The sequence below is a fragment of the Megalops cyprinoides genome, chromosome 20 (genome assembly GCF_013368585.1).
Source record: "Megalops cyprinoides isolate fMegCyp1 chromosome 20, fMegCyp1.pri, whole genome shotgun sequence".
NCBI lineage: Eukaryota > Metazoa > Chordata > Actinopteri > Elopiformes > Megalopidae > Megalops > Megalops cyprinoides.
Genome location: NC_050602.1, coordinates 14394945 through 14466691, shown reverse-complemented (window position 1 = coordinate 14466691; position 71747 = coordinate 14394945). Strand labels below are relative to the sequence as shown.

Genomic DNA, 71747 nt, shown 5'->3' with positions numbered 1-71747 from the left:
CGATTGTCTTTCAGTATTAGCTGACATTAATGAAAAATAATGCCTCAGAAAGAAATGCACTTGACACTTGTTTAAATTTGTGTTGTTATGAGGCTGAATATGTCTGATTGGACTACACATTTATCTTTTTATGTTTATGTTAGCTGTATACAGTACATTGGTTCCAATGGGTAAATAAACTTCTACAGAATAGGGTGTTACTGAAGCCAATTGCATGAAACCTTGGGCTGGGTGTTCTATTTTTTACAGGCATTAAAACTGTCATGTAAAGACTTGTGCATGTGTCAGAGTATATTTTGTGTTCAGAATTAACTTTAGGCAAAACCACACAGTTTTTGTGTTAATGGATGTACTGACAAGTAACCCAGTTAATCTTTGTAAGCATGATAGTTTTTTTCATTATTTGTCTTTTTCAAGGATATACAAACAGGATATAGGAATAAAAAAGAAAGCCTTTTTCCCTCATGTTTCATAAAGGGGTTTGCTCCTTTGTAGGCCTGATTCTCACCAACCTTAAAAACACCCAGACATTGCCTCCAAAATGCCTCTGGTATGTTGACTGGGAATGACTGAATGTAGGAAATTCCTCCTTCCTTCAAAGAGGTTTTATGATGTATGAGGCGATGCAGAAAGCGCAAATGCCAATAAAAATACACTGCCTGTTATTTCGATTGCAATTTAGCGAAATTCTGCATTAAAATGTGACATTTTCTTTACTGCGTGTTTGTAAATGCACGGACAGTTGGCAGCTCAAGCCGGGGGGGAAGTTTTGAAAGGAACTAGGATATAAAATCAACTGCAAAGCAACATGAGCATAGTACAGGGCGGAGGATTAAACACACAGTTCCCACCGCCTGTCCTCACTAGCCAACACGCCCACTCTCAATAAACACAAAACCAACAGCAGCTCAGCAGCAAAGCAGTTCTATTCATAAAATCTAGAAAGTTAAAATACCAATTGGTCAGCCCAATGCCGCAATGCGTTTTTTTTTTTGTTTGTTTGTTTCCATGGGCCTATTCATGACCTTGGGCACTTTCAGCATTATCTGGTATATTACGGATCCCATTTATTCAACAGATATTTACTACAGTGTATCCACAGATTCCAGTGATATTCATTGTTGCTGGATTTCAAACATGGGGGAGGAAATACCCATGATCCTTTAACATCAATTCACTGTCTCAATCTCACGCTCGCTCTTGGAAAGGGGACAGTCTCCCGTGGACACGCTCGGTGCCGTGCCGGGATTGGTTCCAGGGCCACAGCAGTCAGTAAGCCGCACGTCTCCGAAGGATTCCCGGTTTAGAGAAGGTCTGTGTTTTCTGTCGAGCCGGTCCTGCTAATCACAACAAGGCCCCCACCACTTTGAAGAGGTTTTCTTGGCAGCCGAGCGGGCCTCTTGCCCACGTAGCAGACACAGAGCTCCTTTTAATCTGTCAGTGCTGCTCCTTTCTTAATAAGAGGGGGGCCCTAATGAAAGAACAAATGTGGTCTTTCATGGTCACAAAAGTGCACCAAAATGAGATTAAGATGTCTTACATCATCGGATGCGCCCGGACAGTCAAAAAGAGTTCACCTTCGGGAACGTTTCTGTCACTGAAAGGGGCCTAAGCGCACCCGTTTTTTTCACAGCATACAGGCCGTTTAAGCACCACATGGCATAATTCTGTCAAAAGAAAACCTGCCACAGCAAAACCAGCTCAGCTGGCATGCTGGGCCTAGCCTTTGGAAAGTGCTGAAAGACGCAGCGGAGATTCACGAGCCTCACGGCAGTAGACTGTTTTCATCTATGGGGTTTTGTTTTTCTTTCCCACCCCCTCACATTCAAATGTCCCAGATGTAATTCAGAGGACAAATTTTCACCGCTTATTAAATTATGCTCAAGATGGGTTTTTTTTTTAAAGTTAATGTAATAGGTAACAGTAATATGCTAAAATGGCTTTGTCAGGTTTTGCAACAGCAGTGATGCTATGGGAATAACAGCTAGATAATACAAGCCCCCTGTGTTCATAGTTAACGTATGCATTTCATTGGATTGCTTTTCAACACAGAAAAGCTATGTTTCAACTACAGAGGTCTTCGTTTGATTCATTGGAGCGCATCTGTTCCATTGCTTAGAGACCTTTCTCATGCAGCATTTGAATTCTAGCCTTGTATCACTTATATGCAAAAAAGTGGTTATTTTGTTGTAGGTTTCACGTTGTCTAAATGCTGTCCATTTGCTAGTTTTAGGATATGTGACATTCTTGATATGTTAAACGGCAGGTTCCAACATGCACAGAATCACTTCAGTATTACACACACGCACACACAAATATATAACAGCACCGACATTAAATATGCATATATATATATATATACTGTATATATATATATATATATATATATATACATATATATATATATATATATATATATATATATATATATATATGTATATATAAATATTCCATCTCCAGCCAAGCTGCTTTCAGACTTTTATTGTGATAATGGTATGTGATAATTATTTTTAAAGGAAGGCTTCATTTGTTTTACACTGTTATTTTGGTTTAGGAATCAGTTCCAAGTTCATAAATGAGCTGTAAAATAAAAACAAATAAAAAATGCAAGTTTGTCGATTAAAGATGCAGTCGAAGCTCTAAAGTTTTAACTCTTAATAATACATTGAATAGAAACAAGTTAAATTCACTTCAAGTTGATGAGGAAAGTAACAGTGTCTTAAATTAGCTATTTATGGTTATGTTAATGAGGTTAATGAAGTTTTATTTTTCATTAAGAACATCGCTATCACACGCCACTCAAGTTCTTGGGTGTTTGTTTAGCAGCATGAATATTCACTGTTTAAGACAAGCCTAATGAATAACGCCATCTGCATATTATTTGTTGGTCTGCTGCTTATGCAAATCCTACAGATTCAATTAAATTGTCTTTTTTCTCCCACTCCATTTATCAAGTCGCCTGTGTTGCAATGTGACGTACGCTGCATTTATTAATAAGTACTGTATAGCCTCATATTTCAGTTTAAGTGCTTTGGCTTCTTCCCCTTTGGCTCTAATTTTATGGTAGTTCTTCACATAAGCACTATGAAGATCTGCCTTTAATTATCTTGAAAAATTCATCCCATGTAGTGGACTCTTTGAGTTTTTGATTGAATCTTGTCTGATTTTGTCTCTTGTTCAGAGCTCTCCTTGCGTCTCCTTGCTTCCAGCAGCTTCCTCTATCACATCTCTGCAGCTGATGAGCAGATATTTCTTTTTTTTTTGTCCTCCTTCTAACTCTCAGATTTCCTCCCAGATATTGGGATCATACTTCATCGGAATGTATTCCCACCGTCCTTAAGCACAATCTTTCAAAGCCTTCAAAGCCTTCTCCTTCATCCCCTTGTGTTGCTCCCTTCATTCCTTTGTCAATCTCTGTCTGTCTCTTGCTGTGGGTCCCTCTGTATGCCTGCCCTTTTCCCCTCAGATATATTACTTACTGGACTTGCTCTCACTACTATATGGCTGTCAACTCATATTCCCAGATTTAGTAGTTTCTTGACTCGATTATTGTACCCCCCTACACACACACACACACATACACACATACACACGTATACACACCTTTTTAAAGGTCTCTGCCCGCAGTTTCAATGGTTAAGCTTCCCATTCACTGTCTCGATAACAAAGACACACAGACTGCATGTGGGTGTCCATGCAGATGCCGGTCTTTATTGTTTTACGACCGTTCTGTGGTTTATTTTGTGATTTCCTCTGTGTATAATTATGTCGTACTGAAAGTTATACTATTAGAGTAATTATTAGTGTTTTGCCCATGTGTCTATAACTGTATTTGTTTTCGTTGCTAGTTTTAGCAAAGAACGTTTTGTGCCTGGGGTGTTGTTCTTCCCAGATCAGGGAATCTCCTGTAGGTCACCGTAAAGAATTAGAGTGATAACATTTTTCAGTCTTACCCTCTATTTGTTCTCCTCAAAGCACTTTTGAGCAATGATGCAGGGAATGGGGTGGTCGAATAGGGGTAGCAGTGTTGCATATTGGTTATAAGTTGCAGGACTTGCATATAAGTTGCAGGACTTGTAACCAAAAGGTTACCGGTTTGATTCCCCCATTGGGGAATTGCTGCTGTACCCTTAAAGATACTTTACTCACTTGCCTCAGTAAATATCCAGCTGTATAATTGGATAACATGTAAAAATTGCAATATATGTAAGTTGCTCTGAATGAGAGCATATGCTAAATGAGAGTAATTTAATGCAATGTAATGTAAAACCGCTTACTGGGGGCATTGTCTCTACCAGAGAACAGAGATCTGCGAAGGCCGTAACATGGGTGTGGTTGCCACAGGATGTCATCTCTTGATTCTTTTTTTCTCTCAGTCTGACTCAGAAAGTATGAGTCACGGCATGCTGTGCTCCAGGGCCCCCTCTCTACATGTACGGCATGGTGGGTAAACCCTGTCCCCCTGACCACGTGACATCACCATTGCCATCGCTGTCACTTGACGTGACTGCAGCGCAGCCCTGGCATCCTGTCAGGCGCCCCCCGCTGTTAGAGGAGCCGCGGCGATCGCGGCCACCATAATGGGAAGCAGCAGGGCCTTCACTGGCGTGTCTCCTTCTGTGGGCCGATGGCGAAAACACAGACCTCTGCCACGATCCGGATGCTCCTGATGAGGAGGGGGGGGTGTAGAGGTAATTATCTGGCGATGCAGGCTGCGGAGGAGGAAGAGCATAGGAGAGTTTGACGTCACCCTGTAATTGGGGGACAGCTAGGGGTTTCTTTTTTCTCGAATTAGAGGACAAGGGGCATGAGTTCTGCAAGAGAGGTACACCCTCTCCTCCTGCCTCGTGTCAAGCTTTGAGACAGCCGAGCAGCAACGCATCCTATTCACAGAGACGAGCGCCCCTCTTAAGACTTCACCATTTCAGAAGTAAAATTTTGTGGTCGTGGAAAGTGAATGGGTTCAGCCTCAGTGCAAAGCTGCAAGAATAAATGATAATTTAGTGTGATTCTAAAAAAAGAGGACAGTAACTGCACAGATATGGGTCAGACAAACATCTTGTCGTGAAAAGAAAAGCTGATTTAGCAGTAATCACTTGCTGATGTGCTTTTTACAGAACATACTTTATAATACCTCCCATTCAAAAAACCAACAAGTTATTTTTCCTCTGCACTTTTTATCATTTGTTTTATCCTCTAGACACTTCATGTGCATTTCATTTGCTGGTTAGCAGATTAACCATCCCAGGCTGCTTTATTTATGTATTGATCTAGCATTTTGCTTTCCATGGGATGCCCTGCACCGTATGCATCACGCTAACATCCTGCGGTGACTGCCTGCCCGTAATTGAATTGTACCGAGTCCATGTAATGCGAGCAGCTTGTTCTCCTTTGCTGGGGCCCCGGACGTGGATTTCGGTAGCCTCTGAAAATAAAGGCATTGTTTTTAATTACTCAATGACTTGAGTGCGAGGGCTTATTGGTAGACACTGGCCAGCATGTGTCTTACTCTGTGAGCAGCCCCATTGCGGCAACAACCCCTCTTCATTTTTGATTCACCTAGCCCTCTTGTTGCTCTCAATTGCAGGCCTCCCCTGAAATCCCCGCTCCCATCTGGTTCCCATCCGGGAGGCCAGATGGGTATTCCAGAGGCGCTTGCTTGTTTTGATTCCTACCCGCAATATCCGTGACTCCCGTTTGCTTTTCCCGCGCAGTCCCCCGTTCATCTCGCTCCGGCGCGGCACGCCGTCTCAAAACACGTCTCAGGGCTCGCTAATGAGAGATAGCACTCGCCCACTCCACAGGAAATTGCCCCCTGTCGCCCACCGTCCCCCAAATCACAGGGCCACCTCCTGTAAATACAACTTGGCAGCACCCTCGGGGATATGGTTTGTTTGTTTGACTACACTGGTGAAAGGAACGGGAGCAGGGAGGAGAGTTGCGGTTGACGTACTCCAACATCACGGCTATTATTGCCTTTGACGTCAAGCTGTGTTGGAGTGTGTGGAGAAGCTGTGTGCCTCTGCATCTTTTTTTTGACGCTACCCTCAGCTACCTTCAACATTTTTTTTTTCGAATTCCTTCTCTTATTATGGAAATCTGCATTATTCAAAGTAAACTATTGCACCAAATAAAAGCAGAAGTTCATGTATGTCTGACAGCAGCTGGTTTTCATTTAGTTTGGAGAGGCGAATGCTGCATTAATGCTTAGTATTAAAGTTAAGGAATACTCTGGTCATAATTGACGGTTTTCCTCCCCTCTTTGCCCAGCATCAAATTTTACTCATGTGGTTCTTTGAACACATGTGTTACAGGACAACATTACAAAGCTTTTCTGTACACTTCACTTAACTAACCGGGGCATCAGGCCCTACAATGCAAACTGTGGACTTCTGGATTGGCAAAAGCAAAACACACAGCATTAGAATAGCTTCAAACTGTATTCCATGTTCTGTTGAGAAGCCAATAAAAAAAAAACTGTTACTGGATTGTGTTGCTTTTATTTAACCCGTTCCAGTTTGAGTGAGTCTGTAGTCTTTTTGACTATGACTGTTCCTTTCTCTGTCTATTAAAGCCCCACTGGGCATTAGGTATGGATGGGATCTGACAAGGGCTGGGCTGGGGTCCATTATGCAGATAGAGGAGCATCAAACGAAACACTAAACAAAGCATAAACCCTGAGTACCGTACCAGAGGTTTCGCCCTACAAAGGGGTGAGCTTGATGAGATTAGTAAAAAAGAAATTCAAAATCCAAAATTCAAAAGAAAACCTAATCACATGTGTGCGCCAAAATAATGACATTTTCCTCTGCATGACTAAATAAATAAATAAGAAGAAAATAACTGACTGTCAACGGGCTTACTTAATTGTCAAACGTGCAATTTTGTTTAAGTACAATGTATTAATACATTAAACAATTTTAATTTGAGTCTTTTCTAATTCTGTCTGCCTGTGACCCTATGAATTTGTATGAAACTTTCATTGTTTGTGCACATATAGTTCTCAAATCAACATTAATTTAATTAGAATTGAATTAATGATGGCTACTGAATGCCCAGTATAAAAATTAAGGTTTCTTTCCTGTCTGACTGTAACCATGGAAACTAACACATATGTCTTTTTGCCTAACAGCAAGATGACCTCTTCTTAAAGCCAAAGCAACTTAAATTCAACCAACATTCCTGCTGAAAATGGGTAAAGATTAATTTCATAGAAACAGAAACAAGCACAGGCTTGCAGTAATGAATGGTGGTTAACAGGGAACTGGACTTTTGACCTTAGCATCATGAGTTTTTATCCTTTATTCCTTTATTCAAGCATTACAAATGTACATGTTGAAAGGCTTCTTACAGGGCAAGTAAGTGCAAGTGCAAGTAACTGTGAAAGTGTTCAGTTGTGTTTTTATGTCACTGAAAGAACAACACATGTTTTCTCAAGCGTTCACTTAAACCTAAACATTGCATTATACGCTGTATTGTAATACATTGTATTGAGTTAAACGATACACATATATACACATTCCTACCTTTAATTCCACAGCTCCAATCCAACATTATCTGCTTCTGCGCAGGTGACCCACGGGCTTGATTGCACTTACCTGACTCCAAACCGGCATTCTCTCTACATGAGTCACGCAAACTAGTTAAACAAGATTAGAGCATCCTGCTTTCTCCCATGCTGTTTAAAATGGCATGCAAGCTCCCTCTCGTTCTGCATTGGGAGCGCATTTGGGGCGATTTGGTTGAGCCGCCCACATATTTTTATCTATAGCAGATGTCACTCATTGGCCTTGTAATGGCTGCCGGAACTCACTGCAGGTCCCGTGACTGATGATGATGCCTCCTGGAGTCAGGTGGTTCTATAGGTAGGGTCGGATACTTGGGTACAGTAAAGCAATCAAATCTCCTTCAGTTCAAGCTGAGTGCCCACTCCACCCACCAACCCCCAAAAGTTATGTGCAATTCACATCGCACATAAAGGAGAATCACCAGAAAATGGATGACACTGACCATAGCGTTTTCAGAACATGCTTTACAGCCATGTAAATGAGACATGATTGTTGAGAATGAGTTGGGCACAAAGTCCAAATAAATATGCAAAAAATGTGTGCTGTGCATTTTGATAGAACAACTGCAGTCAGTGTGAATTAGCATGTATCTGCTTAACAAATGCTCTTCCCCTGACCGATGTACATATCTTATATTAGGATTAGGCTAGTGTGTTTTTTTTTTTTTTCACTGACAAAAATGCCAATATCATAACAGTGCTTTGATCTCCTGCTGTTTTTAAAATTTTATTTCAAGACCTCAGCATATTTTCTGAGCAACAGTATGGTAAGTTTAAGAGCAATTTATAAGATAGCATCATATAATATAAAGCATTAATTCTGAGCATTTGTATGCATGTTACACAAAATAACTTTAGAAATAATAAAAATAATAATGTGCAATAGTGTGTAATTTGTGTAGCTTTCATTTTGTTTTTTTTCCACAGAAAATTAGGCTATTTCTGTCTTTCTGTTATTTTTTTCACAACTAAAATGGCATTAGCCGGTTTAAATGAACTACAAAGAATGCCCAATGGCCCGCCAAAGCCCTCGGTGACGTTTCCCAGAATGTTATAGTACCACCTTGTGGGGATATTTTAAAACTACATAACTAAAACACAAGGCGCTTCCAACTCGCCACAGAAAATTTTAAATAACTTCAATTCCCAGCTCGCCTTGCGGTAAAACGCTTTCTAACCACTCCCGACATCCTTAGCAGCATTTCCTGTGACGTCCTTTAAAAGTTTGGCGGTTTGTGTTTGTGATTTTTGACTGGATTTAAAAACGGCAGGGAATTTTTGTTTTTACAGATTTTAACTATGGATTCTTCAGTTGTTGAGGTCATAACAATCGGTCTTTCTGTTAAGATCAGTCGCAGCGATGGTAAGAGTTAGCTAATTAGTTAAATTCGCTGACCAGCGCTAGCTGATGGCTAACATATTTGCTAACGTTGGCTCGTTGTTATTCATAACCGTATCATTTATAATAGCGAAATTGCTTGAAAACTGTTGTATTTGGCATATCCAGAAGGCCAGTTAATTCTCCTCTCCAAATTGGTTCCCTTTGATTCAGCCAGCGAGCTTGCTCATTGGATAGGTCAGCTAACATTAGCTAAAGTCGTGCCAGGGGATTTGATGCTTTTGTTAGCGAGTCGTTAGTTGACTAACTAGTAAATACTGGTATAATTAGTCTAATGGAATGTTACGTTAGTTATCAAACTAATATTCATGCCGTAATGTACGAAATTTTTAAAAAAATGTATGTATTTCTTGACGGCTGAAAAACTGTCATGACATTGACTATGCACGACACTTGACGGCAAGAGTTGATAGACTGACAGAAAATCTACCGTTATCTTGTCCAGATAGACACAATGGACGTTAGCATGCTAGATGCACAGCGAAGGGTTTTAGTTAGCTCTCTAAAGATGAAGTCTTGAGTACCGTCTTCCTTCAACATGTGTCCTAGGGGTAGTATGGTACATAAAGATCCCCCCTTGGTCTTGGTTTGTTTAGGGCGGATACATGCTGCCAGTGTGAAAACTGTCCATCCTATGAAAGGAACCGTGTCAGTGGAATGGCAAGAAAACTCTATAACCAAGGGGAAAGAAGTAAGGAAAAAATTATTTGTGTGTGTGTGTACACATATATGCTGCTTGCATAATTTACTACTGTGATGAGTTCAGTTATTTAACCAAATCACTCTTACGAAGTACTTGACTGAGATTTACCCTTTCCCCCAGGTGGATTTCATGGAATTGTGGAACCTGAACAAAGAACATTTTGAATACCTGAAGTCCGCCAGTCAGCCCAACCCAGTACTAGAATCAAAAAAAGTTGGTGAAAGTGTAATCTCTAACAAGGAACATTTGTATGCAACTACAAGGGTCTTGCTGTTATATCGTATAGAAACACTTTGGATTTTTGAGAAAGCAGCCCAAGCTGTTAACAATATCATAATGATGTTATGCTAACAGATGCAATGTTGATACCCTTTTCTTGACAGAAACCTGAAACCAGACTTAGTTCAAAAATACCTGCTGTGCCTGAGTGTAAGTGTTTCTTAATTGTTTAATCTGTTTGACACATTTTGAGAACTGCTTGGATATAGTGGCAGCAAAAACTGACATTTAACAGACAGAATCATTATCTTTGTGTGTTTCAATTATATAATAAATTATTTCTACTATTTTTCCCGTTTTCAAAGCTGCCATTGGAACTCCCTCTGAAGGGTCCGATCCGGGTATGAAGCATGTTAAACAAAGTGAACAAATTATTTTGTAAAGGCACAGATTTAATTCCACAATCTTATCCAATATATCGTCCAAGATTGGGTCTTCCTTCTACTCTCTGTGCTTAACCACTGGCTTGCAATAGTTTTGCTACACTTGCCACCTTAGCACTGAGACAATATCCCGAACTGAATCACCCACTGTCTCTTCCTGGTCCTGTTTTCTAAGCACTATACTGTCTCCTCACTTGGAAGAAGTTACCATAAACTGGCAAATTCAGCAGCAGGCAATCATCTTATGTTAATGCTGTCATGGTGTTTCCTCACTAAACCTGAATGACTAAAACTAAACTACCAAGCTGATGAGCAGCATGTTCTGTGGTGTCACAAGAATGTTGTGCGCTGGCCAAATGGGTGACTGGGAACTCCAGATCTCAGCTGCTTTCCGCTCATCCTTGTCTCCATGTGGTTTGGCTATGCACCTCATTGGAGAGGTCCACTCTCCTGGTCTTCCAGCAGGGTTGCGAGTTGAATTATGACCTGGAGTTTCCTGTCCTCCATCACAAGCTACTGACACTAATTCAAAGGTGCCTCTTAGTCTCCAGGAAGTCGGCTGTGCGCCGCACGTGTTTGATGCAGCCAGGCTTTTCTCAGTCCGAGCCCTCTACCTTTGAAGATGGCCTGTCAGCTGAGCCGCCCAGACCATCCATCCCCCGGCCAGGTCAGTAACGTGTAAGCCCCAGCCCAAGAACATCTAGATAAAGCTGACAGTGTAAATTGGGGTGTGGGACTGTGTCGTTGGTGATTAAACTGCACATTGAATACAACCACGGTGGTGGTACACCAAGAGATGTAAGAGGATCTTAAAATTATGTGCCATATACAGCACTGTGTGACGACAGGCTTTCTGCAGCATGTGCTGTAATATTCATAGGAATTCAGGAATAAAAGCATATCGTATTGTGATGACAAATATCCCACGTCAGTGCTTAAGTTTGAAAACACCTTGGTTTGTATGTAAATAAAAAAATTTTCCCCCCACCCAGGTGGGAGTTACGCTCAAAGGAAGAAAGGTCTGTCTAGGCCGACATCATTCCTGCCACAGGTGCCTGAAGTAAGCATGGACAGCGGTGTTACGCCCTCCGTGTCCCACGCCGGCCCCACTGTCAGTTCAGGTTAGTGTCATTCAACGGACTATGTTGTGAACTTGCCGTTTGTTATCTAATTGGGTCCAGTAGTGAGTGACACTTAGTGATCGCAGTGAAGGAGTTTAATTTTTTTTCTTTTAACTCCACTTTCTAGGAAGACGGAAGTCTGAGGGTAGACTCGAAGCTGAAAAAATGAGAAACAAACGGGAGGCATCTCAAGTGAAGAATGAAGAACTGCGGCCCAAGCGAGGGAAGGTTCATGTCCTTTCGCTCTCAAATACAATGCAGTATTGTGTGACCTTTACAAGCTTCTAATGTAAGCACTTGTTTAAGGTGCTTTATTTTGGCTTTATGATCAGTTTCCTTGGATGTGTTTATTGGTCTACGTTATTAAATGCCATGCTATTTCTACTCCTAAACCCTAGAAAACTGTAGAGAATTTGCAACTTCAAGAAGGCATGTTTAATTAAGAAGGTTGCTCAGCCCAGAGTTCCAGCTGTAATTTGGTGAAAATACCTCTGAAATGACCATACAATAAATATGGAAGAGGGGACTCATAAATGGCTTGAATAAGCAGTCCCTCCTCATCAAAGCTTCTGATTTGTGCATTCTCCTTTCAGGAAAACATGAATCGGCCTCACTGGCAGTTTTACAAGATGATTGAAGAATACAGAGAGACTTTAGAACAAGTACCCCTTTCCACCTCTGATCCTGTAAGTTCACATTGATGGTGAAGTTGTCAGTTTTGGTGTATGCAGAATACTGGGTCTTTACATTGTTTGCTAATATGCTGTGCCATTTTAATTCCACAGATTGAAGATCACAGAATTTGTGTGTGTGTTCGGAAGCGCCCACTCAACAAACAAGGTATCCAGCAAAATTGTGAAGTGGGGAGTTTGGCATGAGCTGTAACAACTATTACCATTTTTACCAAAGACACCAGTAAAGTGTGATTAAAGTGTATTGAATGTTGTTAACTTGGCGTTGTTAGAGGTGGCCAGGAAAGAAATCGATGTGGTATCGGTACCTGGAAAGGGGGTTCTCCTCCTTCATGAACCAAAGCAAAAAGTGGACCTTACCAAGTACCTGGAGAACCAGCTCTTCAAATTTGATTACTCCTTTGATGAAACTACATCCAATGACATTGTTTACAGGTGACCTTTTTTTTCATCACTCTTACATTTCCACTGTTAGTTTAACTGTCGTAGATTAATAGCAACAAGGGTAATTATGGTAATGTAGTGTAAAATCTTGTGCTATAACTAACTGGATTGTGGTATGTTTTGTTAACCTGTATGCTTTAATTACTGTGTTATGATACATGCCATTGAAGGGTGTACCAAATAACATGGTAATTTATATAATCTTTTACTATTGTCATAGTATGATTGTGCAGTCTCAATATTTACAGTGTTAGTATCATAGTATTGCTAGTATTCACCAATATTTAACTGGCATATTACACTGACTCTGTCTAGCACATAGTCGATGTACCACAGCAAATGTTTTGGGAAACAAAAAAATGAGCATGTGGTGTTTGACATTTGAAGCCTTTCTTGTCCTATTCCTAGATTCACAGCCAAGCCACTGGTTCAGACCATTTTTGAAGGGGGAATGGCAACTTGTTTTGCGTATGGACAGACTGGAAGTGGGAAAACTCACGTGAGTCGGGTTACACCTTGGCCTAAACATCTGGGAACGGGTTTTCTCCTTCAACTTTCAGAATTATTAAACTAAATTGTTTTAACATTGCTATAATCCAACAGACAATGGGAGGAGATTTTTCTGGGAAAAACCAAAACAGCTCTAAAGGCATCTACGCCTTGGCAGGCAAGTACACATACCACAGTCCTCATCCACCCTTCCCATGTGCATCCATCCATGGTTTTTATTTCATTGGTCTTCATTTTGTCTCTGCTAACTTTCAATACAGCACAAGATGTGTTTGCCCTTCTGAGCCAGAGAAGGTACTCCAGTATGGGCCTAGACCCTTATGTGACATTTTTTGAAATCTACAATGGCAAGGTGAGAAGTACACTCTTCTGCAGTGGCTGTAAATTAGGGGAGCTTTGATCTTTTGACCCACTACAAATGGGTTACAAATAAACTGCTGAAACAGACCTGATATGTCATATTGCTCAACTTTTATGTTATGTTTACTGTGGTTTTAAACGTGTTTTGGACTAATAATCCGGTTATACAAAATAATAGTCTTCTGTCGCTCTGGCAAGGTCAGTGTGTATCCCACACGGAGCATAATTTTGCTTTAACTCTAGCATCGGATGCCATCAGTGTCGGCTTTTACTCTTAAAATGGCGTGATATGATGGCAACCAGTACTGAACAGCACGCCGAGCATTAAAGTTCATAAAAAATAACTGTGATACCCCTCAGTAATCCCAAATTGTAAGCAAATCATATGGAAATTGCAGCCAACCCCTAAGGATGAGGCGTTTTTGGCAGTAATTCGTGCCATTTTGCACCTGTTGCAGTTGTTTGATCTGCTGAATAAAAAAGCCAAACTGCGTGTGCTGGAAGATGGAAAGCAGCAGGTCCAGGTTGTGGGCCTTCGGGAGATGTACGTCTCGTCTGTCAAGGACGTCATCAAGATGATCGAAATGGGGAGCGCGTGCAGGTAGGAAGTCTGGAAACCCTCGTCACAGGCGTGCATTTCCGCATAATCGCTTGACCAACGGTGCTAAAAATGATAACCAACCATATAGCGCCACTGGCAGTTATGTAATGGCTGCTGTGTGTGCTTATTGGTAGGACGTCTGGACAGACCTTTGCGAACTCCAACTCGTCCCGGTCCCATGCGGTGCTGCAGATTATCCTGCGCCAAAGGAACAGGCTCCATGGGAAGTTCTCCCTGGTGGACCTGGCCGGGAACGAGCGGGGCACCGACGTCAGCAGCAACGACAGGCAGACCCTTGTGGAGACGGCCGAAATCAACCGCAGCCTCCTGGCATTGAAGGTAGTTGGTGGCCCAACTGCAATGGCACATATACACTGATCGCAGACACTTGCACCACTTAGCTCTTGAGACATTATCAAAATTGCAGACTGTGCTATTCTGTGCCATACGGTAACATGGCTGAAATGCCGGTTGCTGCGATGGCTTTGTCTAGATGGTTTTGGTTCCTGGGTAATGTAGTTCCGTCATGTTAATCGTAAAATAAAATAACTTATGAACATTGAACGAGAAAGTATTGCGCTTCAGGAGGTCATTTTGTGTAAATAATTGCGTTGTTTTTATGTTGACTTTTTTTGATATCAAAGTTGAAAATCTGGTCACATTTAAAATTTGTCAAGATGATGCTCAAATTATTGTCATCCGTTCAGGAGTGCATCCGTTCCCTGGGGAAGAACAGCGAACACATTCCCTTCAGAATGAGCAAACTGACCCATGTGCTGAGGGACTCCTTCATAGGCGAGAACTCCAAGACATGCATGGTGAGTATAGAGTGGTGCTAAAGTATAGTATCAGCTGACTTCGGGCTTCCTGGAGTAGATTGTGGATGAATGTTCACACTAGTTTAAGTGCGTGCATGTGTATAGGTTCCGTGCACATACTTATGAGTCCACTCATAATTGCAGTTACAAGCAGACCTGTGTTTGGAATAAACTGCTTTGCAAGTTTGCGTAATCAGATTTTGTGTGTCAGTAATGTTTCAAAATTTTCACTAAAATAGCATTGGGATCCTAATTAGGTTAACACTCAGTGCAACTGAAGACCATAGAAAGCTTGAATGCTGTGGGAGAAGTACATTTTGTAATCCTTAAAAAAATTAGCTAGGCCTTTTGTAGACTTTTATCCCGAAGATTTCTTACAGCTGCTACTCGTTTCTTATTGTCCATATGAGCTGTCCTTGGTTTGTTTTGATCTTTTTTGCTCTCTCAGGCCTTTCTAGCTGGTAAGCTGAGTAGTAGTTTTGGCTGGACATCCAACAAAGGAAGTTTTTTTTTTTTTTTCTTCTTTTTCAAAATGGAAGTTACTGAAGTGGTTGTGTATGGCAGGCTTCTTGGCCTAATTAAAGGGGAGCTCTGGTCCCCATACAGTATATTGATATGTTAGTCATTCCTTGCGTACCAGAAAAATATTGCGTGCTCCAGCTCCAGCTCACAGGCCCAGTATCCCTGGAATATTGGCACAATACTAAAACTCAATCTGTCTTTATTTTGAATACACAGGTCTCTGATGGCGTAAACTCTCTCATGGCACAGTGGCACTGTCGGCCGCAGAGTAACCACACTCAACCAAATTTAAATATTCATGAGAGTGTGTTGAATTTATTTTACTTAGCCGTATAAATAGCTGGCCTGGACATCTTGCATAAGTCTAGGAGTGACTTTAAATATCAGTGTAGAACAGTGTCTTTGGTGCAGTATGCAAGCTAGCTGGAGCATGTTCAGATTTGGCAGAAGTGGTTTTGCCTATATATGAGGATGGTAAGTAAACGTGTATATGTGGTAAACTGTAATTTTCAGGCAAACTGCATAGTTGCAAGATGAAGCTGAGTTGGTGTTAAGTGTTTAATTCTGGTTTGGAGACCTCTGCTAACTGATGAAAGCAGCACATTTTCTGACAACATCAAGCAGGAGTGAGTGAAGTACTGTACATAAAACTGCCACTGTATCACCACATGACCAGCAGTACAGTTAAGGCACTAATTTACACTACCATTAGAGTGGGTTGAGTGGATGATAAAATGTTGGTCAACCAGATGAATTTCCAAATGGACAAAGCTGAGAGCTGACATCTATGATGTCACCTGTCGACTTTGCTCGAGAAACGTTTCATTGAAAGGGGAGAATGCAACAAACCTTCGTTATCACTTACTCAGTTCATCTGGGGTCAGGCACAGCCGTGACAGCAGCCTCCTCAACATTGCAGAAGAGTGGACCGAATCAGCACCATGCACTTTGTCATTTAAATATAAAGCATAACAAAGAGATCCCTGGGATTCATTGTTCTACATTGTCATGTTAGTTGCACCTTAATTGTCACCCAGTTGTCACATTTACATTAAGTGAAATGTCCCCCTACAGACCCTACACCCAAATATTGTAATTACAAACTTAGAGTTTAGGGCCTGCCCCCTTGCCAACAACAATATTTTGTATCATAACGTTTTCCCTGGATGGTATGACGATAGAATTTTAATATCAGGTGTTTCTCTCCAAGACTGAAGTTTGTTACAAAAATCTAGTGTTTTACAATTTAATTCAACTTTGAATTTTTGCCATTAATGCTTGCAAAAATTCTCTCAGAAGGTTAGATGGGCAGGCTTGTCAACTAGATCTGGCATGTGGAAGAGTAAGAGAAACTGTTTTTGAGTTGATTTTATTATGAAATGAGATGTGCCTCTTTGCCTTTCCCAGATTGCTATGATCTCTCCTGGGATGGGCTCCTGTGACTACACTCTGAATACTCTCCGATATGCAGACAGGTACAGGCCCATTATCTGCCCTCATCTTGGCCATCTGTTTCATCTTATATCAACAGGATTAGAGTGTTTTGGACAAGTCAGCTCCCGCAAATATGTTGCAAATATGTTGAAGTCATTTGTATTATGTTAGCTATATGCTTTGTTAATGCAATAGCTGATTTTACTAAGCACATAGCTAATTCAGTAATATGGATGATATTACTGTATGCTTATTAAAATCATTCCATTGTTGCACTAGCTATGTGCTTGGTAAAATTATGCGTATTATGTTAGCCATGTGCTCGGCAGATGCCCTTATCCACAGCTACTTGCATAGCTTTTTTACAGCTGGCTACATCGGTTTAGATCAGTGCCAGCTGATTGTGTTTGTTTGACAGCAAGTACAGCCACAGCCTAAAAGGGCCCTCTCTGTAAATTGGCAGTGTCTTTGCAAGCTAATATAAACTGCATACCATAACAATATAGGTTTGCACATCTGTTACGTTTCACTGCTTAGTCACATGCAGTCTCTAAAGCTACATCATGCTCTTGTAGAGTGAAAGAACTGAATGGAGCATCGAATGGAAATGATTCGGATGATAAAAAGATGGAGATAGAGGAGGATGAAGAGGTGAGTGCAAAATGTTATCAAGCTCATGCACGTGGTCAGTGCATGGCTGGCTGATACTGCAGGACACTGTAAATGGTGGCTTTGAGTGACAATGGTAAATACGACCCCTCCATTCCTGTCTGAGAGCTAGGTCCACAAGCTGAAGTATACTTCATATACTGCATAAATTAACTGAAGCACTCTGAGTAGGCACGTCTATAATGAAAATGGTTGTCTTCAAATAAATTGCTTCTCGGTTCTGCAGTAACTAGACAAGTTGTATCTGGGTACTCCTGCACTGTTGTGTAGACACTAGCAGTTACCATGAGCACTAACATTTCTCTGTTAACCTGCTTTGTGATTAAGTATTCCCACTGTGAACCTGAAGTCATTTATTTCTACATTCACTTAGCTGTTTTTAACATGAATGGACATTGTGGAACCAGGTAGCTAGCCTTCCTGCATTTTGGATGCACTAGTTCTTGCTGTTACAAATGTATGTTCCCATTAAAGGCAAGCAATATTTTCAGTTGTGGACCTAGCTTTCTCCTCTAAGGGGTGCTGTTGATGAGTGGAGACCAGAAGTAATGAGGCCTACTCTTAATATAGCTTACAGTATATTTAAAAAGAAAAAAAATTGTTGCAGAGATGCTACCAGCAAGGATTAGAAAAGGTGGCTCAAATTCTGCTTTTGAAATGCAGCGACTGCTTCTGAAGAATGTAACCCATGCCATGAACCCAGTCCCTGGCCAGTCTATTAGTACATGACTACCTCCCTTTGTGGGCCCAGCCCTAAACGCCAAGTCTCTTATTTCAAGGATACAGTCACACCGATGACCAGCATGTACGAAGCTGTGTCTCAGGTCTCCGAGATGGAGGACCGAGTTTTTGAGGAGCTGCAGGTACGTCGTGCGATAAACCACCACACTACTGAATGGACAGTATCCTAATGTCGCCTGTTCTCCATCTTACATGAGCAGTAATGCCATGTATAATGTCTGTTTGTGGTACTTAAAAATATATGGTTTGCTTTAACTTAATACATTATTCTTTTTTTTTTTTTAATGAAGCTTGCCATTAAAGCAGCCATTATGTAAATTGCTTTACTGCTTTGGCCCTTCACCATTGGTCAGATCTGCTGTTAAGAGTGGCTGTGGCTGCATCATTTACTCTGTAATGAGTAATGGGTCTTCAGGTCATATTTAAAGGAGCACGTCCTGTCTTTTATGATGCGATTGATATTTTATATTTGACTTTCCAGAAAGCCAGTCAGTTCCTGAAGACTATGGAGCAACCAACCTATGACACTGTTGCCGTTGCAGCAGAGCTTGTGGACTATGCAAAAAGACTGCAAGGTTTGTATAGGTCTTACTCTTTGTCTCTGAGGTCAATGTAAGGATAATTTTTAATTTTTTTCCATGTCTCTCACTCATACAGCTAGTTATTTGACTTCGTGTGCCACATGCCACATTTGCAATGTGTGAACACTTATCTCAATATCTCATTTGTATAGAGTATACTGATATATAGCTTGTTAGATGTCGTAGCAATCACCGTGGGTATTTACCTGCTCAGTAACAATGCATTTACTTTATCTGAATTAAGTAAATATTCAGATGTTCAAATTAATACTTAAAATGTAATTTAAATGATGTAATCAAAAAGAGACTACAGCTATGGACAAAAGTATTCAGATGCCTGACCATTACACCAACGGGGACTGTAATGACATTGTATTCAAATTCATATACTTTAATATGGAGTTTTTGCAGTTATAACAGCTTCCACTCTTCTTGGAAGGCTTTCCACAAGATTTTGGAGTGTTTCTGTGGGAATTTGTGCCCATTCATTCTGTAGAGCATTTATGAGGTCAGGCACTGATGTTGGACGAGAAGGCCTGGCTCGCAATCTCCGTTCCAGTTCATCCTAAAGGTGGTCAATGGGGTTGAGGTCAGGGCTCTGTGTGGGCCAGTCAAGTTCTTCCACACCAGACTCATCAAACCATGTCTTTATAGTCCTTGATTTTTGCACTGGGGCACAGTCATGTTGGAATAGAAAAGGGCCTTCCCCAAACTGTTGCCACAAAGTTGGAAGCATAGCATTGTCCAAAATGTCTTGGTATGCTGAAACATTAAGATTGACCTTCACTGGAGATAAGGGGCCTAGCCCAAACCCTGAAAAACAGGTGTGGCCAAATACTTTTGTCCATATAGTGTACCTCTGAATGTAGAAAGACAGCCTTGATGAATTTTAATTTAACCAAATCCATTCTGTTAGTTTGATAGTTACTGATGAAAAGTACACGTTGTCCAGAGCAATTAGTTGACTGACAAGGATTACGAGGGATATTTTTTACTGTGATAATTACAAACGGGATCACAAATTGGTTATGAGATTAAAAAGGAGGAGTATTTCAAAGGGGGCAGTTCTTTTTTTCTCAACTGACTGACTACTTGTTAGGAAAATACATACATTGCCTTTTAGCCTATTCCTCCCTTTTCTAGTGTGGTACATTTGCCAACCCCATTACATGGCAATATTACATGGTCATCAATAAATAAACCTATTTGTTGATTGACTCAGCCACAAGTGGTTATTTTGACTGTAATTTATATTTAGGAGTCATACTAGCTTTGAGGTGTGTACATCTTTTAAAATACATTTAAAATCAGTCCTAAATGATGTTGGTTGGACTTGACAGCCCAGAGACTTACTAGGGCTTCATTGGTACTGCTTTAAAAATACAAATTGCACTACGATGCTACAAAGATGGCAGGGATCGTTTCCCATGACAGTCAAATTGGAAAATAACAATGTTGCTGTGGCAGCCAGCAGGTGCTGGCATGTCAATTAAGTGCATTGGGTCTGCACTCATCAATCTGAACCGAGACCCTGTTTTCAGATCATAATTTATGGGTGCCTGTAATTGTAGATACAGACCTTTAGTGATGATTATCTGTGTGCCGCAGAACACTTTGCAGACTGCATTTGAAGACTGGATTATGGTAGTTTGTGACATGATTGTCAAGAAGTCAAGACAACTGGGTTAGAAAATGGATGTAAAATCCAAAGAAAAACCAGAGGACATAATCATGGACCTGTATATGTACATGCATGGGGTGGAGGCCAGTGTGCCTAGAAATGTGTTTTTCATCTCCGTGTGTTCAAACTAGACGTCAGGCTAATAACATTTCCATTATTTCAGCAAGTCTAATTTGTGCTTAAGAGCAAAGTGGTTGTGTTGCACAAATGAAATTACCTCACCGAAAATGAAGGTTTGTGACCAGATTTTCTTGATTGCAGAGTCTGTCCAGGCCTTTCAGTCTGCCCTGGAAAGCGAGGAACTGGCAAGGATGTCACCCAGACAGGGGCACCTCTGAGATGGTGAACCATGAGGATTGTGGCTTTTATTTTGTGACTGTTAAGGTTATCTTTTTTTGAAATTCTAACATCATGATTAATTTGACCTTTTCTAATTGCAAGTACTTTATATATGAAAGATTTCAAAACTTAATGTATATAATAAAAGTTGTTTTTAAGGATGTTTACTATCAACCTTTCCTGCATGGTTAAATTGTAAGATAACATTTAGCATACATTAAAAATCGCTATTTTAAAATGTATTCCTAAATAAAATACATGTAAAATCGTGTTTATTTACTAATTTACTTGTAATTTAGTCCAGATTAAACTGGCTCCGGTCCCTTTGCTTTGACATGTCCTTCCAGAGCAGCATTCTGACACTGTGACATCAGTAGGGACAGCTGGGTAATAGGGGGGCAGTGTGCATAACCCCCCACTCTTCCCCTGGTCTTCTGCGTGGGGTCTCAAGTCCTGCCATTTTTTTTTTTTTTTTTTAACCCCTGTACCCTAAACCTCTACTATACACAACTCTGACCAGTGTATACACTTACCCTGTGAGTAAAAAGAGCTGACACATGACAAATCAAAGCCCTAATAAACAGCTCACACAGAACAATTTTCCCCAAAGGATAAAAATAAACAGATTCCGCCGTCAACTGGGTGGCCCCATATCTCGGTGTGAGGCCTCGCAGCACAACTGTTTCCTATGAGAGCAACCCCGGCCCCCGTCACGGTGGGTGGTATCCCCTTCAGCTCCGCTCCCCCCCCCCCCCAACCCCTGCCAGTCTGCCGATTCTCACGAGCGAGATCGCCGCGAAACACTTTGTTTCCCAATGCCTTCATTTCCCCCGCGAGTGTTTACTTTCTTTTGAACTCGCCCAAGTCCATAATTGTTAACAAGAAAACTCGGGTCGCAGGAATATGCACTTGGCTTTATCCGCCGCGACACGTTGCGCCGCTCTATGGAGGGAGAATTATGTACATTGTTCTCAATTTGTCATCTGACTGCACGCGAAAACTGTAAGCGGGTGTGATCCCCCGCTCACTGCAGAGGTAGAAATCTGGGTTACTGGATGAATTCTTTGATTATAAGCCAAATGACGCCAGAAATTCGCGTAAGATGCCAAATTATGGCGATGTTTAACACAATAAAAGAAAATCCACCAAACGTTGACAAAACTAACTTGAGGGGACGGCTGCTTTTTAAAAAAGCGGTTATTCCTTTCATTCAATCACTGAGGAGGAAAAAACCATAAGCAAGCCAATATATCAAAATGCATTTAGATACGAAATGTAAAAACAAAAGGAAATGAAGACCAGCTCAAAGTGACGCGGATGCCTAAAATGCTTTTTATGTGCGATTATGTAAACGGTTGTATGTATGTAATCGGTTATTGCTTTTCAATACGTACACATTTGCTTCTATTTTTCATTGCACACATTTAAAACTTTTTAGGTTCACACCACAATGCATTGACTTTGAGTACACTCCTTTTTCTAAATGGTCCTTTTAAAAAACGATGTAAGGAAGCTTGGAAATGAAAAAATCTGAAGGGAGGGTAGGAAAGGGGTTAACTTACGTGACTGAAATTAAACCGGCATGCTTAAGAATTAAATTTCATTATCTGTTCCCCAATCTGTGTATCACACTGGTTCAGTTTTAGAAAAGATATGTATGGCAACAGCATGGCTATAGCAAGACACCCTCTGTAGATCAAAACTTAGAAAACCCATTTCAAAAAATTTCTTTGGATTCTGAACGAATTGCAGACAGCAGTGTTTAACTAATCAGACACAGGTCATTGCAGTGTTGTATAATGCAGTTTTATTAAAATGATCTATGATGTGTTCATTTTAAAAGCCATTTCAAACAAATTAAGACATGTGCTTTCAATGTAAAAAAAAAAAAAAGGCAAATGAATCGTGTTTTTTATGTGGATATAGTTTTGTGTTTTCGTGACTGGAGCGAAATTAAATATTCTCTACATTTGAAATGGTTAGCTGCGAAGTGCTCAAGGTTGATTTGTGTATGCATAGTGTTTTCACATTCAAGGAAGAACCTGAGGGTTCTTTGCATGACAGACAGCTTCTGTGAAAACACAGCACTAATCTGTCTGTTTAGTACATGCACTTTGCTCTTCTAACATGTAGTTGCCTTCATCTTAGATGATCCCAGCATTGTGAAAGCTGTGGGAAAGCTTGGTTGCAAGACTATAGAGGGTCAAGGGATCCAGACCAATGGGCATAATGATGTAGTCTCCAATGGGGTACAATGCCTGCATTTTAAATACTCAGCTTTAAATGGCTCGTGTGTGAAAGATGAAACTGTAATTATACTGCATGTGCATGTTTTATATGCTCCTGCAGTGATAGCTGTAAATGTGAGAGATGTAAATCCCAATATGCAGCCAACTGGTGGCTGACCATGAAGATACGCTGTCTGAAATGGAAAGAATGAATTTGCACTGACCCATAGCTCCACGGTTCCCTCATCATCAAACTGCTCTGATTAGGTATGTTTACCCACTCCCATCTCCAGTCAGACAGATAACATCTTGTGGCTCTAGACCCAGCCAGCCAGACAAGAGATTGACGATTACCTACACCCAACATTGCATTCTACTGCGGGGCTTTGCTTTGGCCTTCGAGAGCCATGCCCTGGGTCTTGGTTGTAAGTCCTGTTGCAGTTGTAATGTCAGGCGCATTGTCTCATAAGTTCTTTTGAGTGATTGATCCAAACTGTCGAAGAGTTGTATTCTCTTCTTTGAGCGAGAGACATTCCTTTGATAATGCCGACAATCAGATCTGTAACAGTTTTGAGTCATTGTGTGTGAATTGTGTGAATTGTGAATTACTGGTGCCAAACAAGATCACCCCCCAATCCAACACTTTAATTATCTCCTTGATCCGAGAGGGAAAAAAATACAGGGGGAAGGCAGTGGGTTTTCGATCTGGAAATGTGTTTCATGCAAGTGGGGTTGTATCTGTTGGCTGCAAGACTGTTTGACTCTGCTCCCTGGATTCCAGCTGTCCACATGAATATTTTCTCAGTGCAAAGAAAATTGGCAGTGGCCGCTGCTCTGTTCCCATCACCTCCACAGACTAAATAAACAGACAAACCACCCAGCGTGCTCGAGCTGATGGGGCGAGAGTGAGGGACCCTGTGTTTTTCTTTTCCTTTCTCTCTCTCTCTCTCTCTGCCCCCCCTCCCCCTCCCCCCGCCCCCTTCACACTCTGAGTGCTGTAACAGAATGTGTGCTTGGATCCGTCAGCACCTGAATCTGTGCGTGCTGTCCGGAGGTCCTCTTCTGAGGTGGTCACTTCCGAGGTGGAGATCCGCGCTGACCCGGATTAGAACAGGCCCGGCACCCTGAGACAGATATTCTCCAGCTCCTGTTTGAAAATCTGCAACAGGCCACAGCGTGCACCAGAACATATGTATACAATTAAATGTTTGAATGAGGGGATAATTATACAAAAAAGTTTGAAATCACCCCGCTAAATACATATTACGGCACTTTTGTTTTGCTCAAAAGCACCCAGTGGTATAAATATCAATTTTTGTTGACAAGATAATCTGTTCTTATGCTTGTTTTTCGCCTTTTGTGCTATGAATAGTTTTATTGTGAAAGAGATTTTCGTCATATAGTTGTAGTATGTCCCATATTTTAGCGAGAAATCACGTAATGCATGGACGTGGGGATCCATTTCAACTCTTGTAGTAGATATTCGCCTCTATTGTGTACCTGCTTCAGGTCATTGCATTTTTGTGTGAAATGTGATGCATTGTGCAATATAAATCATAACCACCAGAGGGCAGTCAAACCGCGCAACCAATGGAACCATACCATTAGTACGGACTTCAAAGCGCCAAAGCGTTCATCTCCTCATCCCACCTGACGGCCAAGCTACACCATTACCATTGAGGCAGTTCTACTGAAGAGAAGCATACTTGGCTTTATGTGAGATCAGACATTTTCCTTGAGCAACCTATGACCTGCAAATGTGTTAAGCCACACATGGGTATTTCAATGCCGCTATCATTTTGCCACACACACTTAAATTCTCTTAAAATTCTTTATGCTTTTTTCAAATATAAAATGCTAAAAGAATGCAATCTTGTTTGCGCATTCATTTTTAATTCTTCGGGCGCAGTGTTCTTTGTCATATAAGGCTCACAGTACTGACGCGCACTCAGGCATTAGCGGGCAACCTGTTTGGTCCCAGCCAACACAGCCAGAGAAAGAATCACTGCACCTGTAAAATCAACAGTGGCATCCAGCACAAAAATTAAGGTCCTTGTCTTTTCTCTTTTTTGTGCGTGCTTTGGACGTGCTTTTTGTGCGTGCTTTGAACGTTCATTCAAATGCGATTTTCGACTAACTTTGTTCTGAGGCACGCCATTCACTTTCCTCTGCTTGCGTTTTGCTGTAGACCTTCGGCAACTTCCTTCCCTGCCAGCTCTTCCCCCAGCCCTTTTGAAGGGCGAGTCTGGGTTTTCCCAGCCGGGCGTGTTCTGTTTGATGAGGTCCCGAAGCGATGCGCATTCTCAGCGTGTCGGAGGAATGGGTGGCCAGGAGGCAAGTCAACACAGGTGCGACCGCAGCTATTAATGCCGGGTAGGCAATGTATGTAAACAGACCCAGATGCATCAACACATATGAAAGAGGACCCGAATGAAAGGCTTAGACCTTTATAGAGGTAGAGTCAGGTGTGGTAAAATGAAAACGTCGGCCCTGATTGAAAATAAGCGTCAGTTTTCCGCGTTAATTATTTTGAGTCTCCTCTGGCTAACTTGAATTTGATTCAACGAAAACACACGAGGACTAAGACTATTTTTAAATGATACAATCTCACTCCTCAATTATAACTCAGCAATTATGTGAATGAGTCAAAATTTTATTAGAATGGCGTTAACAGTATTACATTTTTTTTAACCCAACCACATAAAGGCAAGTGATTGTCTTTAAATAAAAAATAAATGGCAGAGATGTTTAGATACACATAATATTTAATATTATTAAATATAATAATGTGTGTGTGTCTACTGTGTAATGTATAATGGTCATCTTTGAAAAGGGAATTTTTATCACAGTAGCACTGTAGGCTAGTCACATCCATCAGCACAAGCCCTTTCCATTTTATCGAGATATTCATGATGGACGAGGTCATCAGTTGCCTGAAAGACTAAAGGTCTTATATCTAAACTTCTCTCATCATTTCTCTTCTCTCTGCCAGTCTAATGTTCACATACGTCTGAGTAGTACGTCTGGATTCAATAATTTTCATATAACAAATAAATCAGGTTAACTCAGTTGACCATAACAAAGAAAACAGGGCCACTTTTGATCATTACAAAGAAAGCAGACCACTTTTTTTCAGTGTAACTAAAATGATTTCATCCAAAGTACACAAAGGTAACACTCATACAATACAAAAAGATCCCTTCCTGATGGGTGAACTTTATTTAAACTGGCATGCTGGTAAATCATGCTAAACCATTCAAAATATATTCTTGCATAATAATACAGATAGGTTTTTTTACCTCCCCTAACTCAGTTCACCTCACATCCATATGTACATATTCTGCTGTTAGCTGTCATGCTCAAAATGGAGACAGAAGTGTGTCTAGCCCCAACTGAAAGGAGTGGCACTCCTTCCCTGAGCATTTTAATATCACTAATACATAATGCATCTGTACCTCCCCGGGGCCGGGCTTGGCCAGGGGCCCCCGTGTGATTTTTAATGTGGTGTGGGCTCCGCTGGGGCCCCACAACAGAGTCAGAGCTTCGGGGGCTGTAAACACAGGGGCTGGGGGCCCGGGGAGAGAGCAGGGCCAGTCAATGGCAGTGATGGATTGAAGTGATGACAGTCATTTTGTTTGTGCTTTTTTTTTTTCGAGGCCTCCTCCGGCCTCGAAGCATGGCCTGCTCCGGGGGAGCAGCACCATCGCGCCCGAGCGTAATTGTTAACATCTTCCCTGTCTGTGTGAGGGCGAGGATTCCGACGACGCACGCAGTTACGAGCAATTACAGTCCCTCCGTCCGAGTCGCTCAGGCGCTCGGCTCGAAAGCGCAAAACAACGCGGCGGATGGGTCAAGGCTTTCTGCGTCTGTTCTTTTGTCGCCGTCCGCTTTAGGGGAGCCGGAGCTAGACTGTGTGTCTCCTTCTTTACGAATCGAACAGAAAGTCGCTCGTTTTCACATGTGGTTTTTCTGGGTAGCAGAGCCTCTCTTTCAAGATTCCCTTCCCAGAGCCATGTGCCTGCATGGCACCACCCAGTGGCGAAAGGCTGTCATTGTAAATTAGGAGAACCGGCCACTGAACAGAAAGACCTCATCACCAGGAAAAATTTGTGCCTGTTGGGCCTGTAAACAGGCAGCTTTGGTCTCTCTGTCCATCACCCCTTGTGGTAGTGTGTGAAAGCGTCTGTGAGAGAGCCGCTGTGCTGATGCCGATACAGAGGCAGTGGAGTGAGTAGGGCCTTTACTGATATTCCTTCACTAAAAAAGCCTTTGCTTCCCACTCAGGGGTCTTTACCCCTCTATTTTTGGACGGGGCGAACACACGAGCACACGAGTGCACATATGGTGCAGCTTTTGTGTGTCGTGCAACATGTTGCACCGGCCACATTAGATGGGCCTTGCCAGTCTGCAATAAGCCTTCATTAGGTTTTATTGCCAGTTGCGTGTGTTTAATTACAGCGTGCGAGCCTTTTTCCCCCCTCAGATTGCAGTGCAGCTCACATCGCCTTATGATTATGCCCCCCTTCAATTCCAGAGCAGTCTGTTTTGCACAGTAAGGTGTGGTGCACAATTTGCAAAAGAGCGGGATTTCCAGCCCCCAAAAGGAGCCCCACGGAGACACAATGCACCCCCCAATGTGGCGGCCATTCAAATTGTTATTGTTTTAACCAAACAAACCACTTCTAAACACTGGGTTTGCATTACGAGCTCATGCTTAGGCCCTTCTGTAAACATCACGGGCCAGAATGAACCAATTAAAATGGCATTAAGCTAGTTCCTGTTTATTTAAAACATGTTTACACTACGCCTGGCCTGCCTGAAAATTCATATTGTTCCTCCTGCTCAGAGTGGGCTTATAAATTGCGAACACATTTGTTAGTTTGAAGTGCATTTTATAAATATTGATTTCCACTCCCTGCAATGGAGGGGAGTCAGAGCTGATTGGAGTTTGAGTCTGGTATGTAGCAGCCTACATATACATGTAGGGATATATACAGTCGTCTACATGTCATGTACAATAAGTATGTTCTGTCAGGGTAATGTATATTTTTGGCTGCTTGACGACTAAATAAACCTCTGGATGGCCTCTTCAGATTTTTTTTCCAAATACGAAGTTGATTATTCAAAACAAGAACATTGACCACCTAGTAAGACATTGTTAAAAGGTATATATCATACGTACATGTAATAGCATGAATCCCAATAGCCCCAATGCTAAAATCACACACAACTTTTTATTTGAGTCCATAATAAATGTTTAATACAGTTATGTCTGGAAATGCAATAACTATCACTCCTGTGTTCTCAGTTGGATAACAAAATCCCTAGGATACTTATACTTAATAAGAATGTTTTCATTTTGGAAGAGACATAACTTGCATGTTACAGCGCTTGCAGCTAGCTTTAGTTAAGTAATATGTACAGATTTGTTGTAAGGTTTGCTTTTGATGGCTGTACATTGCAGGGTGTAAATGGTGGGCTAAGTATGTTAGGCCATGATAGGCTTATTGTCATAGATGAGCTTCAGTTTAGTGAAATTGAATAGTGCAATAGAGAAGATATGTACAATTAATAAGTTGAAATTTTCTCCTTATTATAGTGATAGTAAGTGGTAGAAGGACTAGTTCTGCTACTTACAATTTGATATTATCATCATTTCAGTCATATCCAGCTCTACAAAGTTTTGTCCTTATTTCTAATGTTTTTTTTCTTGAAATTGAACACACCATAAACATAGATATGAGACCAGATCATAGGAAATATACCATTGTAGGCAGCTTTCCATCACAAAATTCAAATGGATCAATGATTAAAGTGTGTGTGTGTGTGTGTGTGTGTGTGTGTGTGTGTATGTGTATGTATGTGTGTGTGCGCGCACGTGTATGTGTGTTCATGTGGGGTAGAGGTGCGGTGGGGGGGTCATGGGATTTGCAATCTGTGCCAGCCGTTTGAGTTGTCTGTGTCTTTTCCATAGGTATTTGCTTTTTTCCTTTGGGAAAACCAACATCAAACGTGTTGCGTAGAGGTGATTACTGCGCACTAGGCACCGCTCCAGACCGCTCCCCAAACATTTGGTTTACATTTGGAATACCCAACACCTGAGAGAGGGATCTGTGTTGATACAAAACAGTTTGATATATAACCTTTTCATCATGCTGATATGACTTACTTCCATTTCCATGTTTCTTTTAATTATTATTGTTAAGATAGAAACATACTGTGTCAGCCGTTCCACCCAGTTGAACTCAGAGAGAGGTTTGGGGTTTTTTTGTTGGATGGTATATGATGTAGCAATCTCTACGCTATGCATCCAGACCAATTTGCCATACAATTTGCGCATTTGTTTTTGTCTGAATACCAAACTGACAAAACAAATTTCTCTGGAAAAATGACATAACCCCAAACATTTTCTTAATCCCCCTTATTTGTTCTCTCCACCTTCCTCATTGGACGCCCTCGGTATTAGCCTCACGTCACCGTCAGCTGCCCATGCAGAAAGCAGAGAAAGTTAGCCACTGTTTAAGTGGTCCAAAAAGCCAAAAATGGCAAAGCCCCTCTCGAACACACATACACACGCACGCACGCGCACACACACACTCTCACACAGACAGACACACACACACACACACACATATACACACGCACTTACTAATCAGCCCTATTGAATTCTCACAACAATGCCTGCTCATCCCCTGACCACCCAAGATGATAGCACAGAGGATCATGTGTTGCCTCTTTTGTTCACCTCCCACCACCCACCACCCCCCCACACCACAACCCCCGAGCTCTTTCTTTAAAAGAGCTGGTTTGTCCTGATTTTTACCACCTAGATTGAGCTGTCTGTTGTTAGAGATGTCATCTGTTATCTCACCCACACATCGCTTGCTGTTTAAGGAAGGATAAGGTCTTTCAGCTAGTGCCAGCTGCTGTTTTTTGTCCCCCCCCACCCACAATGCACGCACACACAACCCCCCCACCCCCCCACACCCGTGTTTCTCCCTCTCTCTCTCTTTCCTCTCTTTTCAAACCTCAGCCTTAATCTCTGTTGATAAAGTTTATAGAAGCTGATGGGATAAGGGAGAGGGAAAAGCTCACAGAATAGACCCCCCATTCAGTTTAGCAAAGTGCCACTCTGATTCTTGGCACCCACGCTCTGAGCGCTGCCAAAAAGGAGACATGAATGAGCGATGCCCGTATCACTTCGGCCATCTAATTTGCTTCCTTGAATGCGTACGTCATCGAGGTCCGCAGGAAGGTGCTACGGAGCCGTGCCAGTTTCACATTCTCTCCAACACTTCCCGGTGGAAAGGAGTCAACACGTCTTCAAGACCTCCAGTGAAGCTCTGTGAAGCCCAGCTGCAAACGGCGCAAATTCTCCCCATTTGACTCTTTTCATTCATTCGTCACTCATTACCTTTGCTGAGCGGACACTTTTTTTACGTGTTATCCATTCATGTACCTTGGTACCTTCCCAAGGGGTACAACAACAGCAGCCCACCTGAGAAATGGGCCCAAAACCTTTGGGTTACAAGCCTTACTTCCACCATTAAAACATACTGCTGCCATTATCACTATCCCTCCTTAATTTATCAGAAAATACCTGAAGTTTCCATGTTAACAGTTCTGGCTGTGCCACACTGAACCGTACTTAGACCTTGCCCATCTTCCTTTACTTGAAGCACAAATAAGTGTTTGCATAATGGAAGTCATACAGACTTACAGCCGGTATTCTTTTAAACTAGTGTGTGTTGCTATGCACTCATATTACATTTTACAGTCCATTTGCTGTGGTTGGTACAACGGTATTTACATCACCCATATTGTAAACAGTGAGCTAATCTGTTGCAAGAAATGTTTGAGAAAAATACCAGGGAACCCATAATCTTCCGACGGCATTGTGACAGTACAATCTGAGCACATTGCTACAGCATTATAGGAACACTAACATGAAGTTACAATGCTGTACAATTTTTCTGGCAGGGCTTTGAGAAGTAATACAGTTCACTAACTGCCTCTTGCACTCTGATACTGCTTTACATAGAAAATTGGGTTTCCTTTCAAATCAGAAAGGTGGGGGAAAAAAAGGCCGTCAAATTTGTTTGTTTTCGGTCAAACTGGATTCCCGGATTGACGAGAGCTAGCCTTAAGCGTATGTAAACGGCTGCGTGGTAAACAAAGTCAGGCGGCGCTCTTGCTGCGGCCTGACTGCGTATGGTATAGTAGTGACCAATGAGAGGCCCACCAGGCATGTCCCAAGCCACCCATGGGCCTTGTGTCCTTGCTGTACTCTAAGCGGGGGGAATTGGCTACTCATGAGGGTCAGGAAAGAGCCTCCTCTGGCACTCGGTGGGGAAGCTGAAAGTTTACATGGAAATCCTTTTAATCCATTGACACTGCGGCTGAGGGGGGGACGACACAAGGCTTTTTTTATTCTTCGCTTTTCACAGACCGTTCATTAATGCCAGTAAAGGGCCAGAATGGGGATTGTACATGCTAAGGCTTTGTAATGCTGTCTGCTGACACATACTGGCCTCTTCTGTTGGCTGTTTTTTCAGATGGGGTGCAAAGGGTATGAGTACTGTACATATTACAGCCTTTTCACTTCACAACCAAGATTTCTGGAGAAAAAAAAATACCTTTACGACTCTTGATTTTTGTATGCACCCACTATACTGACTCTGCTGGCCATATTGATCTGCAGATCATTTATTAAGTACAGGCTGTAAAAGGTAATATGATTTTAAATTACACCTGCAGTTCCAATGTGAAATCCAAAGTTACTGTCTTTAAGATAAATCTGATTGATCTATAAATCTATATCTATACTATCTTTTTGTATCTCCTAATTGTACTTAAGCACAGCTTATTGCTTCATATTTTAAAACAAAAACCTGACAACATAAAGAGTCACAGGTGTGTGCTATGGTGTACTGTCAGGACAAAATCCTCTCTAAAAATACAAAATGCTTCATGCACATTGATGTAAATTTGTGACAGTATCATAACTTTAGCTTCCACACAAGCCACAATAGATTCTGGTTGCGCGTTATAGTGTTATTGTTGGGGAGGATGGGGGCGTCCTCTCACCTCTTGCAACACCAGCCTCCCCCCTCGCTGTTGGGGCATGGCAGTGACTTCAAAAGGCGCGGGCGTATCAGATTCAGCCTGGGCCCAAGGTATCTGACACCTGAGACGTTGTTGTGGGAAGCACAGGAATTTACAGCACACGCCTTTCATCTTTATAGGTGGGCCTGTCGTGCCGTGACGGTGGCCTTCAAGTCATAACAATGCAGGAAGAAGTGTGGGGACTCGTCTTTGCGCTTCTCTGTCTTGCTCTCTGTGTGTATTTGTGTGTGTGTGTGTGTGCATCAGTTCTCGGCAAACTGATAAAGAGCACTGAAAGAATGCTTTCTGCTCCACAGAACTGGAGTCATTTGCTCCCTAAATAATACCTTTGCCTATCTGTTGCTTCCTTTCACATCCTTTCTTTTCTGTTTTACACCTGAGGGATAGGCTTCACAGGCTATCGTCTGGATCGAGTCCTGTACTCGTCTGACTGGGTGACCTTTGGAAGGTTTTAGTCTTAGACTAGCCAGAGTGACTTGCGATAGGACAATTTATAGTCCAGGACCTGTTTGATTGAACTACCATTGGATGGTTCTATTCCTGAACTAATCAGATTGTCATTGAGTGATTCTAGTCTTGAACCTGTTTGATTGAATTACCAATGGACTATTCTAGTCCTGGACAAGCCCAATAGACTGGAGCCCACTTTAAATGTTAGTTCAAGCCAAAAAAAATTAAGTTGAGGAAACAGATTTTTGCTTATGAATAAGAAATATATACAAAAGAAAAACACCTTCAGCAGCACATTTTTTCCACAAAGGACCTATAAGAGATTACTGTCAAGAGATGCCAAATGCAAATCATCATTATATTAGCCGCACAGTCAAATGTAATCACTGGAGGTTGGTTAGAAGAGCATAAACAGTCACCAGGGCCAGTATTGAGTTTAAGGTTAAATTTAGTATTCGCCACCCTCCATTCTTCATGGCTCTGCCGAGTGGCCTTCTTTTGCCCTGTGAATCACTGAAATGTTATCATCATAACTTGGACCTCACTTAAATGCACCATTTCCCACAGAGAAAACAAAACAAAGGCAAAGAACCAATTGCATTAAAAGAAGATGAAGCGTTAAGAATACAGATGTTTTCATTGGAAAGGAAAGGCAAAGAGTCAGGTTTATCTTTTTTTTTTTCATTCAATTTATTTTGTTAGTTCAATTCCTATAAAAGGTGAAGGAAAATGATGGTCACACAAGGGTTTTCTTGAACAGTTGTCTGCAGTCACAGTGTTTTAGACATCGACAAAACAGAAATACTTCAAACTATCACATGAAGAAGGAAAGGCCAGGAAACAAAACATGGTGGACAGCGTCAGTCACACCTCTCCTTCATTTTCCAAGTGTACGATTTTCTCCAAAAAAAAAAAAAAAAAAGGGTCACCCGCTCCAATAGCAACACCCTCCCTCCCTCCCACTCCCAAAAACCCCCGGCAACAAATAGATATAATTATATATAATATATATTTACTCTTTAAAAATAAAACTTCAGTCTGGTGGCTAACATCTGTACAAACTACAAAAATAAAAATTTTATATAAATAATTTATATGGCATGACAAACATTTGAAATAAAACTACAACCCAATGCAGAACCCCCTCCCCCCAATCCCCTTTCCTACCACTTCCATACTGATGTCTTTAAGCAGTGGATGTGGGTTGGTTTTGTGATTCTTTCTTCTAGAATGTACAGTAGCTACATCATTTCTCATCTTCGCTTAACGTTTGTGTGAACAGGAGCACAAGCTGCCATTTAAATCAAATACAATTTCCCTGCATTTAAACTGGCAGTGATGTGACCGAGAGTGAACTGTTGAACTTTTTTTTTTCCTCGAGACAAAGAAAGGCATAAATACAATGAAGAAAATTCAAACACAGAAATACTGGCTTGCATGAAGCCTACACTGACTACAAAAACAACAAAAAAAGGAGAAGAGCACCCTTCTGGCGCCGAAGCGCAAAGACCCCCTCAATGACATCACAAGTTGCCCTTGCACTGGCCTGACCAAAAATGCATTAGCTCACTCAAGATTGCACAGGGCAGCGGTAATGTTTACCACAGCCCCAAAGCAGCCAACAAGTGTTAAAAACCTCCCTTTACTTTTTTTTTGTTAAATTCCCTTTGAATATAAAATTGGGTAAACACTGCATTCGTCAATATCCCCCCCCAACCACCCCACCAAGAAAAAAAAAAAAACGTAGGTGACAAAATGACTTCACCCAGCATACAGCTTAGATTCTTATAACAAAATCCTTATCTCACAGTTTTTTCAAGTAAAACAAAATGCAGACTGCAAATGAATGGGAATAACTTGTTGAGTCAATAAACAGAGCCACGATGGAAGTGAGAACAGTCAGAGCTAAGGCGGATTGTGAAAGTGAAACCTTGTAACAAACACAATCAGAAACTACTACACATTGTGGTACCCTTGGTGAACAGTTGATGTGTCTATCAAGAAACTATAGACTGAACCTGTGGTTGCTACAGGTGGGGGGAAATCAACACAAGTCTGATTCCCTTTCAGTGACAGAATACCATCTCTCCACAGCTTCAGACTGACAGCAACCAGCAGCACACAGCTTTTACATGTCTGGTTGGTACACACAGATGCCAAACGATTGTTCAGAATGCAAGGATGGATCCAGGCCATAAATGGAACATCACACACTAAACACACCCATGGGGGGTAAATTACTGAGCATTTAAACCAGAATGATATGAGTTGTGAATATCAGCTTTAAGATATTCAGTTTAGGTCCATTCTGATCCAGGAAACATCTAACAATGTTGATATTCAAAGAGTGAAGAAAAGTGGAAAAAAGGCACAATGGATGCTCTTGGGAGAAACCATTCACAAATGGAGGACCGGTAAAAAAACAAAAAAGACCACAAGATCCTGTGTGATCCAAGATGCCACAGAACGATAAAGACATGGTGAGAAACACTGAAACTCATGATGTTTCTGTTGGTTTGTACAGTGCAAGCAAAGACTAAGGATGGGTTGTTTGTGCTGAGATTCTACTGTTTGTGAGTTATGAGGCGCCATCTTTGAAAATACAGAGGCGCCATCTAATGAAACATGGTGTCAGAGAAATAAATCTATTCCAACATTATTTCTTAACTTACATCAAGGGGAGGGGGTACTGCATAATTTCAAGGCAAATAATTTCAGTTTTTTTAAGAGTAGCAGCGAAAAAACAAACACTGACCTTATTTTCAATAAACTATTATCATTATACCAATTCACTTTTCTGACTTTTCTTTTTTACATATTACACATCTCTTAATCTATACAAGGGAGGAGTCCTCCAAAAAAAACCTCCTTTACATTATCTGACTTTTACATAACAGAATACACAAGTTATACAGTACTCTTTTAAATAGCTTTTCCCTCTTTTTAGTATTAAAATATATATTTATATATTTATATATATATATTCTTAAAACAAGAACTTTTTAATATTTTTTTAAAATAAATCCTTTTTGTCTGTGTGAGGTCTATTTACAGTTCATAGAGATAGAGTTGGGGATCAGGACGGCCAACCAACAGCCAGAGATGGATTCCAGACGGATGGGGTCTAGCGGTCTTTGGCTGCCTGGTTCCGTGGGCCACCTGTAAAACAAAAGGGGGAAAAAAGCCGTGAGCCCCCCTGTGAAAGCCGAGACCCTGTTTACACTGGCCAGGCGAGAGCTGACAAGTTGAGCTAGTGCGGAGCTGTGAAGATATTATCATTGTTTTAAACTATTTACACCCCCCTTCCCCACACCCCCACCCGACTGCTGACCATCCAACACTGTTTTGTTTGGACAGAAGGCATGGCATTGGTCAGTGGAGGGAATTTATGTTGCGCTACATATCGCGTCAGCCCCATCGAGTTTCTACCCATTGACGCTTTCCAAATCCAACACCACACTCTGATCCAGCTAATGGTGTGAACCTGTCTGCTCAAAGTGAGGCTTGCCTACCTTGAGCCTGATCAGCTGGATGCTGCTTCTTTTCGTCACATTCCAGGTCTTGGAGCTCCAAGGTGCCCCTCTTGGAAGACTCGGTAGTTTTCCCATGAGTTTGCGACATCCCCATCATGTCCTCAAAACAGTCTGATTCGCTGTCTTCAAATCCCTCATGTGTGTACCCCCTGTAAGACCCCGGCAAGCTGGGGTGCACTGCCACTGTCACAGAGGCAGTGGCGGTAACCATAGTGACAGCACTACTAGGCCCCTGAACTCTGGTTCCGGCATTGTAGACCGGCATCGTAGTCCTGTTTGGATGCGGCCTACTGCTATACTGAGACCTGGGGCCACAGTGATTAGTCCTGCCAGGACCCTGGGGTCTGTCGCTGGGTAAATGTTGCCTCTTGGGTCCCTGGTCTTGGGCGTAATCCTGTTTGTTATCCCATCGGGCAATTTGAGAGCTGACCGAGGTGACAGCGGGTTGACCCGATCCGTTGAGATGTTCTTTCCTGGTGGGGAGATCCGGGCTTTCACTGTATGGCTTAACCACCTGCGAAGAAGACATGGACACACATATTTTATTTTCCTCAAATGGATCATTTCAAATCATTTAATTTTTTTTTTTTTTTTTTTTATCAAAGACAGTTCATAGTTTTTTTTTTATCAAACTGCACAGCCTTCAAAGCTAGACTGCTTTGAACTGACGACAGACAGATAACTACAGAAGATATCATTATGACACCACTATTTTAACGTCTTCACTGCGAGCAATTTGATACTGGAGATAAAAAAGAGATGAATGCGAAGAACGGGGCGTGCGGGGCAGAGGGAGAGGGGGCGTACCGTGAGTTTAGGGAAACTGGGGTTCTTGCTAGCCTCCAGCAGGATGTGGGAGGCGGGCGCGGGGGCAGGGGGTGCAATGTAGGCGCTGCGGTCGCAATACTTGTACTCCTCCCCCAGGCCCGACGTGGTGGTGGTCTCGGAGTAGTACTCCGAGTCCGAGGACTCCGAGAAGGCGTGGTGGCGCGGGCCCCGCGGGTAGTGGCCGCCGTAGTAGCCGTGGTGGTTCATGGGTGGGGGGAGGGGCTCCGGCGACGGCGTGGGCAAGCGGCTGCCGTTGTCGGCGGGTGTGACCTCGGCGGGTGGCCCCATGATGGACAGCAGGACGGGCAGCAGGACCAGCCCGTTGAGGACGCCCAGCACTGTCAGGATGGCGAGGACGGCGAAGAAGTACCTGCAACACACAGGTGGGACGAGGTTACCTTCGGGCATCCCAAAAATAACACACCAAGAGGAGCGCAAATGAGCAGATGGGACGTCCCAAATGGGCACCCGGTAGATGACATGGGCGGACAAGGAGAAAGACCCAATTAAAACACAGACCCCCTGCCGGACTCTTTACTCTGACTCGGCCCTACTCTCTATCCCCCCTTCCCTCCATTTCCTCTCCCCACGTCCCCTCCACTGGCGGCCTGACAAGCTGGAGGAATTCCTGGGCTCCGGCTCGGCAGCTCTTGGTCTCCCTCAGGGAACCCTCATCTATCACCGCAGGGCCGCCACTTCCTGAAAATATGTGTTTACATTAGCGAGCAGATCCTACACGCCAGAAACGCTCGGCCCTCCCCTGTCTGCAGCACGCAGGGATAAAAAAAGAAGGGTGTGTGGGAGGGGGGGGGGGGGGGGGGGGGGGGGAACGCACACCTTCCACCTCCTGGCCCACTGCTAATGTAATGCCCCCCTCAACAACTTAATATCCCAGAGTCATCGAGATCCAGTTACAGCAGCACGATGAGGCGAGGCAACCCTGTGTTTACAACAGGCAGGACTTGGCTGATGTTCTCCAGGACTGCGGCCCGAGACGAGGCTGGGGATGGCTCTGGTCTGGAGACACTGTTGCCACACAATCAGAGGGCGGTTTATCTCTCTCCCTATTGGCCATGCCTTATGTACATCTTTACAGCCATGCTACGCTAGCTCTGTGCTTTGAACCAAAAATCGCCCAATAACTACCACTGTTTAATCATAGACACAATCCGGAACTGCCGTCATTGGTAACATTCGCAAGCTGATATGTAAGACAACGGTTAGAAATCGGAGAGCTCTGTTGTATCTTGCTATTGTCAGTTAGAGTAATGACCTCTCAGTACCTGAGGGGCACTTGGGAATGGTCTGCGCTCCCCAATGTTTACATCTCGTCAACATGGGGGATGTGTCTCCACTCCCCAGCCCATTAGCCTGAGATTGTTTATCCCGATGGAGGGGCGCTGACAATACTTCCACTCCACGATCTGGCATTAATAATCTCGCAGGCCAGGATTCGGGGCCAGGCACCACAGGAATAAAAACACGGAGAGGGCACCTTCATCGTCACTATATCAATATGAGTGAATGTGTGCGCTTATTTGTGAGCGTGTGGGTTTATGTGTGTGTGGCGGGATAATGACTTGAGTTCATCAAGCATTGAGCGATATTCTGGTTCCAAAACACCCCAGAAAACATATGAAAAACAAAAAATAAATGTAAAGGTTACGCATATAAAATTGATTTAATTTCTCACGGCAGGTTCTGCGTATCCGTACATTTGTGGATGGTCTCCAGGATTTTGGAGATGTTCTTTGTCAACTGCAAACGACTGCTGTAGTTCTCTACCTTGAGATGAACCAACTAGCACTGCACAGTGTTCTGTAATGGGCTACAGAGCTCTAATTTAGCCTGTGTTTAGGCGCTCCAATCTCGGAGCTCTGGGAGCGGGGTGATGTTGCCACAAGAAAGAGAGTGCATGAGGAAATTAGAGAGGCCTCTGCTCGCATGCTTAGATGAAAGAGAGATTCCAGTGCTTTTAACTGTGGTGCAGGCATCGTGAGGTAAAAAAAAGGGAAGAAGAAAAACAAGGAGAAGGGGGAAAAACTCCTGGCATTCCAGAGGGTTCTCCTTGCTCACCTCCCTCGAAAGCATTTGTGTCACTCTCCAGAAGACTTGAGCAACACCAATATGTATGTTGGAAAAAAAAAAACTCTACATGTTGTACACATCTGGTTGTAACATTTCCCCCTACCAACGTAATGGAAACTGCCGCCTGTTGGCTTGTTTGACTTTGTCTCCACAGACGGTGAGGCTATCTATTTACTCAAGCGAAATCCGCCATTTATCCATCTCAGATTTACAGGAAAAATAATATGAAAACAATCACGCTTAAAGAAAATAAGGGCAATATCAACAGTGAAGGTTGACCGTGGGGCAATCGCCCTACTAACAATCATGAATACTATTCATCTTGGTTTGTCACCATTAGCATTTGGAGAAATGTGAATATATATATACTACCCAACATGTTTATGAAATTATTTTTCATTAATTCAACTGTTAAATCACAGCTATATGTATGTGTGTATGGATGAAGTTTAAAATTTAAAAAATACCAATGGTCAGACAAAAAAAGGTAAAGTGGATCTCATTTCCCTTATAAGAAAAAGAGCACTGTACATTCTACGGTAAAATAGAATGCATCTCAAAAGTCACTTTTCTCACCTTCCACCTCTTCTCCATTTTATGAAGCAGTTCTGTGTTTCAGGCCAAACCTCGGCCTACTCTCTCAGGCCCGGGCGCAAATTTAAGCAGAGGGCAAGGCCGAGCGACTCTAGGCTGAGGTTTCCCCTCTACTCATGCAGTGAAGCTGGAAAGGCCCAGCAGAGCCCCTCTAACGCTGAGCACTGAGCATTCTCTCTTTTCCTCCACCCCTCCCTCTCTTCCTCCCTTCCTCCCTCCCTCCCTTTCTCTGCCTGCCTCATTAACAAAACCATGCAGGCTCCCACTTCAGACTGCAGTTTTTTTGTGATGTTTCCCATTCAGCGTTTGCCGTCTCAAAATGCTGTGTGCGCCATGGCACTTTGAAAATTGACATTGCAAACAGCAGTCTGTTTCAACAAAACCCCGAAAAGCCATTTGGGCAAATGTTGAGCCTGACTTCAAAAGGAGTACCCAACAGCAGAGTCTTGTACAAAATTTCTGTACTCTTAAGCAAACCGGAGCATCGAGGAGACCAAAGAAAGACCGAGGAACAGATATAACAGCCACCTCTGCTCTGCCAACGTCCACTTCCTTTTATTTAGATAGAGAGGCCCTTACTCTCGAACTATCCAGTGTACGTGAAAAAGGAAAAAAGTCACTTGTTTATTTTACTAAGTCAACATTCCGAAAGTGGAGCGTGATTTATTTAAGGGGGGGAAAAACCTAAACTATCCGTGGGCCCTGGTTGGGTTAGACCTCCAAAGGAGACCGAGTGTTAGGAATTCTGTTGTTTATATAAACTGTAATCTTTTCCATTCGGAGTCGGGGGTGAGGAGGGGGGCTCGTTTGGAAAGGGTTTGCTGAGCTTGTTCAGCTGTTTATTCAATGTGCCACCGTGAGGAGATGTTTACAGCAAAGTATTTATGCTACTCCCCTGCTAGAGGGACCATTTTCCTTACATCTAAACAGGACCTCCCAGCATGAATGCCCTGGTACTAGGCCACCACCCCACCCCAAATTTTTAGCCAGACCCTCGCTACCCCGTTCCTCCAGCCTCCCTCCTTCTTCTATGCACCCCCAACCCCCCTAAAGCTTCCTCCTCCTCCTCCTCATCTTTCTTTGTCTCTTCCTTTCTGGCAGGAGAAAAGGGAACTTATCATTTCGCCATCTAACTCGAGTCAATCACTCTGAGAATGCCTGACCTAACTGCCAAGAAACCACCCTCGCTGTATTTATTTTTTCGAAGCCCTGCTCTCTAAGTAAGCGCTTTTCAGTGACATGCCTGTTTCAGGCCGCTCTCAAGGTTGTGGTCTGGGCCCAGCTGAGCCTGCTTTCAGATGGAAAAGACTGCTATTTGCTTTTTTTGTACTTTTTTTTTTTCCAAGGAGGCGTTTTTGTGGCACAGAAAAAGCAGCACAAATCCTGGTGGTAGAAGCTCAGCTGTCCAGTTCAACCCGAGGATGGGGCGGGGCCCCGGCTCTTTCTTGTGGTGCACATGGTTGGGTTGAGAGGCTCTGAACCGGAGGCTGTAACACTGGCAGATCCCCTTTGCACGGGGAGCGCGGGCATGTGTGTGTGCGTGCGTGTGGGTGTGAATCTCTCCAGTGGGTAAGATATTTGTATGTTTATCAGCAGCTGCTACACACCCCTGATGTTTTCCCCATTTGTTGTGGGCATGGCAGGGGGGGAGTGACAGGGACAGGTGGAGCGGTGTGGGGAAAAGGGGGAACACATTCCCACCTGCACCCACCACTGCCCCCCCCCAACCCAATCCCTGTTTGCTGCTTCCCCCAAGTGAAACCGACAACTGCCTTCACACTGTAGCCCGGCACCGAGGTAACTCCCCCCTTCCCAGCAGAGACGGTGAGTCACACAGAGAGAAGGGTGGGCCGGAGCTTCGCGGGTTCTCACCTCATGATGAAGTCGAACTCGGAGCCAGCCAGCATGAGCACCCCCAGGAGCGTGGAGATGGCCCCGTCCATCACAGGGGCGAACATGTGCTCCAGGGCCACCGCCGAGCGCAGGTTCCTGTTCCCGATGGCCGTCAGGAAGCCCTGGAATTCGGAGGGGAGGAGGGCGGGTGATTGGTCAGTGACAGCTTGTGGCACACGGTACAACCGACCTTGCGACTCTCAGCTGAGCCCGAGGCAGGCAGCGGGCTCTTACCAGTGCCACGTGGACGGTGAACTCCACGCCGATGCCCACGGAGGCGATGAGGATGACCACGGGGATGGCGCTCAGCTTGATGCCGATGAGGCCCATGATGCCGAACAGCTCCACCGTCATCATGGCCAGGATGAAGACCTGAGGGGAGGGCGCAGGTTAGCTCTGGCTCCACACGCAGCGGTGCGCTCCACCTTTTCCCTGACCCCCCTCCTCTCCCTGGCCAATCACAACGCAGCGCTGCTTCCTGCCTCCGCAAAGCGGCTCTCGCTGGATCAGCGCGATGTTTGGCGAGCTGTTTTTGGTAAAACATTTGTGTGCGTGTGCATGAGAGAGAGAGCAAAAGAGAGAGAAAGGGAGAGAGGGAGAGAGCGAAAGAGAGAGAGAGAGAGCGAAAGACAGAGAAAAGGAGAGAGGGAGAGAGCGAAAGAGAGAGAGAGAGAGCTCTAGTGGTGGCAGGGTGACATCCTCTCAAAGGATAACTGTAGAAGGAGGCCACAGAGCTGAAAAGCAGATTCTGGACAGAGTTTTTACGGGCCTGCCTTTGGCCCTTTTCTTTCTGCTCTCCGGGTCTATTTACATGGAAATGGCCTCTGTCCTGACGGCACTGGTGTCAGGCACATACGCACAAGAGGCTGTGGCCAAACACTCAGATGCCACTGTCATCTGTGCAGTATCAAGTTACACCCCTTGCCCCCCCCCACCACATCCTCACCCCCCCCCCCCCCTTGCTTTCAGGCTTGGGGAAATGACTGACACTGTCAGACAAAAGACAATATGGGCCCTCATTGCACCATTCCAATCTGTTGTCCTTCTCCTGACATTCTTTCAACACTAATGTACTTCTTTTTTTAAAAAAAAAGAACCTCTCCATTTTATTTTGCAAAACAGACAGAAGACTTTGAAAAAATCCCCCTGCCTCGCGTGCCTTTGATGTCGGCAGGGGTCCCAATTCGGTCACGGTTAAATTGGAAATGTTAAAACCCATTTTATTGCGGCCACATATAGGCTATGAAACTACAGAGGACACGGCTTAAAAAGGCAACGTGACAATGCGCGTTTAGGCCCGGAACGGATCTGTCTCTGTTCGTTAAAGCTGTTTGCGCCATCTCACTCAGGAGCCTCTTTTTGATAAACACGAAACGTGCGGTATCTCCCCCCCCCCCCCTCCTCTGCATTATCGCCGGTCCTCGCCAGTCACCCTAAATGTCCCAGAGCGTCCAACCCCACCCCGTCCCAGCTGCTAGGTCCCTCCCTTCGCCGGGTGCAGGCCCCACCAGCCTGTGTGAAATGTTTCCCAGCCGCTGGGCTGACATGGCTTCCACCCCCCCCCACCCCCACCCCCCCCCAATGCCTGATGGATGGGTTTAGCAGGCCAAGGTCGCGACTGGGCCGATCCGTCCTGTCCCCAATTTTTGACAAAGGCGGTTGGAGGTAAAGCCTTCGGGAAGCTTTGCCGCTCCTTTGCATTTCCTTTTCTAAGCCCTGGCAGCTTGGATTAGAATGACAAAAGGGAGGGGGGGCTAGCAGCAGCGCCCTCCGGCCAACCCGCCGCAGCCCTCCCCAGAGAGAGGGCCTCCGTGGCGAGGTTATTGAGCTGTGTGTCTCGGGGAGGGGTGGGGGGTGTGGAAGCAGGGCCGCGGGGGAGGGAACTGAGGGGGGGAGGGGGTGAATGCAGGCGGGGTGGGGGGGGACTCACAATGACTCCGGCGGTCCAGGGGTTGAGCAGGAGGACGGCGCACACCAGGAAGGTGCAGGCCAGCACCACGCTGACGGCCAGCAGGAACCAGTGGCGCAGGCCGATGTACTGCTCCCAGAACAGGAAGGGGTAGCCGTTGGGGTAGTTGGGGACGCCCTTGCGGGAGAACTCCTCGCAGATGGCTCGCACGCTCTCGATGGCCTCGATGAAGTCGGAGGTCTGCCGCAGGCCGTTCAGGTAGAACGGGAACTGGGCGAACTCCAGGGGCTCGGCGGCCGGGACTGCAGGGGACAGGGGGAAGTGGTCAGGACAGGTGTGACACACCCACACAAGGGCAAAGAATCCAAAATACTAGCCACCTCTGAATGCTACCTGTCAGACATGTCATCATAAAGTGTACCTTCTAACTAACTGCAAACTTGTTAACTTTCACTGTGAGTGCTTGTAATCCTTTCCTACGGCTAACAGCCTTCCTTTCAGGTGTGTTTGAGTACCTATAAAGAATAAAACATGGCATTTTTTCACTCAGGCACGGTCAGGCATGGTCACTCACTGCGCAGGTTCTCCCCAGTGGTGTCGTATTTGTCGTGGATCCACTCGCGGGGGTGTGGGTAGAAGTTCGCCTGGGAGGCGGCGTAGCCCAGCGGGTCGTTGCTCACCCACACCGTCAGGTAGATGTAGAAGATGTCCGGGTGGATCAAGCCCTCCTCGTCCACCAGGCGACGGGTCGTGAGCTGCAGGGGTGTGGGGAGAGGACGCTGGGTGAGACCGGGACGGGGGGGGGGGGGGGGGGGGGGACTTTTAGAACAGAAGTAGATGTGGTGGAACACGTACCTGGCTGTAGTTGAAGGGGTCCTTTTTGGCACCAGTCTGGATGAGCAATTTGTAGGCCAGCACGCCATCCTCGGTGCCGTTGCGGTAGCTGTCCGCGGTGATCCGGCCCGCAGCCCAATCGGCATCAAACGCAGCCTGCAGGCCTGAGGAGAGGAGGTGGTGGCGGTTATAATGGTATTCTAAGGCCCAATATGTCTGCCCAGATCAAATACAGATCCCACTCAGACTGAAGGCCAAACTAGTCAATGTAACAGGAAAGCTGTAAAACACTTTGCGGCCTACGATTAAGTAAAGATGCCTTCATGGGTGTTTCATTGCGAAACTCTCTCTTTGAAGCTGTGTAAAACTCCCATCAGCTTCATGACTGTTACCCAGAATGGTTTGAGTGAGCCTCATAACCAACCTCTGACCTCAAACAGCAGAGCGTATGTGACTCTCTCCCCCCTGTGTACATGCACACACACACACACACGCACACGCACACACACACACACATCGTGTGTGTGGGCCGGCCTGAGGAGAATGAAAAAAACAGGAAAGCCTTTCTTCTCCTTTAAATTATAAAGTCTAGCGTGGCTGAAAAACAGTTTCCAGTCATTCCATAATTACAGGGAACCCCCTGGAAAAAAATGAAATAAAAAAGAATGGGGGAGAGAGGCATGAGTCTTTAAAGTCACGCCAGTTTCCCCAAATGACTGAAGAATTCCCCTGCTTCTTTCTCTGGGCCTTTCTGCCCACCCTCATTTCACCTTGTTCACAACCCCTCCCCTGACACATTGATTGCTCCTAACCCTTTCCTTCTCATAGCCCAAGGGGGAGAGGCCAAAAGGTGGCAAAGACAACCTCCAGCCCTCCTTGATCCTTGACGGAGCCTGAGGGTTGAGTCGCGGGGTGAACTTTCTCCTTGAACCCTCCCTCTCACCCTTTGCTAAAAGGTGAACATGAGCAGTCGACCTGACAGGCCAAAGACTGAGACACAACTAAAATCACAACCCAGAGGGCAAATGACAAATGTCCAAATCCACAGGGTAGTTCAACAAGGAGGCAAAATGTATAAGGGAGAGGAGTGCCTCTAGTTCCTATAATATGAGAATATTTATAATATTCTATAATAATAATATGTAAAATAGAACTCCACAACTACATAAAGGGTAAACAGACAGATATGCTAATGCTAATGCTAATTATTTACAATGACACATGGCCTTACCTCTCAGCCAATCCTGAAAGTAGTGCAGCCACATTCGCGGTAACCGCTGGTCTCCGTCCCGCACAACGTACTTGACAGAACTGAAGGCATTGTGCAGCTGCAGGAGCTGGCGCTGGGACCGGGCGTAGTCAAAGCCGCCCATCGTCACCAGGTACATGTTGTAGAAGGAGAAGTACTGGAACTGGGCCGAGATGAAGTCGTACTCCTTGGTGTCGCGGGGCACGATGTCCGTCAGGTAGAGGCCGTCGTGGACCATGGTGGTGCCGTAGAGGCTGAGGCCCAGCAGGGCCACGAAGAGGACCACCACCACAGCCTTGGTCTCAGGCTTGAGCAGGAGCGGGGCATACTTCTCCCGGGCGAAGTCCGACAGGTTCCAGCGGACGAAGGGCAGCGGCACGCACTCCCGCGCCTCCTTGGTCTCGTCCACCTGGGCCAGGAGGTCGCGCGTGGAGCTGGACGGGCCGAAGAGCTGGGAGCCGTAGGGATCGGAGGTGGCGGAGGAGGAGGAGGAGGAGGAAGAGGGGGGAGCCGCAGCAGGCGGCCCCGCAGGGGGAGGGGGCACCAGGACGGAGGGAGGGGAGGTGGAGATCTGGGAGGTGGGCGGGAGGATGGTGACGATGTGCTGGCCGGCCGCGTCGCACTGGGTGAAGGCTTGCACGGTGGTGGTGATCTGGGTGCTGGTGGTGATGGTGGGGCCGGTGTAGGACGGCGACGCCGTGGGGAAGGTGTGGTTGTCGTTGGCGTCGGAGAACTCCTGCGGCTGGATCTGGATGATCCGGGATGAGCACGGGCTGCCAGGGGGGTGGGGGGGGGGATATGAAGGTCAATGTCTGGCCAGTTGTCAGTTGTAACTGTACGATATACCCATTCATTATTTACTTGAAAAAAACGATATTATTAACATTTATTTTGTATTTATCTTCAAGCCTTCCTATTGAGGCATACAAGGCTTGTGTGGTGGAGTGCTGACATACATCATGTAGGTAGCAGTCTGGTGTAGTGGTAAGGAGCAACTGAAAGGTTACTGTTTTGATTCCCTGCTGGGGCACTGCTGCTGTACCCTTGGGCAAGGTACTTAACCCAGAATTGCCTCAGTAAATATCCAGCTGTATAAATGGATAATATGTAAAATTGTAACCTATGTAAGTTACTCTGGATGAGAGCATCTGCTAAATGATATTAATGTAACATCAACTGAGTTTAGTCAGGACCTGCAGGTGGAGAAATGAGCACTGATTATTGGGTACTGATTACCTGTAGAAACAGCACAGGATGTCCAGCCTCTTGTCTTCTCTGCGATGCAGGTCCAAGCTCAGGATAGCAGGAAAGATCAGCAGCACCATGGCAAAGTTGAACACCACAACTATGGCAGCCTGGCGGGGCCAGTCAGAGGGAAAGAGAGAGAGAGAGAAAGGGGTTTTTTTTGAGCTACTATGCTGCCAACCACATTCCCCAGCCGGGCCTGAACTTGACAAAGAAGTGCTCCGCATTCATGCTCCCTCGCTGTTTTAGTGCCTCTGATTGAATCCCAGAAACTTAAAAAGACGCTCTAAATCACCAATGCCACCCCCATCTCCACCCCCGCCCCCCGAAAACAGTCAACAGAAACAATCAGGAGAAAGGGGACTCCCAAGGTCTCTGCGAGCCTGAGTGAGACTGGCAGAACCCCCCCCTCTCCCCTCCTCACCCCCCCCCCCCCCAGGCAGACATTATATTCCGTATCATCAGACCTCAGACCACCCAGGGAGAGGCGGGGAGATCACAGAGCCGGGGCCTGACGGCTGGGTGATATACTGATATATTCTCCCATTTGATTAGCTCTTTCCCTCTCCACCTGAGTGCCTGGCCCCAGGAGCTCGCCCACCCCACCAGCGTGGAAGTGGAGGGGGGTGATAAAAAAAAAAAAAAAACAGAAGACAAAAAAAAAAAAAAAGCGGGAGCGAGGGCTTTCTCAACAGTGCCGTTCATCAAAGCCTCTGTCGTGGGAGCGGGCGTGGCGGGCTCTGGTACCTGCAGGGAGAAGGCCCGGAGGGCAGGGATGGGCACGAGGGCCGCCATGAAGAAGGCGATCATGTTGTTGATGGAGGTGAGGGCCACGCTGGTGCCCGTCCGCCGGAGGCAGTCCCCGGTCCGCTCCTGAGGAGGCAGAAAGCACGAACGCAGAGGTCAGTGGAAGAATGTGTATGTATTGCAGCAAAAAGGGGAGCAGCACAGAGCAGTGGTTAGAGGAAGCAGACTGGACATACCAAAAAGCTGCAAGAGATATCAAGTATAAATATCATATGTGAGACCCTAGTGTGAGTTGACTGGTATTTGCCATGTTTGCTGAGTGACAATCAAAGGAGCATCTGTGACGATGATGATGGCTTGCCTTGAAAGGGATGTTGGAGCCGGTCTCGGTGAAGGAGTGGGCCAGCAGGAACATGTCATCCACACCAATACCCAAAGCCAGGAAGGGGAGCACCTAAAGGGGTCAGCAAAGTTTGGGTAAAGGAAGGAAAAAAGGTCACCGCTGTGGCAGAGCAGGGCATTGTGGGGTGTTTAACGGGTGTGGCGGGGGCGGGGCCTCGGGTCATACCTGCGTCGTTGCCGCGTTGAAGGAGAGGCCCAGCAGGGAGCACAGGCCCAGGCCAGCTGCTACGGACAGCGCCACCAGCAGCACTCCCGCCAGGCCCACGGCCCCCTGGGACTTGGTGCAGTCCCAGCGCAGCATGGTCACACAGGCGTAGGCCAGCTACGCAGACAGACAGAATGAGAAAGATTAGAGCATTTGATAGTAACAAACACTATTATTATCATTCTTATCATTCCTTCTGCATATATTCATCTGCCAAAACGGTATGCGCTGCACAAATTCTATGTCATATAAGGCTGAGATTCTCATGATAATCTTCATAATCATTATGAATACAACATATTGTTGGGGTGGCAATGTAGCATAGTGGTAAGGAGCAAAAGGATGCTGGTTGGATTCCCCGCTGGGCCACTGCTGCTGTAGTAACTGTAACCTATGTAAGTCGCTCTGGATAAGAACACCTGCTAAATGCCAATAACGTAATCTAATGTAAAGCAAGTCATCTATGGTAAAGCCTTGGGAAAGAGCGCCAGCCAGTCAAGCGATCCAGTCTGAAAAGAGGGGGCGGACGCGCTGCTCACCATCAGCAGGTACCCTCCGGCCACGCGGATGACGCTGACGTCCGAGAAGGACTTCATGATGTCGTTGAGTGTGGTGGTGGAGAAGGCGTGGATGCTCTGAGAGGAGTTCTGGGGTATGCTCTGGTGGACAACCTGTGGGAGCGAGCGGCCGCGGGTTAGTGCACCTAACAGGACCGGCCCTCGCTCGCGCCAAAACAAAACGCGGTCTCAGTGCGTATGCGCCTCTGGACCAATCGGGTGCCTTAAAATAGATTTATCCTTGTTATGCAAGCCATTGGTCTTTCATTATTGCGCTTTGCTCTGCAAGACGTTTAAACAAGTGTAATTTAGAGTGCCGTGTACATTAGCATCACGGCTACACATAGTCTAAATTTCTGCGTGCAGAAACATCTTAAGTTACTCTCTCGACAATCCACACAAACAGTGAATTCTTCAAGGGCTGGCACACCCCTTCTGACTTTGTGTATGTATTTTTGGCAAGCGACACACCAACAAGGTAGCCTGAGCCCCCATGAAGCCTGACAACTGAGAAATAATGGCCACAGATGCCAAAGGTCAGAGGGCAGGGGGATCAAATGAGATCACATGGTCTCCCGAGCCCCTCCATCAGCACCATGAATGGCCGACAACCTTAGGGGAACGAAACACCCTGCACTTTGTTTTTCCAGTGAACCCCCCCCCCAACCTCCTCACCCCCTCCTCTTCCACCTCTCCTGTCCGCCTCCCCCCAACCCCCTTTCGTGAGCGAGCGTTGCTGGAGGCACGGTGGGTCTCCCCCCCCACAACACCCCCCCCCCCCCTTCAGTCAGCGGGGCTGGGTGTCAGCTATCACAAAAACAGCTTGTTCCTATAACTGGGAGTCTGTCACTGGCCTCCTCGGCGGACTCCGTTTACAAGGCAGCTGAGGATTGATGGAATTCAGGCAGAGTGCGCGCTCCCAGGGCCTGGCCAAAAAAACAGGGCCTGTGAGCAGGGCCGGCCCGCGCTCGCGCCAGGTAAACCCTCCGCATGGCAGCTGCCCACTCACCCACCCCCACCACTCTCGCGAAAAGCGAGGCGCGTTACCTCCACAAACTTCCTCTGCCAGGACTCCAGGATGGCGGTGGCTTTCTCCTGGTTCCAGTTGATGTCGTGGATCTCGTAGTCGTCCTTAAAGTGCTCGTACAGTTGCTTGGGGCTCATGAGGAGGTACATGGTCTGCAAGGCCTCGGCGCTGTGGGGGGGAGAAAATCGACAGCCGAATGAGACCGGGCCACTCTGTGGAGTCAGGTTCCACCTTAAAAAAAACATGGCTGCCAGCATCCCATCCCCCTCCCTCCCTTGTGGGCTGAGGACTTGGATTGGAACAAGCCTACTTGTAATACAGTATATACAAGATGAATCACCTGATTAAGAAAGTGACCAAGAATATTTGAGTCAAACTGGTTGGAAAGCCTTCACACATGCCTTAGCTGAAATGTGTTGTCTTCTCTTGTAATGTAGATAGCTTGACCACAAGCATGTACACGTGTCCAGGCACTTGTGTGTGTAAGGGTTAAAAGCAGGTGTTCTAATTTTAATATGCATTAACAGATGGCCCACTTGGAGCTTGGCACAGATTCTGGGTGGCTTACAGTGAGGGGAAAAAAATTGAGCGAGATTATTATAAATCATATCACAAAGTAATGTTTGTGGCTTTTCATGGCCAGTTGTAAAGGATTGTATCACTTCCACTGAGATTTGCCAGGGTCAAGGTCTGGGCATAGTCCCAACTTTGTCACTCTATTCCTTTTTGCAGTGGTTTTAAATTAAAACAGGAATTGAAAATACTTAGGAAAGCCCAGGGATCGGGTTACGTTGCCGGGTTTCACTAGAGGTGTTTCTCAGCTCTTCAAATAAGATATTTTCCCCATTTTGGGGAGGCTTACGAAATATTTGCACGCACGACGTTCAAGCAGTCTTCTCCATTCTTTTTTTCTCCCCCTCCCACCCGAAAAGAGAAGCTCCCTTTTTTGCACTCTCCAAAACAAATCAGGCCACAGTTTATGTGGCTGTCAATCATGTTTAATTGGTCTATCCTACGCAGGGGTCAGAGGTGGAAACCGATCCTGCTTCATGCAAGGAATTCCTCGGATGTGTGAGGTTATTAGGAGTCAGAAGGAGCCCTCTCTCCCCGGCCCCCGCTGGAGCTGACACCCCCCCACCCCCACCCCAACTCCTCACCTCAGCAAAGCATTCTGGGAGTCCTTGGCCCTGCCGCCTAGGATGAGCTCCTCCTGCCAGTGCATGAACTTCTTGGAAAAGCCGTGACAGCCACCTCGCAGCTCTCGGGCGATGTCTGGACTCTGCGGGATAGAGGGCACAGAGGAATTAAACCTCACATCAGCTTTCATTACACAGCCACTTTTTGCTCAGTGTGAAGCATGAGCATGTGCAGGGAAGCCCACCTCACGCTTGTCCCTGTTGGGGGCGCTCTGGGGGCAGTCGGGGTCGTTGGGGTCCAGGCACGGCCGGCTCATGTAGGCGTGGCCCACCTGGGCCTTCTCCAGCATCTCCCGGAAGCCCTCCAGCGAAGTGAACTGGCTGAGCTCTTCCATCAGCTTTAGCGGGTCCAGGTTCATCCACTGGATGTCAGGCATCCCCCTGTGGAGGCCAAGGAGAGACGGCTCTGTCAGCCCTGTCGCAGTAACAGCAGGCGCGTTGGCCATCCCACACCCCCCCGTCACCCCCCCAGTGGTATTCAAACAGGAACCGGACATGCTCGCACCAGGAACGCGTTCTCTTTCGCCGCGACTGCTACCCCGGCTTTGCCGGCTTTCCTCAAGTCGCCTCGCGCGCTTTCCCCACCTTGGATACCCCCCCCCTCTCACCCCCTCACCCCCTCGCCGCCCCCACGCCGCTCCCCAGGGTTGTTCTGCTCTCCCCCACCAGGCGCACTCTCTCTGGTTGCGAGCGGCAGATGCCGTGTAAAGTAGCGTTTATTATCCTGTTACACGGGGCTACAATGCGGGGGGAATAGCGCCCGTCGCCCGGCTGCTCGCTTCCATTTCTTAACTTTGTGCATCGAGTCATGACGATTACCTCTGGCTCTCAAACATCTTGATAGAGCTCCAATGGGCCGGGGGAGCCCCGGGGGAACGCTGCAGCGACCGGCTCTCTCTTGCTGCATTTAGTGGGGTGATGTTTACAAAACCCTATCAGAGGCCTTATCCGTCAGGCCAGGATTCCCCCCCCTCCCCCCTTGCTCCACGCTAAAAGTTATCATTTACTCCGGAGCGCACGCAATTATGTGGCCTGCGGGATGACGGCTCGTTGTCGTCTGACAGCTTTTGGCTGTGCGAACTCTGCTCCACGCATTTGTAATCGGTGAGCGCGGCCACTTGATTTAGCTGGCGGACAACCGCCGATCTGAGGAAGAGCCTTGATGTTGCCTCTAAGTGCTCATGATGAAGCACGTTTTCCCCCACAATGCACCAGGCTGAGAAACGAGATTAATGCTGGCGAAACCTAAAATGCCCTTCAGCCCTTCACCCTGGATTTCTCGAAATGACCAGTGCTTTTGATGGGCCAGCCCCCCTCTCCCTGTCCCCTCCCCGTCCCCCTCCCCACCTGGCCGGTTACAGCTTTCCGCTGAAGGGACGTTAAACCGTTAATCTCTTCATCTGTAATCCTTTTGTACTTTCTCTCTCACACTTACAAAAAAAAACAGTTTCCCCTAAATTCCTCTGCTTCCCCTCTCATTCCACTCATATCAGTCTTTACGTAAGTTAAAACTGAAAAAAAAAGCTATGTAAAGTGTTCCCCTACTGGTTTTTAACAATTTGAACGTCTATTAACAGTTTTTGAACGTAGCATGCATATTTAACACATCTTATATGCTTGTTAGCTGTTTTTTTTTCTTGGTACTTTCTCCAAGAAGCCATCCTTTGTGCGTGGCATGCAACAGCAAACGGTGTGACTGACCCCGTTTAGCAGGGCAAGTCGTTTGACCTTACAATGCCCTCTCGGCCGTCTGTAGGGGTGGGAGAGAGGCATAGGGACGAGGTGTTGCGCCTCACCACACCCCCTCCACACACACACACACACAAACAGCGCCACATGTACACACACATACACACATCTGAGTACCACTCCATCGCTCAGTTCAAAATGAATAGTGGCCTCCACATTGTCAATCCGAATTTAGAAAGCAAATACTCAATATCATAACAAGACAGCACATCTCTTGATCAGCCTTTTCATATAAAAAAGTGTTTTGTGCTAGTGTGTATTTATCAGGCCATGCGGAGATATTCAGGGAAAAGAAAATATCTGCGAATGTGAATGAAAACAATGTTGTCCTGGGAGGGCACTTCGAACGGTTGGGAGAAAAAAAAGGAGCGCAAAAAAACGTCCCAACTCTGGGCAGAATCTCACTCCAATAATTCATGAAGACTGGCTTCAGATAAAGCTGGTTCTCTCCCATTCCCACATACCAACCGCCCTGCTCCTGCATCCGAAGAGAGGCGCCTTTATCTGCTATTTTTTGCTTGAGTGAGCCGGCCTAGGCCCTTTTGTTTTTCCATAGATTGCTGCTCTTTGTTCTCTGAAGTTTTTTTCTCTCTCTCTCTCTCTCTCTCCCTCTCTCTCCCTCTCTCTCTCTCCTCACTCTCCCTCACTCGCTCCCTCTTTTTGCATAAAAAAAAGAACTCGGCTGAACTGAAGCGGAAGCTAGTGGGGACATTGGCTTCAGTGGGCCAGCCCCGGCTCTCTTTAGTTGCGGCAAATAAACAACAGCGGCCACATTTTTAAAGGACGTGTTTGAGCACACTCTGCGATTTAATGCCAATACTCGTGGAATCGCTTAATCGTTTTAAGCACCTTGCTCTTTACTTTGTCCCTCCATGGAGGGGACCCTCTATGGGCTGATGGGGAATGCATCCAGGAGCACTGCATTTAGAAAGTAACTTAATTTAACCTGAGAGAAATGCCAGCTGATTTCTGCAGGGGCATTCTGATGCTTTACACCTATATTTTGGCAGAAGAAATTATCCATCACACGCATGCCTGAACCTTTGCTGGCAGCATCAGAACAAGTACATTTATGTAATGACATCTGTTTCAGCCAACATTTCCCCTTTTGCAACAAGTGATACTTTGAGGAGAGGGAGCATTTGGTGTAACCAGGGGGCTTGCATAACCAAACTCCAAACTCTTAATTTCTTATGCTCCCTATAGGCCCGCGGGCTGAATAATGCCCATTTTATTTGTTGGGCAACTTACAGCTCTGAGCCCTGGCGATTACCATGAGAATGCGGTGTTACCCGTTGCTGACAAAGCTGCGCCCCCCTCCTGGGCCCCCTCACTGATGGACACTCACTCGTAAACTGAAAGAATGCTTACCATTGTCTGACCCAAACGCCCAACCCCCCCCACACACACCCACCCACCAACAACCATCCCTGCCCTCCCTCTCCCTGTCCCCTTTCCACTAGGGCCTTTCCCTGGCTAGGGTGGTTTGAAGAGGAGGGGTGGGGGGTGTGTGTTGGGGGGGGGGGTATTAGGCCTGGTGAGCTCCCTGGCTGGCCTGGTAATAGGGCCACCACAGGAGATGTAAGCCCAATCTTTTCCGGCGGGCCAGAAGCTTCATCGCTCAAACCTGTCATTCAGTTATGGCAGCCAAATGCTGTGTTTGGTCTGAAACTGAGGCGTCTCACTACGAGAGCGCGTGCCAACCGCGGAGGGAGACCCCATCGGCACAACCCTGCTGCAGGCCTTCAGCCAGGCAGTCCTGGGGTCCAGCAGTGAAACACCGTAATACGGGAGCACAAGGCCGGGACGAGGGGTACACACGCTGCTGACGAGGCAACACCGCATAACCCAGGCAACATAACGAAGCGGGGTAACTTACGGCAGGTAGGCCGAGCCCCCCTGGAGCTTGGCACCCTCCCAGAAGCAGTCCAGCGGAGTGACAATCATGCAGGGGAACAGCTTGTCAATCATCTGGAAAGGCAGACACAAAAAGGCAGCTCAGGTGTCGGCCGGTAACGGGCTGGAGCATCAACAAGAGCCGCACGAGGCCTTTCCCCCTCCAGTAGCAAAACATTGAAACAAAACCAAAAGGAGGCTCTGTAGCTGTAGCAGAGGGTACAGCCAGTGTTGAAGGAATGAATCTGAGTGCTCACCCTTTCAATCATGACATTCTCAATGATGGGGACGCCAGATTTGTAGCAGATTTTATTGAGATCCCAGGACCTAAGGAGAGGGCACAAAACTACATTAGTTTCCATCTCTCGCAAAACCTTTTCTGTCTTCTGCAAAGCTTAATGTCTACTTAACCACAGTAAAATGCTTGTGTTGAGACGGGAGCGACGTACTTTCCGTACAGAGACACCTGAACCTTGCTGGCAGCCAGCGCGGCCTCCAGGTGCAGCAGCAAAGCCTCCTGGGTAAGAATGTTGGTGTCTCCCTGTTTGGACGTTTGGATGAGCATCTGAGAGGTGAACACAGCCTCCTCCCCCTGCTTCTCCTTGGTGTAGCGTAGCTCACGACTCACTCGACTACCAGCTGAGAGAGAAGGGAGAGACAGAAACGTAAACACTGAGCTTTGGAGATACTTCACATCCTTTCAAGGTGGACCTAGGACAACACATCTTTGTCAAAAGCAAAAACAAAACCACAAAACACCACAAAAATAAATCACATGAAATGTTAATGGCAATTACAATCAACTGAAAAATGTTCCCACACCAGTTTCAACTCAAGCCTATGTTTTAAGCAATTTTGATGATGAGAGTCATTTAGCAGAGCTGTGTAATACACAGAATTTTCCCTAATTTCACCAGGTTACTGGCTGCTCTGAGAACTGGTGTTGGGGTGGTGGTGGGGGTTTAGAGTCAGAGTTTATGTGGGAGGGGTATCTTCTGTCCTGTTACTTATGTTCCAGTTCTCTGCCATCTGGTGAGGTGGTTGTCTCTCCAGGAGGCAGGGGACACCACCTCTCCGAGGGTGAAGGAAATTGGCTGATGAGCGCGTCTTTCCACCTGAAATACTCTGTAGTTCATTCCAAATCCTCCAGTGTCACTCTGGCCTGATCCACAGCCCAGTGGCCTCTGTAAGAGGAACCGCTGGTGGCTTTGAGCACACATGTTGCTCGAATTTCCAACCCAGGCTTTTAGGATTTGCAGGATTACAGCGACCAAGGTAATAATTATGCACGAGTTTGACTTATATAGAGTTTCGACGTGGTAATTTCTAATTTTCTCCACACCACTCCCCCCAACACACACACACACACACACACACACACACAACCTTCCAGACTCCCACTGATTCTCCAACTTCCTACATAGCTGTGCAGCTCAAACCACAGCACTCCTGGCTGGAGTCCAGGGAAAAAGACCCACAGCAGAGAGAGGGGAAGAGAGGGAGAGAGAGAGAGGGAGAGCGCAGGCAAAACTCACTGCCGGTTTTGTGGAGATATATTCCCCTAAGCAGCTGGACCTGTTGTGCCTGGCTAGGGTATCTGCGCAGTTGACGCAGACGGCGCGTATGCAACCCCACACATGAGCTCAGAGGCAAACTCTGCAGATGACGGCGGCCCTTTTTCACACACACACACACACACACACACACACACACACACATACACTCCTGCACCAGCCTTGCCAGCTCGAGTTTGAAGGCACTTCAGACACAAGAGTCTGGCCAAGGGGAATGAGTCAAAGCTGCTCATTGGCTTCCTCCTGCAGAACAGATGTGTCTCGTCTGGGAAAAGGCCTCCACAACCGAACCCTTATGCCCACGTCCCGTCAGGCCAGTACTGCCACCTGCCCTGCTTTACACACCCTAGATTTTCACCAGTCAATGTTCTGTTTCACAGTCATGGGGGAGGACGCCCTGGGTACGCACTCTGCCAATACAAAGGGGACAGACACATTTTGGAGTATCCAGGGGTGTCAACTGCTGCTGCAGACTCCTAACATCACATATATAAGAACATCTGAAAAGAACGGAGGGCAAAAGGAACTGAGGGCCTGGATGGTGATGGTGGTGGGGGGGGGGGGCGAGGGGGAACGACTCTGGAAGAACGAGGGGCAGAAGCCCTGTTGATGTGGTATGCGAGGCCTGGGATGAAAAGCATCAAAGCCCTCAGAGGAAGCTCCGGAGTCCAGCCCCCTAATTAACGGGGGGACCGGCCTGAAAAGGGAGCGAGCGGGGTATCTGCGGGCACGCCAAAGGCACATGAAACGCGCCGCGCAGAATCACAGGGAGCCCGGCTGCCCCTCCGTGCACCCACATACGACGGGACCCGGAGCGGCTCGCCGCATCCAAACCCCCCCCCCCGCCCCCAGCACCCCCCCACTCCTGGCCCGGCCTCTCTAATTGATGAAGCCCCCCCCCGCCAACCCCAGCTCTGTTCTGCTGGCCCTTCAAATGGAGGGCCGGAGCTGGAATGTACGGTGGTGCTCAGAGAGAGCCCGGACTCATTTAAAACAACACCTCAATCCAGCCCCTGTTACCGCTTTTTTTTTCTCTCCCCCTATGAACTTCAATTCCTGATTGGCCTCGGACAACCAAAGGAACTGGTGCTCTGCCCTGCATACTCCACAGCCTCAGTCATGGTGTTGTTTCTGACTTCTCGCTGCCTTTTTTCCCCCGGCGGTTTAAAAACCGATTTCAGAATAATTAGTAGCTGTGCAACACCAGACCTTGTTGCAAATGCAATTCGGAGAGATGTTTACACAAAAGAGGGATAGGGGCTTCTCTGCAAGATGGAATCCCACTCTGATGCAGTGTCATTTTAGAAGTATTCACAGTTTGGACAGATACAACATCATAATGCTTTCGTATCCTACGCAAATATCTATCAGTTTTACAGGTTCATTTTCAGTACCTGGTATGCAACCAACACAAGTGTGCATGCACACAAGTGTGTATCCGCAGACCCTGGTCCCGGTAAAATAAATACGTCTACACATTGCGCCCTTTTCTTTCAGCGTAAGCATTCTGCTCATATTTAATGCATTTGGGCATCTGCAGGAACTGAGCTTCAATCTTTGGGCCTGTAATTACAGGGCTCCTGAAGTAAATTATAGCTATTTGTGTCTCGTTCCGCCCATCTGGACCACCCAGACAGAGGCCCGACTGGGCCCCGCCACTCAGCCACTGCTCAGCCACTCACCAGATGGGAGCTCGGCAGCCAGCTCCCTCGGTGGTTACACCCCTCTCGCATTTAAAGAGACAAGCGCCCAAAAACCGTTCAGAGTGCGGAAAAAAGAAAGAAATAAAAAGACACATTCTGGGGGGGGGGGGGGGTTCTGGCTCGTCAACGTGCAAGGCGAGCTCTGTTAACGATAATACAGCGACTGCAATTGGCAAACGTAAATGGAGTCTCCTCCTTGGAGTCGCCGGTGTTTCGCCCCGGCTGAATTTAAAAGAACTGTTTTATGCCTCCCCAGCCCTGGTCAGCTCTATTTCAAAAGCACCACATTACACAGCAGAGCCCTCACAGGAGGGCTTTCCAGACATCGCCGAGGACACTGGGAGTGCAAGTGTGGACAGGGCCTAGCCTGTTATCGCAGGCAGTCATCTAGGCAGCCTCTATCGCAAAGACCCCCCCACCCACCCCGCCCGCCCCTCCTCCAGAAACAGCCCCTCCCTCTGTTCCCCTTTAACCTCTTTTCACAGCCCTGAGGGTGACATCACCATCACAGGCCAATTAACCATGAGGTGGTTCCAGCTCATTTTTCTAGCAGAGCATGAAAAAAAAAGAAACGAGGAACTGAGAGGTTAGGAGTCGGACCACGCGGAGGGGACACGGGGTGGGGGGGGGGTGATGTCGGTCCTCCTTTCAAGCGTCGCCTGCGTAAGGCCCAGGTCCCCGTCACCGCCTGAGGCTCTGAGGGCCACCGGCTTGGCCTCGGGAGACAATGGTAGCAGGTTTCAAGAGGAGGGGACTTCCCACCCGGCGACAGGCAGGCGAATCGGGGGTCCTGGCGGTGGGCAGTATGGAAAGTGACATGTAATTAAGCGCGGAGATGGTGCCCCCTGCTCCTCAGTGTCAGCCCACCGCTGGACCCTGTCAGTTCCAATCTCACTCATGTCCAGCCTCACTACCCCCCCAACCCCCCCGCCCCCACCACCACTCAGAAACCACCAATAACAATGAAGTTCCCCCTTGCCATAAAACTCCGCTCCCTCTTTACCTTTCCATCCCCTTTCTACACACCCGTATCATACTGACAGAAAAAGTTTCAAATATATAAATGCTCTTTCTACATGGTTGAGTACACCTGAATTTCCAATTTTCCCATTCGTTGAACCTCCCTCTTTTACAGTATCCTGCCAAGGTGCATGAAATTCAACTGGAAATATCAAATTAGATGTGGAGTTTAGAACAGTGTGTGATTGCACAGTGCCATAGAGCACAAATGCAATAGAAAACTGAATTAGGAATTAAAACAGACTATGCTGAAATACTTGGGAGCGTGAATATTGAATCAGGTTGCTATGGTCACTATGCTCCTACCCTTTCAAAAATAAAAGGAAAGAATCAAGCGGCATTGGTTTGGCAAAGAGATAGAAGTACAAGCTTTACAGCAATGTAATGTCATAATATTGCTCTTTTTACATGCCATACAAACAAATGACTCATCATTTCTGTGGCAAGTTCAAAAGTGAGCCATTTGTTATTAATTAGTGACACTATACCAGCCTTCACCCCCAAGTTGTTTTCCCCCCAATGCTGTCACTAATCAATTTGAACCGATGGTCAATTTCATTTTGCTGAGTATCACCGAAGGCCGGTTTAATCAATCCCAGAGATGGCGTTTGCTCATCGAGGCAGATCAAAGTGACCCGGCTGCAGTTTCTGCTGCCATCCGGCGCTTGCACTTTGCTCACGGGTCACACCAGGACCAATCAATCAAATCCACCGCAACGGCCCCCTCACCCTGAATAGAGCGCCGATCAACAAGAGAGCCCTGATCTTCACTCTCTCACCACAGAGCCCCAATCCCTTTCTGCTCGGATCTTCGCCCTATCACCGAAGACCCTTGCTCTTTTCCACGCGGAACCTCACCCTATCACCAGAGACCCATGCTCTTTTCCACCCGGAACCTCACACAATCACCAGAGACCCCCGTCCCTTTCTGCCTGAATTTTCATCCAATCACAGAAGACACCTCTCCCTTTCCACCCAGATTCTCACCCTATCACCTGAGTACCACGTTCCCCCTGCCCTTTTCCAGGCCCTGATGCTGAACAGCAGAGAAGGCAGCAGTGTCTCGCCAGATGGTGCGGTGGGCGAGACCGTCGTCACAGCCAGGCTTACAGCTAGTGCCCACCAGCCGGCTCTGGTCCCTGGTGCACTCGGCAGGGCCGAGGCCACCTTCACAGTGTTGTGGGCCAGATTAGCTGGATTAAGAGGCCACTGAAAGGACCCATGCAGCTTTGGAGGAAGTCCCACTGGGGAGAGTCCTGAAAGAGAGACTTTTTTTACCTGTTTCAACCACCAAAGCAAAATACAGAGCAATGATCCATGGTGGGACACACACACTAACTCGTATGCAGACACACACACACACATACACACACAGACAAACACACAAACACATACATACTCACACAAAAGTTGCATTAGTCCAGCTCAATAGATTGGGCCCTGTCACCCCCCCCCCCCCAATTCATCCTGTCCTTTACTCCCTTCTCTTTTTTATCATCCTTTAAGAAAATCAGACCTCGCTCGTAACACTTTCAAGAACACATTACGAAAACAAGAGGGGATGATTTGGCCCCTGCACAGCAAAACAAGTCTTTTAAAATAAATCTTTAGCTCCACTCCCATTCCAAAATACCCCCCTACCAAACGCACCTCCCCGTTTCGCTACAACCCGGTGGCAGATGGGTGCTCCACCTCAACGCCCCACAGAAAGAACCCAGACTGCAGAGAATGAATACGGGCCTTTGTCATTCCCCCCTGAATGTCTTTCAGATGTTTCCCAACAAACAGGAAAAAATAAAGAGAAACTTTCACAACAAAAAGTAAAAGGACTCAGGCTTTCTTAGCAACAAAACTATGCAAAACAGGAGGGGTGGTGCCATACCTTAACTATAGAAATACAGTGCGTGCACGCATGTGTGTGTGTGTGTATGTGTGCTTGCCTGCACGCAAGCGTGTGTGTGTGTGTGTGTCAGACAAGGACACAGAGAGAGTGAAAGAACTGAAGAAAAAGACTCAATTATCAGATGAGTTGGGACAATTTGACTCCCATTTAAAAAAAAGAAAAAACACTCCTAAAAATAAGATGACTTCAGATATATAGTTTGGGGAAAATTGTTAAGGTACAAGGAAAAAAAAATAAAAAATAACTTTCAGTTAGGACCTATTCAGACTTGATACTTCTGTCAGCGTTGACATAAATTTCCACTGGTGTTGGCATTTAGGCACTGGCCATTTCCATATGTATAGCCTTGCCTGTACTAATTATGCTAATCATCCCTAGTGTTGGCTGCTGTGAAAAATGGTCACATTAGGCACTCCACTGGCTGCTAATGCGGCTTAATGTGTGGTTGAAACATACATTCATCCCTTGGTGAAAGGCAAAATTTTTCCACATTGCTGGTTTCATTCAGACCAGAAATGAATTTATTGAGCCCAAGGGCTGTTTTTTTCCCTTGAGCACCAAGAAAATGTTTTTCTTCCTTCTTTTTTTTTTCTGAAGGGGGAAAGCGGTGTAGAGAGGAAAAATGGGGAGATATCTTCCCAAAAAGGTGACTGGTGTCGCTTTATTTGTTGCAAACCGCAGAGGACTATCTTTCTTCGCAGGAAATAAAAAACTGTCAAAATGAATGAAATTGAGAACTTTGTAGAAGATGTGAAAGAGGCTGTTTTGGTGTTCTGAAGAGTACAATCTAATCGGCCTCCCCAGAATTGAATTACGAGTTCACTCCACCAACAAGATCTTTCAAAACACCTGAGCATTAGCTCAAGCACATTTCTGTCTTTTAAAATTGCTATCATTATTTTACAACCATCAAATGCAGATATACAGAAATGTAACTTGATCCAAAGGAGATTGTGTGTTTACCTTAGTATCCCATCTGCATTAGCCAATAGGAAATGGAACCATCCCAGTCATTATTAACATTAATACTGGTACTCGAGAGCCCTGTCACAATACACAACCTTATGTACAGCAGAGCTTTGATATTTGGTGGGGGTTTTTCCCACAGCACCCTATGGTATGCTGCCACTGTGTTTCCCAGGGGTTCATCTACATACAGCTACTTAGGATGGCGAGAGACCAGCAGCGTCCCACGTTTACACCCCATACACATAATGAGGTGACATTTAAAAATACGGCTTAGTTTTATTCTCACTGAGTGCGGCTGTACTTTCGGAGGAGGTGGGGGGTTGGGCTGCAGTAGTGATGGTGGGGAGTGAGGCGAGAAGGGGAGGGAAGGGGGGGGTGAAATAAACATTTTCAACTGACCCAGGCTGACTCTGGCCTTGTTTGTTCTTTCTACTGGTGAGGTCTGAGGCTCAGCAGTTAGAGTTTATTTATGTAGCTGGGGCCCTGTGGCTTGCCATTCACCTCCGATAATGCTTCATAGAGCTTTCTTTCTCTTGTACCAGGCCCCGGACTGGAAGACTGTGTATTTTCTAATGAATTATTGCATTTACTTCGCATTTTTTGTTTAGATAACCGCTCCAAACGCCGACATATCTGCAGGTTTCCCTCCGAAAGCCAGGTCTGTTCGGGCCCTCTGGAAGGTGCTCAGAGTTCTCCAGATGGAGTCTTCCATTCATGCAGTGTGTATATGTGTGAAAGAAGAGAGGCCCTCTTCTCTCTTTCTTCTATGACACAGTCTCATTATAAAACATACAGAGGCCTACTACCAGGATATCACCGCGAGCTTTTTGGAATATTTACTCAGCTTGCCTGTGTGTACATTCTGTCAAGTTCACCTCATGCAACCAAAAAAATGTGCCAAAAAGGGGAATACAAAAAAATGAATAGACAAAATAAGTACATATGGGCAAATAAGCTGTTTCATTTGCTGCTGAAGGAGTTGGTTATTCAGAAATGGTGCCACCTTGTAGGTGTTTTATAATGACTTTCTTAACATCAATATTTAAACATGGGAGGCCTATGGATCTAAATTCATTTTGTTCATCCAGTTATGGGAATTAGCTGGAAACAACCGTTGTGTATTGCTCCTTACTTCCTTACTTAAAATAATGCAAATAGGTATTCGTCCTCATCTTGGAAAAAAAGTTATTCGACTCACTTCCTCATAGTTCCTCAATCCCAAGGATTTAGTCCACGGATTCCAACATTTCTCTCAGTTCATCAGCCTGAGAGATGGATCAACCAGAAAGCTGAGTCTTTTTGCTCCTCTTTTGACTGGCAGTTTGTCAACGTGAGAATGCCTCTTTCTCGCTCCCTTCCCCGAGAAAAGAAAGGGATGTGAAAATTCCCATATGGATCGCACTGATATTGAAGCAAGATGTCAGTTGGGTCCATGGCTGGGTTTGGAGCCTGGGGGTGATGTTTCCCAGTCTTGATCAAACACATTGCCAGTGTTTTTTTTTTTTGTTTTGTATTGTTTTTTTGATATCTTCTCAACCGAAAGCTCTGCACCAATCCAGACTAGACCACTGCAAAACCAACGAGTATTGAATACTTTCTGGCATTAGCGCTGCTGTTTCTTTGACGTACAATGCTGAAAATTGATGCATTTGAGAAAAATTGATCTGTCAGCATGCTTTCTATACTCCAGGTAATAAGGGAAGCCCAATCTCCTGATAATATGCCCTGAGAGAGCAGATCCAGTGTGTTGTATTTGGGACCCAAATGAGGAAGGGGTAGGCCCTGCAATTTTTCTCCAGTGCTTTTACTCCCCCACACTTCTCTTTATGGCCTTTTCTTCCTCTAGACAATACACTCAGGGTCCCATTCTCTCCAGACTCTGTCCATTCATCCCTATGGCCTGCCAATTCTTTCTCTGTGTCCTTGATTCTCACCCCCCCCCCCCCCCCTCCTCAATCCCTGATACTGTCCCCCCCCTCCCCACACACCTCCCATTTTCCTGACGGTGCACACTCCTGCCGCAATGTTTACAGCGGAGGCTCAAAGCTGAGCTCCCACAAACAAAAAAAGACACATCATACGGGTGGAATTCCTTCCACAAGCAACAAGCTGTACCCAATTAAAAAAAATCTCCAGCCCGCAAACGCGCTGGCTGGCTGGCTGGCTGGGAAGAGCAGCTAGCCGGCCCCTGCCATGTTCCAGCCTGTGCGTGAGCGCACCCCAAACCCCCCCCCAACACTCTAAGGCACAGGCCCCCTGTGCTCGACGCTCCGAGTGGGGACATGCATGCACGCAAAAAAACAAAAAAAAAACATGTAATGGAGCAAAACCGAGATTGCGGTGGGGGTTCGGGGAAGGGGGATCAGAAACGGGTCTGCAGCGGCGCAAAAAAACAACAATGGTGAAATGTCCCTCTGTGCCCCGCTCGTGGTTTTCACACGTCGTTTCGGAGGACTGGGGAGGAAGCAATTAAAAATATCCTGGTGGTCCTGTTTCACATGCTGGGCATCCACACTTGGTGGCTAGCGGGGTGGGGATGGGGGTTGGGGGGGGTGAGGGGGGCATATGTTGTCTTTGCAGATATGACAGGCATATGCTCCCGGTGCCACAGCTGGGTAAGTGACAGCCGAAGAGGCTTTCCCTCAGCACTTTCAGTTCCTAACAGACCACTTCAGAGGGGGCAGGAAGCAAGACTTCAGCAGAGAGAAAGAAATCTTTGCAGGTTCATCAGAAGTGCAGTAAACATAAGGTCTGACACTTTTAATACCCTTAAAACTGCAAAACCGCAATACTGGGGCCTGGTCAGACAGCCTCACTGGCCTTTGTGTGTGCTGACCAGGCTGATTGGATAGGAATGCCACTAAACATCCCTTAATCACTGTACATGCCCCAGGTGAATCCACCTCCATGTTAATCCCTGTCACAAGTGTTATTTTGGAGGGAAATAAAGGCAAGGGTGTAATATCACTCACAAATTCTACAAGTAAACCTACATACACAAGGTCCATATTTAAACACTAGAGAAAAGCTCTGATAAGAGGGTTAGTATGTTTGCGCGGGTAATACTCTCAAGCATAAAGCAGCACAACACAATTGCTCCTGGAGTTTGGGTATGGCACAATCTCAACATTAGCCAAAGCAGTATGCAGTGCACGTTATCCCAACTGAAATCGTTAACTATGTAATGTGGTATGAAAGTTGTACTGTCTGTCTTAAAAAACAAAATCAACCAGGCCGGAAAACCTAACCACTTTCTAAATATTTGTTGACACTTTGAAGTAAGCAAAGCCTCCACTGGAAGACAGAGCATGGTGAAAACGAATTGCTAATGAATTCCTGTCCCAGCTCCTAAAGAGTGTCATATTATACGGCATGTCCGTTGTTCCTTTCTAGACGGTCCACAGAGCATAATCTGCACATGCAACAGCTTTAACTTTCCAGTCAACACCGTTAGAATATATCTCTCTCTTCACGTGCGTGTGTGTGTGCGTATGCAGGCGCGCGCAAGTGTGTGTGTGTGAGAACTAACCTCTCCTTGTTACCAAACCACTTACTCTCCATTCAGCTCTGAGCAGCTTTGTCAATGGGCTATTGGGGGAAACAACGCAGGCAGAAACTTTAGAAACTCGGGCACTGCCTCTTAAAGGCACAGCGTCTCTTTTCAGCTTTTGGCATGTTGTCCTCGGATTTCCACGGCAAACGTCTGCTTTAAAACAACACACAATTCCTGCAGCGACGTCTGAATATTTCTCTCGCTTAAACCCTCAGCCCTCCGTCGATGTTAAGACCACCGAGAACACGTGCAGACGTCCGCACACTGCAGAATGCGCGACACGCATGAGAAAAATAAATCCGGGAACGAACAGATGCCAAGGCTCAGTTTTAACACAAGACCATGATAGTGTGAACCTTCACTGTCAAAACTAAAATACATGCGTCCCAACAAGCAGTCGGGAGCACAGCAAGAGAGTGCTGACATTTGTAAGGGAAACATTCCCCAGCAAAAACGAGAAGCCCCTCTCTACATTTCCCCCCACAACTGGTTTATGATATAAGTAAACAGCAAAATGTGTCGAGGAAGATATAAATGAAGGTGTGTTTATATTACAACTGCTGTGACTCTTTTAGTGTGTGCAAAACAGGTGGGTAAACTTCAGCGGTATTCACTGCTTTTTTTGTTTAAGAAAGGGGGTGCCTTTATTGTTGAATGGAATCCAAGAATAGTTGAGGACCACACAGGGAGCGGAGGGGAGGGGGGGGGGTTGGGGGGGTCAGGGCCTCAAAGATGGCTAACGATTCACACAGCCCATCTGCTCCTGGGATCAGGAGCGCGGCGAAAGCCTAGGGGGCTTAGAAGGAATTCGGCAGTGTGAAAACCAAATAAAACCCGTCAGCTCCGGGCTGCCCAAATGTGCACAGATAAGGGAGGCGCGCAGAGGAGGACGTCAAATAAAAAAGAGCACGGAGCCACCACAAACAATACAAGCTGACTGGAGAACAAGAGAAGGCATGCATGCGCGGGGAAAAAGAACGCAGCTTGCGTGCGACCAAGACATGGAATACCTGAGCCACTGCTGAGGAACAACTGCTATGCTCTTTCTAAACCAAACAGCTACATTACTACAGCCTTACCACAGAGGGGGCCAACGGAGCACCAAAGAATGAGAATGAAGTGAATAAGAACAACAACAAGAACACTAACTGTGAAAAAGATGCATTTTTGTTGCTCTGATACAAACAACTAATCAGAAATGTATGGAAAGGTTGAGCAAGAATTTTGTCAATTGACTAACTCACAACTTGCCAATTTATCCAACAATGACAAATGGTTAACTCACCCCTACCACCCCCCACCCAGGAAAAAAAAAAACAGCTACAGCTACAAGATTAACTGAGGTGTCAACTCAAATGGCACCCTGTCTCTTTCCTGGCCCCCCACTTTGATGGCACAAAGTGTACATTCACTTGGGCAACAGGCCCATTCTTCAACACCCCCCCCACCACCCCACCCCGCCCTGCCGCAACACCCCCCCCCCCCTCCACTTCAGAAACCGAAACTGAGCTTGACTCACCTTCTACCCAAAGTTGCTCGATGTCCGTCTCGATGGCGGCTACCCGCAATCCCACCGACAAGGCACCGAACACGAGCAGCCCGATGAAAAGGACCTTTCCGCAGTGCCGCTGGATCTGACAACCCAGAGAAAAGAGGAGAGCCTGGAACCGCGCCCGAATCCACAACGGGGCTTTCTGCCCCACGGCCTTGCCCTGGGAGAAGCATGGAGGAGAGGGAGAGAAAAACACACACATATGCACCACTTTTAATTATTACACATCGACATGAAGCTGTCTTCATTACAACCAAAGGCACCAATCTCCTACAGAATGTGTAGAACAAAACAATGCATGTTATGCCTATACTTCATAGGAATACACATATATCAATTTTGTTGTTTATCACCATTCATTCATAACTAGGACACTAAATGCTTTTTGCGAGAGTTAACACTAATGCTACTGTTAAGAGAACGAGTGAGCTTGGCACCTCTGTTTTATTTGAATTAAGTACTAAAACGTAAAACAAGATATGTGTCTACTTTGAGTGTGAGTGTGAGTAGAGCTGCTAGGCTGCGACATAACGTCTAGAATCATGTGAATGTGTTTAAGAACTACTTTGTGCATGTACATGTTGTCATTTCTAGTCACAGAGCTCCTCTCTGAAAGACTTTCCTCTGCCACTTCTTCAGTCCTAGTTCTCACAATGTGGCCTACAGGATACATGGACAGCACTTTTGAACTGGAACTGCATGCTATTGACTACCAGCTGGCATCAGACACCAATAACTCCAACAACACCTGTGCCTTCTACAAAAACACATTCCATGGGGTACACAGAAATTGCATTTCCTTCTCAGAAAATCTATCATTGTGAAGGGTTCAATTCCTTTAATGAGCTGCCTTGTAAACATATAGGGAAAAAGCTACATTAGAACAGAAAGACCTTTAAATTGAGAGTCCCTTTGGCTATGCCATTATATTTCACAGGGCTCATAATTAAATTATGTAAAAAAATGTAAGGAAATAATCTTTACTTGTGTGGCACTGCCAGAACACCAAGAATTCCTTTAGTTTTGTGCTCTGTGACTTTGCTGATCCATCAATTTGATATAATTACAGTGTGACAGCAATCTGGCTTTGATTATATGAGCTCTTGAGTAGAATCAACCATTTATGTGACCAGATGTGGTTTGAAGTCGTTACCCATCATAGAATCTGCAATCCCTGCCTTAAAAGATGCCCATCAGTCATTTTTCCAACCATTCAAGACCATTCCTTATCCATGGCAGTCACCTCAATGATCTAGTCTTTGAGCAATGTCAATCTGTGACAAGATCCAGAACCAACATCTGCCTACACTCCCAAACTGATGAGCCACAGTGGCCAATGGTATCCTCTACATGATGCACTCATGAACATTCTCTTCAAAAACTAAGAAAATGACCAGCAACAAACTAAAATACATAGCCCCTGATTATGCATGGAATGGAATCAAGAGGTTCACAGATTTTAACTGCTTCTTCACCCTCCCTGTGAACCAAGTGGGCCACAAAGGTTCGGTTTGATGTCTGAGGAAAACAGGCTTGCTATAGTTCCATAATTCAGTTAACACAAGCATGAACCCATCCCGAGTGCATGCTAGTTGTTATACAATATCTTCTGGGAACACCATCCCAACAACTCTACAGAAATTAGCTGTCTTCAAATGGTTACCATCCCAGAAATGACCAAACTGGCCTGCAGATGAAGCTGGTAAAATTTTCAATAAATATCACTTTAAATGTCTCGAAATCTACTTCCTGACTGCTTAGGCCCAACTCCTTCACTTCTGGGTATACTCTGTCATTCATCAAAAAACTTTTAAATGGACAACCATGAACTGTTTCAATGCAATACACTGCCTATACTAATTTTTTCAACTGGAGCTCCAATCCCTCCTAGTTTGCATCAATGACTATAGCTGGTGTGCTTGGTGGCTTTAAACTAGGCTATGGCTGCCCAAGAAGTGACCACGCATGATATGTTTTCATAATTAATGTAAAATGACACAATGGAAAGTTTATTGCAATCCCTTCGCAATGTGTTACTGGGTGTTTGGCCCAGGGGCAGTTGCTGACTTTGTGGTGAAGATGTTAGAAAGAACACACATGACATTTTGAGAAGGTGGTTACATCTTCAGTAGACACCACTGTGCATCTGGAGTAGCTGTACTACAGCATGTAACATTTGTCCCAGTAGTAGTCATATACTATAGACTACTCTGACCCAATGTTATATATGCCATGTCAATGTCTTCCACTATCTCTGTTTCAACAGCAAAGGGGTACACCATTATACAGATATGTTGGTGTGTCTCTAGTTCTCTTTAAGATAGAACTGCTACAAACTTACAGCGACACTTTGTGAACACTCTGGTGCAGTATGTGGCCATAAGTTTTGATTTCTCTGAGCAGAGTTTTGACACATATCCAAACGTTCCTGCGCTTCATTGATACTTTGTCAGATAAAACTTAATCAGTGAATTCCTCTGAAAGACCCACCGCATCTTCAAACACACGCTACGGGCTTCTGTGGAATCTGCAATTTTTCGATTGTAAATACAAAGAGCCATAAAGACAAATGCAGAACAAAATTGCAGAATACCCTTTCAGTGCAACTACGCGCAGTAAGTATGGCAATTTCAATAAGTCAAAGTTAACATCAGAAGAACAACTTTCATTGTCTTTGCGATGGGAGCGCATACGCTTTACGATATGTATTAATCCATCGCTCTAAGCGAAGAGTTGCGAACAAAATTTGTAGGCTTTTAAAATGACATGTATTAACTTCTCCTGTGTGTGAGGGAAATCTTAACACATTATTACACAGTGGAATCAAGCTTTGACATTCCCTAGCGTGCCATTTACTTCATCATTCGGACGACGTTTAATTTCTTTCTAAGAATTTAGCAAATTCAGATTTTTTTCTCACGTGTTAGATTTGGAAAGAGAACAAAACCGTAAAGAATGAAACACTTCGTTCGTATTTTCCAAGAGAATTGTTTTGTCACCTTAGAAATCTGTTTTAATGCGAAAGCAGCGTGGCAGTAACTGGGTCTCCGGAGCAGATCCGAGTTCGCAGCCGGCGGAGAACGCGTATAACTTGGGGGTAAATCTCCAAAAATACCGGCCCCTGGGACTCTGAGATCCGAGGCCATAGTCCAAACAAGAAAACGAAGCGCACAAGAAAGCGAGGAAGAACAAACGCTGCGAATTCAGCAATAGCAATAATAATCCAAGAAAGAGAACAAGCGCATCCAGCGGGTGAAAGTTTAAAGAATATTTTCTAGTCTTTCCTTGAGCCAAAGTCTTGCAACTCCATCCCAACATTATGTGCCCAAATCCTTATAGATCCTTCAGTTTTCATTCGTCCTGATAGCTTGTAAAACAAAGTTTTAAACCAGAGGAAAGTCTAGAGCAGATCTCTAAGTCTGCTTCTGATCCCGTTGCAGTAACATTTGGAGAAGAGAGCCCCTTTGCAAATCCTGAAAAGGGTGGTTTGATGGAAAAGTGCTCTGGTTCTCATTGGCCAAGGAAGAGGCAAATTACTTTGCAAACATCTCCTATTATTAGCTGCTAAGCAACAGCTCACCAAAGTGGAGAGAGAGGGAGACCACCCAGGCAGTCCTTCAAATCATCGAGGGGAGGGGGAGAGCGAGGGGGCGTCAGAGAGAGGAACTCTTTCAATAAACCGAGCACACTGCTTGCCCTGCTCTGCACATTTCCAAATGCTGCAGCTCGCTTTTTAAGAAGCAATCGCACATACCATCTATTGACGCGACAGATTCTACAACTTTCTTTTTAAATCCCGAAAGTGATAGAAAACAAAAATGAAAGAAATCAATACGAAAACCATCGAGATTCCGCCGCACATTAAAATGTCACTGCTTATAAAGGAACGAAAAGCAAAAGGGGGGAAAACTGTCAAGTTTCTTCAGCAGTGCAAATACGCCATATAGGCAGCCTATTCGCGTGTGAAATTATACAACTATTCTCTTCAAACGCTGAACAGTGCAACATTTTGGCGCTGTTTCGTGTGTTCTTTAATATTTGCTGCATTTTAATTGATAGTCTCTTATTGTTTTATAATCAAAGATATATGCGCGGCATTATATACAATGCACAATCTATAATTTTGAAAATATTCTTAATTTAACATGTACGTGATTTGATCCATTAAAAAGCTTATGTTGTCACTTAATTTACCAGAAGGTGCGTGTTTTGCAGGCGGGGTCCGCTCTATCGCCATTAACAAAGGATTAACCAGACCTTGATACACTGTTCTCCTTTGATGGGATTATTTACACTTACAATAACCGAGGTCTAGTTGTCACGGAGAATATATCCCCGCATTTGAACTCAAACGGTTCTCTGGTACTGTTAGCTTCTACGGCTGTGAGGCGACTTGTGTGGTACAGTATTGCAGAATTAACACTGGGAAAGTGTACCCCACAGGGCATTAATTGTCTCTAATGGGGCTAGACTACTCTCTTACAATTCCCAGGTAGTCATTTGTTCCTACTCTGTCACTGAGACAAAGAAGCAGTCAAGACGCCAGGATAGTTTACCATATACTGCAGGCCCAGAACATCAGACTGCCTGAAGAAGAAGGTGACAATACAATTTGGAATTAATGTAATCCAATGATCATGGCTTGTTTTGTTAAAATTTTAAAAGCAAGTTATGAGTTAAAACACTACTTTTTAAAATAACTCTTCTTGAAACCTTAAGATTGATGCTAACACAGATATCGACTTCTCACCAAATTGGGTCACCAGTTTACTATGTGTTAAATTTTTAAACAGTGGTTTATTATTGTAATCACTGGTGGGTAATACCATCATTTACAACATGTATTGGTACAAACATAAAACATGAACCTTTG

At 45.4% G+C, this 71747-nt stretch overlaps 2 protein-coding genes across 2 annotated transcripts; one reads left to right on the top strand and one right to left on the bottom strand.

Annotated features, from left to right (window-relative positions):
- Positions 1–8866: 8866 nt before the first annotated feature.
- kif2c (kinesin family member 2C) lies at positions 8867–20843 on the top strand. The gene is made up of 22 exons (XM_036554947.1): positions 8867–8930; positions 9563–9657; positions 9790–9864; positions 10053–10098; positions 10254–10289; positions 10876–10998; positions 11324–11452; positions 11580–11680; positions 12046–12138; positions 12238–12292; positions 12417–12579; positions 12997–13087; positions 13192–13255; positions 13359–13450; positions 13917–14059; positions 14194–14398; positions 14767–14877; positions 16807–16874; positions 17409–17484; positions 18282–18365; positions 18725–18818; positions 20767–20843. Exons 1-22 carry the CDS (start codon positions 8867–8869, stop codon positions 20841–20843), a joined length of 2085 nt encoding a protein of 694 aa, XP_036410840.1.
- A 14842-nt stretch (positions 20844–35685) lies between these two features.
- On the bottom strand, positions 35686–70370 carry ptch2 (patched 2). The gene is made up of 22 exons (XM_036554080.1): positions 69874–70370; positions 66842–67034; positions 55050–55239; positions 54858–54927; positions 54584–54675; positions 51141–51336; positions 50917–51038; positions 49780–49927; positions 48715–48846; positions 48137–48292; positions 47930–48022; positions 47569–47694; positions 46813–46931; positions 45559–46349; positions 44349–44491; positions 44068–44248; positions 43515–43795; positions 41819–41956; positions 41564–41706; positions 36989–37379; positions 36161–36695; positions 35686–35807 (listed from the first exon to the last, which is right to left on the bottom strand). The coding sequence occupies exons 1-22, from the start codon at positions 70018–70020 to the stop codon at positions 35773–35775; spliced, it is 4422 nt and encodes a 1473-aa protein (XP_036409973.1). The 5' UTR covers positions 70021–70370; the 3' UTR covers positions 35686–35772.
- Between the last annotated feature and the right edge of the window lie 1377 nt (positions 70371–71747).

Coding starts and splice junctions, on each gene's coding strand:
- kif2c (XM_036554947.1), top strand. CDS start 8,867: ATGGATTCTTCAGTTGTTGAGGTCATAACAATCGGTCTTTCTGTTAAG. Junction 12,293..12,416: donor GCGCCCACTCAACAAACAAG/GTATCCAGCAAA, acceptor TGGCGTTGTTAG/AGGTGGCCAGGAAAGAAATC. Junction 14,878..16,806: donor AGAACTCCAAGACATGCATG/GTGAGTATAGAG, acceptor TGCCTTTCCCAG/ATTGCTATGATCTCTCCTGG.
- ptch2 (XM_036554080.1), bottom strand. CDS start 70,020: ATGGCCTCGGATCTCAGAGTCCCAGGGGCCGGTATTTTTGGAGATTTA. Junction 46,932..47,568: donor TCCGGGCCTTCTCCCTGCAG/GTACCAGAGCCC, acceptor TGGCCCCGCCAG/GCTGCCATAGTTGTGGTGTT. Junction 43,796..44,067: donor CACTGGGGAGAACCTGCGCA/GTGAGTGACCAT, acceptor TGTCCCCTGCAG/TCCCGGCCGCCGAGCCCCTG.